We start from the raw sequence: 50,671 nt of genomic DNA, 5'->3' as shown, positions 1-50,671 counted from the left end.
ATCCCTCCCAGCCTCTCCCCACTGGTGGACTCAAAAAGGACTGCAGCCTCTGAGGATTTTAAGGTGGGACTTCAGGACCAGGTGCCTCTCTATCCAAGTAGCAAGTTTAGGTGCTGATCAGCAGCAGGACTGCCCATGGCAACCTGTGGACAGCACGTACCTGGGAGGCAGGACTCGGCAGTCAGGGTAAAGGGAATGCCGAGGGGATTGTCCTTGGGGTCTCTGTTGCTGATGTCAATGTACAGCTGCTCCTCACATTTCCCCTCTGCTCCTGGGCTGCAATCCACTGTGATCTTCTGCTGGCCCCCAGGACCGACGGAGCCGGAGCAAGGGGACACCGTGAACACGCCTGCAGTGAGCTGAGCCTGCAGAAAGCGCGCCAGGACAGGCTGATGCCCAACAGCCGTACCCTGAACACCCCCAGCAAGGAGGATGCCATGCCTTGGCCTCCAGATGGGCCCGAGCACTCAGTGTCAGGGCAGGGAAGGATGACTCCACGGCCCAAAGGCAGCCCCAGGATGAGATGAACAAGCCAGGAGGAGCTGCACGTCTGTCCCGAGTGGCAGAGAGAAAGGAGTTGGGGTGAAAAGAATGAAGGTGGTAGCTGGGATCCTTCAACCTCCAGGGGTACAGGAGAGCAGAAAGGACAGAGAAATGCCTGGAGAGAGGGAGGGGATTGGGAAGAAGAAAAAGCAGAGCTGTCAGTGCTCTATGGATTGGGAGTTCAGATGGGGACAGTTTGCTCCTGTGGTGTTCCCAGATCTGTGCTGGCTAGCAGCCACCAAACACAGGACCTGCTTCCCTCTCTTGACCCCACAACTGCAGGTCAGAGCCAGAGCATGGGACTGTCAGTGGAACTGAGCAGATAATGGACTCTCCATCCCGCAGACCTTGTCCTACCCCTAGCCTGGGCACAGCTGCATCCTCCCCCATCCCCTGCAGCAGCACATGCTGGGCAGGAGCAGGAGCCACCCACCTGTGTGGAGCGTTTTCTTTCCCTGACCGAGGGGGCAGATTCCTCTTGCTCTGAACTGAGAGGAGAAAGCAGAGACATCTGTCATGCTGAGCTCCCCTGCCTTTGTCTGAGGCCAAAGCTGGCCTTCCTCCCCATGCAGGAAAGCCTTCCTGCTCCCGATGGCCCCCGGGGAGCTGCCTGCAGCACCCATTGCTGCAGCTCATGGACAGAGCAGCTCTGTCACCAGCTTTGTCCCACACATGGGGATACTGAGGTGTTGTTTTGCTCCCTCTTCCCAAGCCAGCAATCCAAATGGACAATAACCCAGGTCTGGCTGCCTGAATTTGAAGCTGAGGGTGCCTTTGTTCTCCACAATTAAGACCTGTCTCTTCTTGGTGCCCTTAACCATGGCACCAAAGTCGATGGGCGAGGCAGGCTCGATGCTGTCCTTGCTGTACACAGCTCTCGCCGACACCCTCACTGGGATGGTGGCAACGGTCTCGCCTCCTTGACCCGATTTGAGATCAATGACCTGCAACCAGAGGAGGGGCTGGTAAACACAGCAGAGAGGCCAGCCTCTACCCCTGTCCCCTGACCCCAGCCCAGGCCTCCAGCAGCTCACCCTCCCTATTTAAAGGCCTCTTCCAGAGCCAGATTTCCAGCTCTCTTACGAAGCCTCCCAAATGGTTTTGGAAGTCTCTGTTTGTGTGTGTAGGAGAGAGGATGCCCCAGCTAAAGCCTGCTTTGCACAAGACACCTCTCCTGCTTATGCTCCCAAGACACACTGTGCTAACACAGCCGGGCCCAGGCAGCTCACCTGGCAGAGCAGGATGGGTTTGCTCTCGAGAAACACTTCAGTCGTGGGGTGGAAGAGGACCTCAACTTTCAGAGGTGGCCGGGAGGCTTTCAGCACAGCCCCCTGCGGCCGGACAGTGAAGGGAGATTCCAAGTCGCCCCTCTTGGCACTTCCAGTGGTCAGCTTGAAACTGTGGAGAAAGGGAAAGCACAGGTGCCACCAGCACAGCCAGCACTTTGACAGGACCAGAAAAAAAAGAAAAGGGAGCAGCACGGGAACAGGTTCTAGCCATGGACAGAGGGAGAACGCAGGCCTGGGAGCCTGAGGAAAAGCTCAGCACCAGGCAGCTGGACTCACCTGTACTCAATGTCATACAAGCCTTTGTTCTGCAGACTCAGGACTTGCTGCTTATTATCCAGGACATTAATGGTTCCAAATTCCAAGCTGCCATCTGGACCTGCAGAAAACCCGCAGAGCGAGGTAAGAAATGGTGAATATTTGTGAGCTGCTGCAGAGCACACCAGCTCACAAGCTACACAGTTGGAGTTCTTGGATGGCACAAAACCCTCTTCAGCAAGTGTCCCTTCTCAGAAGTGTTCTCTAGCTACTTGGCTGCCCTTTCTCTTCTCACTCTAGTATCTGCAGGGTAGAAGCCAAGGAGCTTGGTTTCCATTTCCTTGCTTCCAAGCACAAATCCAGCTACTTTATGTGCTCTGCTGAGCCAACTGCCTGTTCAGATGACTGTTGTTTCAAAGCACCAAATGCAATCTGCACATGAAGCTGCACATTTCCAAGTTCAGAAGGGAGAGACTCAAGGCTCTTGGTGCCCTGACAGTGCTTTACTTCACGCAGCTTGCAAGGTCTGTGCTTTATGGATCTGTGCCACCCTTGCCTGCTTTGCCATCCCCTCCCAAGGGCTTTGGTTGCCCACCTGCCAAGGTAGTAAAATGCATCTGGACTGTGTTGTCTGGGAGGCATCCACTGACCTTCAGGCATGTTGATGCTCAGATTAACATCGTAGACCTCCACAGAGACTTTGATGGTTTCAGCCTGAACAATGCCCAGGATGTTTTCTGTATCTGAAACCTGAGGCAGCAAGAAACAAACACTGCTTAGACCATTCTTTTGGAAGACAGCCTCTAAGTCCTCGTCTCTGCCAGCTGCTTCCCCCATGGCCTCCCTGGCTTGACAAGTGTTTGTGGACTCCCAAGTTTTTTTAACCTGTTCATCTCACAGGCTGCCCCGGCAGGATTCCGCTGCAGTAGGAAACCTTATCAGCCCAATTCCACACTCCCACAGCAGGGAATGGTGCTGCTAAAGCACCCTTGAGAGTGCCAGGGCTGTAAACACAACCACAAGAAATGCGAGGTGTCCCAGAGCAGGTGGCATTGACAATTAGCGCCCTCCTCGTCAATCACCTCGCATGTTTGCTGAAATGCAGCCTCTAAACCACAGGGAACAAAATCCCAGAAAGGGTGCAGAGCAAATGCTGGTCTGTACAACCAAACAACAGCCTTCAAGCCTGCACAGCAGCAAGGTGGCTGTGCTACAGGCTCCGGATGCAGAGCCTGGGCACCCGGCCAACCCAGCACAGAGGCAGAAGTTGGGGCCACAGCACCCCCGTGTCTGTCAGGTGCAGCTCTCCCTGACTCTGTCCCTAAGAGCACACGGCTGCTTGCTCTGCCCTGCTCTGCCAGGCAGGCCCAAGTCCCTCTCACCTCTAGTCGGATCATCTTATTTGTGATGCCAATCTTCTCGGCCTTGAAATCCAGCTTCACCTCAAAGTCTGCGCGGGGCCCAACGATGCCCCTGCCTTGCGATGCAGAGAAGTCATCTCCAAGGTCGTCCAGCCCACTGAGATGCCATGCCATGGGCAGTGGGCTGTCGTTTCTCAGGACCAGGGTCTGGGTGTCAGTCCTGCAGAGACAGGAAGACACTCAGCGTCAGTGCTGGGTGGTCACACCAGCCTGGCCACTGAATGTGACTCAAAGCAGCTCCATCTGAGCCTCTGGAACCAGAGTCAAACCTCTTCTCTTTGTCACGAGCCTTGGAGTGCCCTCAGCCGTGGGATGACTGACCTGTGCAGAAGCAGCTTGTTGAAATGCAGCTCCTGGGGGCTGACCCTCAGCTTCACGTGACCCCCTTGGCAGCACAGTCGGAAGACCGCTGGCTCCGGGTTGTCCTTGATCCAGCAGACGAGACTGTCTCCCAGGAGGCCAGCAGAAGTCGGGTACGCCCAAACACTCAGCTTCTGAACCCGTCCCCACAAACAGAAATACAAAGAGCCCTCTGTGAGCAGGAGGAACGGCACTTCTGCGGTCCTGCCCTACCTGCTCACCTCCTACCTTCTTCTCTTTGGGCTGCAGCCTCATGCTGGGAGGGTCCAAAAGGAACGTCTCTCCTTTGCTGTCCTTCTCAAAGGAGAAATGCACCTCTGCCTCCATGGGGGAGTCGTTGAGGATGGGTAACTTTTCGCTGTTGCCGGGGCAGTTCTGTGCCTTGTACCTGTCCAGAGAAGGGGAAAAGGCTGCAGAGGAGACTGTTGCCCTCACCACACACCGAGGAAAGCACCGTGTGCCGGCAGCAGGAGGTGGCACTGGAAGACCATGGTCTAACAAGCAGGGGAAGAAAAAGGATCCCTGTCAGGGGCACGAGGCACGGTCTATGTGCTCATCCTTGCCTGGCTTTGATGCCTGCCCCTATACCTGGTGCCTGCACCCCAGAAGCGTGACGATGCACAGGCCATTTCAAGAGTGTTTCACACAATTTAAATTCAAAAGTGCCTGGAAAAACAACAATACACCAGGCACAAGGGTTCTTTCCCCTTCTTTCTTGGGTGCCTTCCCTGCAGAGGATAGAGAAAGGCTTTGGAAAAGATGTTTGCAAAAGAGTTTTGCTTATCTCTTTTAGAAAAGTCGTCAGACTACCATGGGTTAGCTCAAAAGTCTGAGGGAAAGAAATCAAAAGCATCAGTTCCCAAGGGGAATGTGAAAGATAACAAATGACCCTTCCTGATGTGTGCAACTGAATTTGGAGTGAAAGGGCTAAAGAGGCAAACAGAAATCCCAGACCATCCATCAGCCTGGCCTTCCAGAGCTCCCATGGAGACAAGAACTTAACTTCAAATGTTATTAAAAAAATAAAAAGAAGAGTGACATTAAAAACAGAAATATGCCAACAGCTACAATGACAACACTTTTAGGCAGACTTTTTCCAGCACTGTGGATGCAATGGAATCTCAGGAAAACATAATTCCTGCTGTAGGTTCCCCTCTGACTCACACATATTGGCAGGTCAAATCACAAAATCTCACTACTATTAGAGATTAATGAAAGGTTTACAAAACCATCTAGAGAATACTTGCTTGTTTGTCTACCTGTCAAGCTCAAAGCACTTGAAAAAGCACCATAAAGTTCATTTCCTAAGGGGTGGAGCTGAGATGTGGAGGGGACACAGGTTGCCCCAAGTCACCCTCGGGCTGGCAGCAGCAGCTCTGGTGGCTCTGGACACCAGGGCACCCACCAGGCTGGCAAAGCAGCTCCTCCAAGGCTCATTTGCCTGTTATCTGCTCACACTCACACATCTGTGCTCCCTCAAGCCCATGTGTCTGCCAGGTCTCTGCCCGGGACTGCCCTGCATTGTGCCACTGGGACAGTGTGTCTGCAAGTGTGTCCAGGAGAGCACAAGGTCCTGGAGATCCCCTCCTGACATCTCAGTGTGTACAGGCAGCACACAGGGATGCTCACTTGGGAGCAGGGAGCACATACCACTCTCCTGACTCGCCACAAAGCAGCGGTCCAAAGTGGAACTGCTTTGTGCTCATGACATATTCCTTGGAGATGATGTCCTCCTTCTCCTTGCTCTTCCTCCCGCGAGGAAACACCAGCCTGGGCAGAGACAATGGGGAATGAGGAGCTCTGAGATGCTGCAAGTAGGAAATCTAGTCAGAAAGCCATCACCCTTCTCGGTGGCTGAGGTACCAGTTCAGCCTCCCAGCTCCCAGCAGAGGAAGGGATGCTGGGTGACTCAGGCAGCACCATCTGCCCCAGCCAGAAGGTCACAAGGGGCAGCCCTGGCTCCCAGGTCGGGGGTGCAGTGTGGGATGCTCCTGTGGCCCAGCCTTACCGTGGGTTCTGGCTGATGCTGGGGTACAGGGCAGTGGCACTGCAGGGCAACTGGTACAGGCGCTTTGACCCCAGGATCTCAAAGTTCCTCAGCTGGTCAAACTGCCCTGGCACTGTGGGGCTGAAGCGGATCTTCAGTTCCACCTCAGCGTGGGCAGGAACGATCCACCGGAACCTTCTCAGCCTGGCAGTTAAAAGGGAAGCTTCAGACATTGCTAAGGGGCAAACGAGACAAGGAGGAGGGCTGTGCACTCGCCATCCCATGGAGGCACTGGCAGAGGGTTGCCGCTCACCTGGCAGGTCTCTCGAGGGTTGAGTCACTCTGCAGTTGGCTTTTCATTGGCTCAGGTCAATGTTGGGGTGTTTTTGGGGAGTGATGCCGGAGACTTTTCGGGCTCTGGGGGGAGTTTGGCTTTTCCTTGCTAGACTTGTGTCTGGCTTTCCCCTCATCACCCACCGGCAAATCCACACTGGGGAGAGGCCCTACAAGTGTGGGGAGTGTGGGAAGAGCTTCACCCAGAACTCTAACTTGAGGAGACACCAAGAGACCCACCGGTAAGTGAAGCTCTACCAGTGCCCCACCTGCAGGAAGAGATTTGGCCGCTCCTTCCACCCCAAATGAACCCCCTGATGGTTCCATCCATCTCCAAATTCTCTGATTCTTGCCTTCGAGGTGCCACATTCCCAGACATTCCCCCTTTCCAGGTTCTCCCTCTCTCCAGCCTCTCGTCAACCTGTGCTGCGAGTTCCTCCGTTCCAGGCTGTGCTTTGAGAACTGCATTGGCATCTGGAGACTCCTCAGCCCCCTCATGATCAGTTTGGGGGTTCCACCCTCCACTTTCCCCACTCTTCTGACCTCTCCCACCCATTTCTCATCACCCCCAAACCTCAGTGCTCTTCACCCTCCACTTTTGGGGGGTCCCACTCAGTTTGGGGTCCCACCACCCCTTTATCCCCTCTGACCCCCCTTTTCCCACCAACTGCCCCCTTCCCACCCCCCACTCACCCGAGAGCTCCTCGCCCGCAGTCGGGGGGGCTCCCAGCACCACCAGTGCCCAGAGAAGTCCCCCAGAAAAGGGGTTGGGGGGGGTCCTGGGTGGGCTCTGAGTGTGTTTGGGGGTCCTTGAGGGGTTGTGGGGAGGTTTTGGGGAAATTCCCAGCACCTTTTGGGATGAGCTGGGTGCTTTATTGAGGGGCAGGTGCCCTCTCAAAGCCCCTCCAGAGCGGGTTGACACAGGGGGGACACAGGGGGGTCCCCATTCCCGATCCATCCCGGGGCCGGTTCTGCCCCCCCCAAACTCGGCTCCACCTCACAGAGACCCTCCAAGCCCCTCCCCCACTACCCCCCAATAACCAGGACTGGGGAGAACTGGGAAGCTTTACTGGGATCACTGGAAGCAGCCAGGTGGAGGTAGAGTGACAGCAGGGGAGGGGGGGACACACGACCCCCCAAAATCCTCACGGGGATGGGGGGGGTCCAGGCTGGGCCCGAGGCTCTGGGGAGGGGCTGCGGCCGCCGCCGGCTCAGGAGCTCTGTGGGGAGAGAAAAGGGGGGGACACCGGGGTGGGGGGTCAGGGGGGACACCGGGATACACCGAGACCCAGACTGAATCCAGCGGGATCATATGTACTGGGATCATACTGGGATCAGACTAGGATCATACTGGCAGCAAGTGGTTCTACGCTTGGGGCAACTGGGAGCTACTGAGATCCCACTGGGAGCAATTGGGAGCAACTGGGACCATGCTGGGCACAACTGGGATCCTATTGGGAGCAACTGGGCCCACAGTGAAGGCGGCTGGGGTCATACTGGGACTGACTGGGAGCGTCCTGAGGGCAGCTGGGACCATGTTGGCGCAACACTCCCCCCAAGGCAGCCCCATGTGCAGTTGGCCTTAAATCAAGGGGCCGTTCTGATTCTTTGTAATGTCACGGAATCAAGTGGCACCGTGACACTGCAGGGCCTCATGGACCAAAGGAATGCAGGGACACTGTGGAATCTCATGGAACCAAGGGGTCATAGTGACTCTGAAGAGTCTCATGGCACCCCCTGTGCCTCCCCAGAACTCCATGGAATCAAGCAGAGCCGCTGCCTCCCCCCCGCCGCCGCAGGGACCGGTGTCGCCGGCTCTGCCCCGCTTGGACACCTCTGGAGTCAGCGTCTTCTTGGGCAGCACCACTGATCTCAGACCAGAGATTTGCCCAGATTTGGCTTTGCCCCCTCTTTCCTTGGTTTGTTTTTTGTTCTTTGTTCATTCGGGGGGAAAAGGGGGAAAGCAGGCACGTGTTGATCCCTGTTTTGATCTGTTTACAAAAGGGAGTTGGGGCAGGGGGGCAGAGAGGAGGCAATTTCTCTCTCTGCTGTTCTTTGAACTGTTCTGTTGGTATTGCTGGTTTTGCTGCTCTATTTCTCATCAGTGAACTGCCACGGCCCGCGGGGGAAAGGAAAATGGGACCGGGCACTGCAAATCAGGGTCTTGACACAGTTGAGGTCTCGTGAAGCAATGCCAACTCTATTAGGACAAGCAGGGACTTACAGAGGGTTGGAAGAGGGGCTGGACTCAGGATAGGGGGGGAGTAAAGGATTGACAACTCAGGGGCTCTTGGGATAGGGCAACAGGGTAGAGATGGGCGGAGTCTGGGTGTCACTAGGAGAATGGGCCAATAGGAGCTACCTCTGCACTGCACCAAACAGCAGCCAATAGCAGGCAGAGGAGCGGGAAAACAGGGCAGAACAACAGGTTTTGGCGGGAAAACTGTGAGGGAAGAAGGAGACAATATGGAGGATACGATTTTTAAAACAACAAGCTGGGGTACATACAACACTAGAACAGTACAACAGTCATAGAATCATAGAATCATAGAATCGATTGGGTTGGAAAAGACCTCCGAGATCATCGAGTCCAACCCTTGGTCCAAATCCAGTCCATTTACTAGATCATGGCACTCAGTGCCACGTCCAATCTGCGTTTAAAAATCTCCAGGGATGGTGAATCCACCACCTCTCTGGGCAGCCCATTCCAATGCCTGATTCCTCTCTCTGTAAAGAATTTTCTCCTGATATCCAACTTAAATTTCCCCTGGCGGAGCTTAAGCCCGTGCCCCCTTGTCCTATTGCTGAGTGCCTGAGAGAAGAGACCAACCCCCACCTGGCTAGAACTTCCCTTCAGGTAGTTATAGACGGTGATGAGGTCACCTCTGAGCCTCCTCTTCTCCAGGCTAAACACCCCCAGCTCCCTCAGCCTCTCCCCATAGGACTTATGCTCCAGTCCCTTCACCAGCCTTGTTGCTCTTCTCTGGACCCGCTCCAGCACCTCAATATCCTTTCTGAACTGAGGGGCCCAGAACTGAACACAATACTCCAGGTGTGGCCTCACCAACGCAGAGTACAGGGGAAGGATCACTTCCCTGCTCCTGCTGGCCACGCTATTTTTGATACAGGACAAGATCCCATTGGCCTTCTTGGCCACCTGGGCACACTGTTGGCTCATGTTGAGCTTCCTGTCAATTAGTACCCCCAGGTCCCTCTCTGCCTGGCTGCTTTCCAGCCACTCTGTGCCCAGCCTGTAGCGCTGCAGGGGGTTGTTGTGGCCAAAGTGCAGGACCCTGCACTTGGCTTTATTGAACTTCCTCCCATTGGAATCAGCCCATCTCTCAAGTCTATCCAGATCCCTCTGCAGAGCCCTCCTGCCTTCCAGCAGGTCGACACCCCCTCCCAATTTGGTGTCATCAGCAAATTTGCTGATGATGGACTCAATCCCCTCATCTAAATCATCAATAAAGACGTTAAACAGGACTGGACCCAACACAGACCCCTGGGGAACACCACTGGTGACCGGCCGCCAGCTGGATGCAGCTCCATTCACCAGCACTCTCTGGGCCCGACCCTCCAGCCAGCTCCTAATCCAGGAGAGGGTACACTTGTCCAAGCCATGTGCTACCAGCTTTTCCAGGAGTATATTATGGGAGACAGTGTCAAAGGCCTTGCTGAAGTCTAGATAGACCACATCCACAGCCTTCCCCTCATCCACCAGGTGGGTCACCTGATCGTAAAAAGAGATCAGGTTGGTCAGACAGGACCTGCCCCTCCTAAACCCTGGAGTTGCCAGGGTCCTGCTTGCAGCCTTTTTTGTGGATTGGGGTGACATTCGCCAACCTCCAATCATCTGGGACCTTCCCAGAGAGCCAGGACTGTTGGAAGATGATGGAGAGCGGTTTGGCAAGCTCTTCTGCCAGCTCCCTCATCACCCTGGGCTGGATCCCGTCTGGTCCCATAGACTTGTTAGGATCCAGCTGGCTCAGTAAGTTGCTAACTACATCCTCCTGGAATACAGGAGGGCTATTCAGCTCTCTGTCTCTGTCTATCTGCTCTAGAGGCCAGTTGTTCTGAGGGCCACCTGTTTTACTGCTAAAAACTGAGACAAAGTAGGTGTTAAGTACCTCAGCCTTCTCCTTATCTTTGTTAACTATATTTCCCTCCAAGTCCAACAGAGAATTGAGGTTTTCCTTGCCCCTTCTTTTGCTATTAATGTATTTATAAAAGGACTTTTTGTTATCCCTAACTGAATTAGCCAAATTAACTTCAAATTCCACTTTCTTTCCCTAATTTTTTTCCTGCATGACCTAGCTCTCTTTGTAAATTCTTCATAAGTAGCCAGCCCTTTTTTCCACAGTCTGTAAACTTTCTTTTTATCCCTGATTTCTTTCAGAACCTCCCTATTTAACCAAGCCGGCCGTCTTCCCCTCCGGCTGGCCTTTCGGCTCACTGGTATAGCCTGTTCCTGTGCGCTCAACATTGCCTGCTTGAAGCATGTCCATCCCTCCTGGACCCCCTTGTCTTTAAGGGTTGTTTCCCAGGGTATGCCCTGAATTAGTTTTTTGAATAGGCCAAAATCTGCCCTCCAGAAGTCCAGAGTAGAAGTTTTAATGATGGCTCTCCTTACATCCCTAAGGATTGAAAATTCTATTATTTCGTGGTCACTATGCCCTAGGCGGCCTCCAACCACTACATCATCCACCAGCCCCTCTCTGTTTGTAAACAGTAGGTCTAGTGGGGCCTTACCCCTGGTAGGCTCATTTACCAGTTGATGAAGGAAATTATCCTCTATACACTCCAGGAACCTCCTTGACTGCCTCTTCTCTGCAGTGTGAAGCTCCCAGCAGATATCCGGCAGGTTAAAGTCACCCATGAGCACAAGGGCTGGAGATTTTGAGACATCTGCCAGCTGCCTGTAGAATAATTCATCTCCTTCATCATCCTGGTTGGGCGGTCTGTAACAGACACCCACAAGGATGTCAGCCTTGTTGGCCTTCCCCCTGATTCTGGTCCACAGGCACTCAACCTTGTCACTGCTGACCTCAACTTCAACAGAGTCAAGGGACTCTCTAACATATAAAGCCACCCCTCCACCTCTCCTTCCCTGCCTGTCCTTTCTGAAGAGCTTGTAGCCCCCCATAGCAGCACTCCAGTCGTGTGAGTCATCCCACCACGTTTCTGTGACAGCAACTATGTCATAGTTTTCCTGCTGCACGATGGCTTCCAGCTCCTCTTGTTTGTTTCCCATACTGCGTGCATTGGTGTACAGGCACTTCAGCTGGGCCATTGATTTTATTCTCAACTCGGGCTCTACACCCTTAGGCTTATTTCTGGAGAGCCCAGTTGCCGCCCCTTCCCCCTTCAAACCTAGTTTAAAGCCCTCCTAACTAACCCTGCCAACTTACGGGCTACAGTTCTTTTGCCCTTCCCAGATAGATGAAGCCCATCTGGTTTGACGAGACCAGGCAACATGGAGTTTGCCCCATGATCAAAAACCCCAAAATTTTGACGATAGCACCATCCTCTAAGCCACCTATTGGTAAGCTGTGCTTTCCTAAACCTCTCCTCATTTATCTCCTCATTCATCCCAGCTAGCACAGGAACCGAGCCAAATACTACCTGTGCTCCTGTCCCATGAAGTGATCGGGTCAGGGCCTTAAAATCTTTTTTAATTGCCCTGGTACTCCTATTATTGATGTCATCACTTCCAACCTGGACAACCAACAGCGGGTAATAGTCTGAGGGTTGAATAAGCTTAGGAAGTGTTTTCGTAATATCCCTCACCCTGGCCCCAGGAAGGCAGCAAACTTCCCTGTGGGATGGGTCTGGCTGACATATAGGGCCCTCAGTTCCCCTCAAAATGGAGTCACCAATTACAATAACCCTTCTCTTTTTTCCTCTTACCTGTAGTTGTAACAGATCCAGTAGACCGGGGGTAACCAGAAGACCTTGTAGACAGATCTTCCTCCTGACTGTCCTCCATCAGACTTTCTGAAACCAGGGCCATATACCTGTTTTTTAAGGGCACCCTGGCAGGTGAAAGGGGAAACTGGGGAAAACTGGGGAAAAAACTGTCAGTGCAATGGTAGTCACGTCCGGTAAATAAACGTCTTTTCCAGTGTATTAGTGTCCATTCCGGTGTAGATTAGTCATCTCAGGGGTTATAGATCTGTCTCCAAGCCTGGTATTTCTGCCAGTCGTTTTCTTCTTCCCCAACAGTAAACTTTTATTTTTTTCACTTATACCTCTTTGTATCTTGTCTCCTTGTACTGGTGGGGAATAAAAGGGGAGTGAGTTAATTTGATTGGAGTTCCCACCTCAATAAATGTCTTTAAACCAGGACACATTGCTCAAGGGCTCTCTGAAATTTGGCATCATTCACAAAGGACTTGAAAACCCATTTTGTCCCATTGTACAGAGAGATAATAAAGATGTTCTCTAGTGGTGTTCAAGAGATGGTCACTGAGGGATTTCACCAGGAAGTTGCTGCCAAGAGGACTTTGTACCATGGATTTTATTTGACACTCTTCATTCAGCCAACTTCCCACCCACCACATCTTCCACTTCTTCAGTCCAGCTCTCACCAGTCTGGCCATAAGGAGACCACAGGAAACCATGTCAAGGGCCTTGATAAAGTCTGGGCACAAAACATCCCCTTCTATTCCCTCCCACAGGGGTTCTGCAATCCCTGCCTTGTCCTTCCCATGCCTGGCAATGGCTGCAGGAGGACTTGCCCTCTCCCCTTCCCTGCTGAGCCTGAGCAGTGTGGAACTCTGCCAACCCTCCTTGCTGCCCTGTTTGCAGACTGCTTCCATGTCTGCCTTTGCCAAGGCCCCAGGAAGCTCTGGGATGGCTCTGGCCTTTCCAAGGGTTTGGGAGAGGTCTCCCAGTGACACTGCCCAGCCTGCTCAATAGCCCTGACACCAAAACCTTTTCCATAGCCCACACTTGCAGAGGAGTGCCCAGGACACAACACAGGTTGTCCTGGTGGTTCTGGAAAATGAGAATTGATTTCTTCCTCGAGGCCAACCCCTCCAACTGGATTTGAGTGCAGCTGAAAGGTTCCCTCAGCATTTTGCCCGGTGCCTCCCTGCCCTGAAGGTTTGTGGCCATCAGGCTGGAGCTGAGGGGGTTGGGCAGGGGCCTGAGGAGGGGGGAGAACAAGGGCTGTGTCCAACTGTGCCAGGAGGGCTGTGCTGGGCAAGGATGAGGAGGCTGCAGAAAACAGTGGCACTGGGGAGGGGAGAGGAGCAGCTGGAGAGACCTTGTGCCTGCCCACGCTGGGCAGGAGCTGCCCCAGGATGGCAGCTCTGAAGCACTCCCGGGATGTCCCTGGGAACAGGAGGGGAAGACTGGATCTGAAAATGGAACCTGGAAAGCAGAGAGCAGGAGTGTCATGGTGTCACTGCAGGAGAGTTGCAGCCCTGGAGCAAGGTCCCAGAAGAAGTGACCCAGTGCATGCAGTGGCCTCAGAAGATCCCACAGCATCCTGGAGATGCTGGAAGGGAGCCCAGCTCTGCTTCACAAGTTCCCAGGGCCTGTCCCTGCCTGTGCTCCAAGGGCTTCCACCCCCCAGGACTGTGCTCAGAGAGCACTCAGGCCTTACAGCCAGAAAGGGGCTCAGGAGGACAGTGTGGGAGTGGCAAGAGAGCAGCTCTGCAAAGACCAAGCCCTGCTGCTCCCTGGCAGTGCTGCTGGGCTGGGATTATTGTCCCCTTCCCGTTTGCAAATACACCCTGTCCTGCAGTGTGCTGTCCTTTGGGAACATCTGAGAAGAAGGGTCTTGGACAAAGAAGACACTGCAGGGTCCTTTATTTTGTTTAAATAGTCAGAGAGCACAATTCACCATTTATACATCTCTGGGTCCAATTCAATGGGTAGACACTAAATTAGAAGGCAGATGCATAATAATATTTCATTGCACAGAAAATTATTGCAAGAAGAACCCGATGATCGCCACGAAAAACCTGAGCAGGAAGGCTGGGCCATGAAGGAGTCCCCTTCTGAATGCTATGCACCAGAAAACAGGCACTTTATTGCTCCTGAAAAGCATCCAGTCATCATTTTCCTCAGGGCATCCTTGAGCTCCTGATTCCTGAGGCTGTAGATGAGGGAGTTCAGTGCTGGAGGCACCACCGAGTACAGAACTGACACCAACAGATCCAGGACTGGGGAGGAGATGGAGGGGGGCTTCAGGTAGGAAAATGCTGCAGTGCTGAGGAACAGGGAGAGCATGGCCAGGTGAGGGAGGCACATGGAAAAGGCTTTGTGCTGTCCCTGCTCAGAGGGGATCCTCAGCACAGCCCTGAAGATCTGCACATGGGAGAAAACAATGAAAATGAAACAACCAAATGATAAAGAGATGGAAAACAAGAGATGTCCAATTTCCCTGATGTAGGAATGTGAGCAGGAGAGCTTGAGGATGTGTGGGATTTCACAGAAGAACTGGCCCAGGGCATTGCCCTGGCCCAGGGGCAGGGAAAATGTATTGGTTGTGTGCAGCAGAGAATAGAGAAAGCCAGTGGCCCAGGCAGCTGCTGCCATGTGGGCACAAGCTCTGCTGCCCAGGAGGGTCCCGTAGTGCAGGGGTTTGCAGATGGGAACAGAGCGGTCGTAGCACAGGATGGTGAGGAGGGAAAACTCTGCTGAGATGAAGAACAGAAAGGCCTGGGCAGCACATCCCTGGTGGGAGATGTGCCTGGTGCCCCAGAGGGAATTGTGCATGGCTTTGGGGACAGTGGTGCAGGTGCAGCCCAGGTCTGTGAGGGAGAGGTGGAGCAGGAAGAAGCCCATGGGGGTGTGCAGGTGGTGGTCGCAGCTACGGCGCTGAGGATGAGGCCGTTGGCCAGGAGGGCAGCCAGGGAGATGGCCAGGAAGAGCCAGAAGTGCAGGAGCTGCAGCTCCCGCCTGTCTGCCAATGCCAGGAGGAGGAACTGGGCCATGGAGCTGCTGTTGGACATTTCCTCCTTCCCCAGTGTATTTTGATCTGTTGAGGAGGAAACGTCACTGCTGAGTTAGACCAGGCTTCTGCAGCCAAACATTACACACCTCACAGCCACCCCACTCTCAGGCTCTCTCTGCTCTCTCAGACCTCCCTGCAGCTCCCTCCCCTGAGCTCTGGCTTTTGCTGCCTGAGGGGACCATTGGAAGCAGGAACTCTGTGATGGGCTCCCAAGGACTCCTTGCTCTGCTGGAGAGGGAACTTGGATTGCAGGGTGATCTCAAAATAGATGTACTCATGATACATCAAAGAGCTTCTCAGCTTTGCTGTTTGCAATTTGCCCAAATGAAGGACTGAGCTGAGGGAATTCTTTGTATTTGTTCACCCACTTGCACCTGTCACAGTTAGGAGTGGTTGTGGAGGTTTGAAATCCCTGACATTCCTATTGCACTGCAGGTCAAGTCTTGTGGGTTCTGAGGGGCACAGGGACGGTCCCTCAGTGCAGAGAGAAGAGCTGCTCTGCCCATCAGTCCTGGGCTCAGCTGCCTGTGCTGGCAGCTTGGAGCTGGAGGAGCATCACACTCAACTGTTCCCCTACAGAGAAACTGCCCAGAGATCCAGGAATCCATGTCCAAAGAACAGATTGGCACACTGCTCACCTTTTCATCTCTCCCCTCCCAGAGTGAGGCACAAACTGCTGATTGCAGCTGCCCAGAGCATTTCCATGGATTTAGCACTGAGGAGTTTTCTCCATGGGGATCCTGTGCAGCACAGAGATACTATGGCAGAGCTGTGCCCTTCTGGAGGGCACCTGCAGCCCTGCAGGACACCCAGGCAAGCAGCTGAATCCCCTGAAGGTGCCTGGAGGGCACTTGGGCACTTGGCTCCCCCAGACACATCCCCACAGCAGCACCCAAAGGGGTTGTGTCTGGACAGGAATCTGCCCATCCCAACCCCACACTGGCTCAGAAAAGCCACTGGTGAGAACAAGGAGAGCCCAGGCAGCAGGGGATGGCAGTGAAATGCCACAGTGCTGCTGCCAAGGGAGGAGGGACACAGAGAGACAGCTGGAAATCAGGGCCCTGTCCTTGGCTGGGCTCTGGCTGCTGCAGGGCAATGCACAGCCCAGCCCCCGTGGGCCTGAGGGCACAGGCTCTGCTTAGGCTGGGAAAGGAGCCCAGGCAGGAGCTGCTCAGGGAAGGGGTCTGTGCCACAGGGACAGCAGGGAGGGGCCCACATCCCCCTGCCCAGCCCTTGTGGCAGCAGCTCCCTCTCCCTGCCTGCCTGTCTCTGGGTGAGGAGCTGTTCCTGCCAGCAGCCCCTGCCTGTGCCCAGCTCAGCTCCCTGCCAGTGCTGCCAGAGCCATCCCCAGCCCAGTGCCAGGGGCAGCTCTGCCTGGGCAGGGGCTGCAGAGCAGATCCCAGACCCCTGCGGTGGCTGGGAAGGGGGAGGTGTTCTGGGGGGATGTGCTTCCTGAGAAGGGCCCCTGGAAATGGAGGAGGTGGAGCTGAAGCTGTGAGGAGCCCTGACCCTGCAGCTGAAGGGCCCTGCCCTGCCCAGCCCTGCCCTGCCCTGAGGGGTCACTCCTTCCACCCCCCCCCTTCTCCCTGCAGGGCCGTGGCAGCTCCTTGGCCGGGCTGAGAGCTGCCCCTGGCAGGCAGCAGAGTCCCTGCCCCAGCACACAGAGCCCTGGGGCAGGACCCTGCTCTGCCCCACAGCCCTGGGCACCCCTGGCTGCACCCCCACCTTCCCACCCCACAGCCAGCCCTGGCCCAGGGAACCTTCTTGCCCTGGGCCTCTGAGGGGGCAGCAGCAAGTCCTGCTCTGCAGCAGCTTCTCCTGCTGCACCCCAGCAAATCCAGCAGAGCCATCCTGACAGCTCCTGCCACTGCTGCCATTTGGCAGCTGGCAGAGGCACTTGCAGGAACTCCCCTGCACTGCTCTGCAGCCACAACCTGATCCTGGCAAAGGGCTGGCAAGGTTCCTCCCTGAGCAGCTCTGCCCTGTCCTCCCACCCCAGGATCCCTTGAACCTCCTGCTCCCTTCTCCTCTCTGCCCTTGCTGCCTGCAGCTCCTGCCCTGCTCTGCCATGTGGCCACTTCCCCTGCACTGCAGCAACTGGGAGAGTCCTGCTGAAAGATCCTAGAAGCTGTGGGATGTGCCAGCTTGAGGAGATGCCTCCAGGAAGGGAAGCTGAACTTTCCTACAGCCAGAGAATTCTTCCTTCAAATCCTGGGAAGGTGTCTCCCATAGTGAGAGCTCAGTCACCTCCCAGCCCAGGCTGCCTCTCATCTTCCTCCCTTCTCTCCTGTGCCCTGGGTGCTGCAGGCAGTGCCCTCAGCCCTGCTGGGCTGTGCAGAGGAGCTGCTCACCAGCAGAGCTGTCTCTTTGAAGCTCTTCTTGCTTGCCAGGAGCTCCCTGTGTGCCAGGAGCCCGGCCCAGCTCAGCAGCACAGCAACAGCCCCAGGCAGCCCTTTCTCTGCCCCTCTGGGCTCCCTCCAGCTGTCCCTGGGGCTCCAGGGGAACCTGCTGGCACACAGCTGAAGGAAATAATGATGTGCCTTCTCTCAGCTGGGCACAGACACTTCTTTCAGCACTGTCATTTCTCCAAACAGACACAGAGTTAACTTCAAGAGTCCCCTTTTCATGTCCCATCATTAGACAGGAAACCCAGACAGTGCCCAGGAGGGATCTCCTTCACCTGCACTGAGGGAAGGGACTCAGCTGAGTCAGCAGAGGTGTCTCCTTGTGGCTCTGCAGACCTGGGGCCAGAAGGACACTCAGCTCCCTCCACAACCCCCATGGGCTGGGATTCCTCCTGCCCCAGCTCAGTGGGCCCAAAACAGGCCCCTGCAGTGACTCCTTGTCCCAGCTCCCATGGGAATGAAGGAAGACCAAAGCCAGGAGTGACCTGCTGGGACACAAAGCCCTGGTTCCTCCTGAGGGGCCAGAGGTGACCGAGATTCCTGCTGGGAACTGCAGGCTCCAATGCAGCAGTTCCTAGGGACAGGGCAGCAGCTGTGGGATCTCCTTGGAGGCTGCTGGGACATTGCTTTGGCCAACTTCAGTGGCAGAAGGGACCCACATGTAGGACAGGGGAACCTGTCACTGTTCCTTCTGTCCAGGGCAGCCCCTAGAGGTGTTCAGGTGACCAAATGGAGTCAGGTGGCACAGGGAGAGAGGTCTCTCTCCTGTTCTTTCTCAGGGTATTTTCTACAGGTCCTCAGAGTACAATGGCCATTGTCTCCTGGACATCCCTTCACTGCTGAACCTACTTCAGGGCAGCTGAGCCTGGATTGAACAGCCAAAGAGGGGCCTGTAGTGCCAGGGGAGGTGCCAGGGCTCTGCAGCACAAGTGCAGCAGCTGCCCTGGACAGCACAGGGCCTGTGCAGGGACCCCGTCCCCATTCCCAGCAGTTGTGGGACAGGCACCACCCAGGGCTTCTCAGACACATGGGGGCCTTTGGGGCAGGGAGTGAATCCCAGCCCTGCAGGGACACAAAGGCTGTCCCTTCTCTGCCCAGCCAAGGCCGGGCCAGGCACGAGTCCAAATCCCATCAGCCCAGGCTGTCCACACTTGTTCCCTCCCTCTGCTGGCTCTTCTCTCCCCCAGCATTTCAGCAGCATGTGCTGATCTCCTCAGGGATCAGGCCTGGGATTTTCCCCCTGGGCCTGAGTCCCAGCACGTCCACCCCCAAGGCCATTGTCAGCAAAGCCTCTGCCCACCCCAGCTCTCGGGGCTTTCAGAGCAGCTTTCCCCTCTGCAAGTCTGTTCTTACCCCGGTGCCCCCGCTGAGGGGCTGCAGCCAGACAGGCCCCAATGCCCTGCGTGTGGGGCACAGGCAGGAGGAGCTGCAGCCCCAAGTCTCTCTTCATTCCACTTGCAGGCAATAACAGCCCAGGCCTGCTGAGACAGCTCCCAGGTTGCAGGGCTGTGATGGGTTGGGAGAGAAGGTCAAGGAGACACAGGAGAGAAGGAGCAGGAGAGAGGTGTCCTTAGCAGGAAGGAGCTTCTGGGACCTGTGGAGCTGCTCTAGGGGATGAACAAACTGGGTGAACTTTTGTGGGTGAGGGTGAGAGGAGAGAGTGGTTTGGGTGACATTGTGGAGTGAGACAAAGAGCCCATTCCAGTTGGCTTTGATAACCCTGGAATTCACTGGAAAGGCAGCACGAGGGGATGGAAAGAGTCCCAGAGGTTGGTGCAGGGTCTTGGTGAAGACAGCCCTTGGGCCACAGGCCTTTAGAGCACAGCTGCCAGGCTGGTGGACAACAGGGAGGCTCATCTGCATCTGCTTCTGTCCAAGGGGAACCAAGAGGTTCCCATAGTAAGTGACTGTAGTGATGGGAATGTACGATGGTTGCCATGGTAAGTGACTGTAGCAACGCGACTGTTGATTGTTGCCATGGTAACTGACCATAGCAATGGGAATGTATGATGGTTGCTATAGTAACCGACTGTAGCAATGGGAGTGTGTGGTGGTGGTTGCCATGGTAACCAGCCGTGGCAATTAGAATGTATGGTGGTTGCCATGGTAAGCGACCAGAGCAATAAGAATGTATGATGGTTTCCATAGTAACCGACTGTAGCGATAGGAATGTATGATGGTTGCTATGGTAACTGACCGTTGCAATGGGAATGTGTGGTGGTTGCCATGGTAACCTCCCATAGCAATGGGAATGTATGATGGGTGTCATGGTAACTGACTGTAGAAACGGGAATGTGTGGTGCTTGACATGGTAACCGACTGCACCAGTGGGAGGTATGGTGATTGCCATGGTAACCGACCATAGCAGTGGGATGGTTGCCATGGTAACTGACTGTAGCAATTTGAATCTATGCTGGTTGCCGTAGTAACTGACCATAGAAACCGGAATGTATGGTAGTTGCCATAGTAACCGAGTGTACCAGTGGGAGGTATGGTGGTTGCCATAGTAACCGAGTGTACCAGTGGGAGGTATGCTTGTTGCCATGGTAACCGACCGTTCCAACACAACTGTATGATGGCTGCCATGGTAACTGACCCTAGCAACAGGAATGTATGATGGCTGCCATGGTAACCGACCATAGCAATGGGAATGTATGATGGTTGCCATGGTAACTGACCATAGCAATCGGAATGTATGATGGTTGCCATGGTAAACAACCCTCGCAATGGGAATGTATGGTGGTTGCCATGGTAACCGACTGTATCAGTGGGAAGTATGATGGGAGGGGGTGGGAAAGCAGGAGGGGTGTGTGCAGCCTGCAAGGCCAGAGCAGCAGCAGGGCCAGGGCAGGACAGCCTGCAGGAGAGATGGCCAAGGGCTCTGGCAGGGCTGCAAGGCCCAAAGGCACCCAGGCCTTTGTCCCCTTGCCTCTGGCAGCTGCCTCTGCCACTCAGGCCACCACAAGCCAACTTTCCTGGCAGGTTCTGCCCTTGGGTTCTGCCTCGCCCCTCCCTCAGCAGCCTGGCAGGGGTTGCCCAGTTTTGGCCCTTTGTTGTTCCTCCCCCTCCCATCCCAGTGCCCCCAAACAGCCCTGAGCCAGCCGGGAGGGACAGGATCTGCTGGGCCAGGGCCTGGGGCTCAGCCCTTGGCCTTTGTGCTCCACAAAACCAAGGCAGGCTTTGCTCAGCATTGCAGGGGCCTGCCCAGAGCCTTTGTCTGCCTGCACTCCTGGCCTCCAAGGAGCTGCTCCAAGGAGTCCCTGGGGAGGCTTTGGCAGTGCCTGCACTCAGTGGGGCCCAGCAATGCTTCAAGGCACTGGCAGTTTGGCTTCTGACTTCTTCAGCAGCTGCTTCAATCTTCTCTCACTACCTCAGGATCATGGGCTGGGCTGCAAACACACCCTGGGGCTCATTAAAATCCTGAAATCCCTCAGGATCTCTTTGTCTTCCTTTAATTGTCTTCAAGGCAATTTCAAAACAAGTCTTCAAAGTTTGTACTTTTTTTGTTTTAATTCAATTATGGATATTTTGTAGTTCAGAGAAGAGGTGATAGAGGTGTTCTCCAAGTGATCTTGATGCTGAATGTCTCCTCAGGAGATCCACACTGACCCTGGATGATCAACCTCGCTCCTCATCCCCCAACCTCACCAGTTCTGACATGGCCCATCTTGGACTGACAGCTGATGCAGCTCCAAACACACTGTGGAATCCATACTCTCCCTTACCCTTATCCTGCCTTTCCCTTATGCATTTTCCCTAAAGGTTCTCTTTATGCCATGTTGCTGTAGATGAGAGATAGAGATGATAACACTCAAAATGGCAACATACCTGTTTACCTTTGAAACAACATTGTTCTAAAATAAACCCTACATATATGTTTTCAAACACCGAATATTCAGTGTCGTTTCACTCTAATCCACCCCAAGGGATTTATTAATAAGAACCTGGTTACCCCCCCCTTTCTGGAGAGGGTGGTAGCAGACCCCTTGTAGCAGGAAAAGAATCTGATGGGAGAATGCAAGCACTGCCAGCTCTCTGTGGGGAGTTACTGCTGGTGCCAAGGGCTTGGTTTAGTGTTGAATTGTGCCCAACCCAGCCTGGTTCCCCAACCTTCCAACACACATCCTGCTTTTGGAAGCAGAGTTTGACAGGTCAGCTGCTCACTGGCCTGGGAATATGTGACTGCTGATCCATCCCTGGATAAGCATAAAAGCCCAGGGCCAACTTTGACAGAGCAGATTCTTCCACAGACTTCGTTGAAGTGTGTGCAGCTTCTGCTGGGAAGCAGGGACAGCTCTTGATGGTCACTGCCCAGGGGGGAAAAGAAAGAGAGAGCTCTGCCTTGATTTATTTCTATCAGACCCCGCCGGGCCCTCCCCGCTTCCTGCCGGGATCGGACACCGCCGGCGGCCCCGGCCCTGCCGGGCTCCATCAGCCTGAGGAATTGCTCCGGAGGAGGTGTTGTGGACGACGGGAAAGTATCACACGATCACAGTATTGATCATGACTAATCCAACTTTATTGCTGTAAGCTCCATGCTTATAAAGGTTAATAATTAGGCTCATTAATATTCCAAATACAAGCTCATCATTGGCTCCTAATTACCTAAGTTATATTTGCGCAAATGCTGCCTCTTTCTCATGGCTATAGTTACTTTATTTACTATTTGCTACTTTCTCTACCTTTCCCATCCTGTTGCTCTAATTTTTCTACCACGTATGCAGTTTCTTAAACAATACAGCTTCACAGCAGACAATGCAGCCTTGCAGTTTCTTAAACAATACAGCTTCACAGCAGACAATGCAGCCTTGCAGTTTCTTAGACAAAGCAGTTTCACAAACACACTGATCAGTGACCTTCTAATAGTTTTCTTGCTTTAGCGTGAGACCAGCGGTATAGAATCTTTAATGTGTCCTCTCTCTACCAACCAGGTTTCTGTAATATCTTCCACACTTCCCCCGCTCTGTTTAGACAATGTTAAAAACACGTCACTCATTGCCTTTGTTAGCATGCTTTGAATGCATTTAAAGGCACAAGGAACAATGCATAAAGCAGCCAGCAGTATTAGTAAAAGCGAAATTGCTTGTTTAGTGATCTCCGCAAGTCATGGTCCTAAACCTAATTTTGCTAGCCATCCCCTAATGGGATCTTTTTGAACTTCAAAGTCATTCAGGTGACTTTGCATTTCTCTGAGTTTCTGGTAGATGGACTGAGAGTGATCAGAGAGATTCATACAACACATGCCTTCAAATTCTTCACATCCATGCCCCTGAGCTAGCAATAGAAAATCTATGGCTGCTCTGTTTTGTAAAACAGCATGCCTTATTTCATCAGAGTCATGAGCCAATTCTCCCAGAATTTTCGAAGTTCTATTCATTTGATTTCTTGCCCAACAAGCTGTTCTTTGGACAAGAACCAGGCTCTTTTTTGTTCCAAAGGGGGCAAATATGGATGCAAAGAAATTTGCTGTAGGCGTCCAAAATTTAATGGGTTGGTTTTCTACTGACTTGCAGTATTTATCAAATTCAGTTTCTCGTTTGTTCCGAATATTTTTCTTTTTCAGTTGTGTTATTTGTCTCATGGTAGGTGTAAACATAGTCAACTTTCCCAAGTAACATGGTCCGCCAATGGGATACTTAGGAATGCCAGGCCATACTCTATTGCCACAAATCAAGAAGTAACCAGGTGGTAAATATTTTGGTTTTGTCACATTCATTGTTAAATTTCTGACATAACCTTGGCACCAGGTTACATTGTCATATGGAGGGCTTTGTGCTGTTATGTTTGTGGTGGATACATTCCCAATTGTTTGTTGCCATTTCAAAAAGATCTTTTCTTTTTTCAGATTAAGTCTGAAACAAGAGTCATTTCCATACACAGCTCCAAATAGTTGTAATTCACTGGGACTGTCTGTCATTGTCCTGTTCAGATTAGCCACCAACAAAAGAGACATCATACCTTTGGTGCCATTCGTGCATTCTTTGGTTACATTGCATGCACGTTCCACCTCAATTTTGGTAGGATTAGGATTAACTCATCCTTTAAAGTCACCTGTATCAAGGTAAGGAATGCCAATCAGACATGTTTGAAAGGGATCAGATGCTTTGGCCATACTCAGACAAAAATCCATTTGACCTGTTTGGTTGGCAAACGTTACCCAAATGTTTTCTCTGGGTCCAACAGGGATGCTAGGGTGCCCTTGTGTCATTAAGATTGTCTCCAAAACCCAAAACCATAAAAGGATCATCATTTTCCTTCAAATTGATTGTATGTTTTCACACAGAAATTAAGGTATCGCTGTGGATTGCCTCTAAAGGGACCACAAGGTACTATTGTTGTTAGGGGTGTATCTTTCCCACACCGGGCTGCAATAATTTTTGTACCTTTGATCACACTCAGTCTTTTTATAATATGTGTAGTGTACCAGTGTAAGTAAGCCAATAGACTCTGCTCTTCAGCTTCAAACAACAGCAATGCTTCAAGTACCTGTAACCCTCTTGCTCGTTCTAAATTACGTTGCCATGTATCAAGTGATAATGCATAAGCACAAGTTCTACACCAAATTCCTCGCAAATTATGTTGCTCAAACTACCATTTGCCTTCACAGGTCTTACACTTAAAGGCAATCCAGGCCAAGCAGCCTGGCTGCTTGCATTTGTAACAGTGTCGTGTGCCAAAATATTTTTCTGAAAATAGATACAGTGCAGTCAGTAGCAGGACAAACGCTTCATAACTATCACATTTGTTAATTTCCCGTTGCAAATTCTTGGGTAACCCTTTAATTGCACGCACTCGTGGTAGAAGCAGTATCCGAATCTTCTCCTCTATTCTCCTTTTCGCCGTCTCTGTTCTGAGCAGGGCTCGAGACATTCACAGCAGCTCGAGTCCACTTGGCAGGTATCCAAAGAGGTCCCTGTGGTGAAGAAACACAAAGATAACCTCTTCCCCAGTAGAGTACTTTTGCTGGATCTTGCCAAATCCCTGTACGTGGATCTTTAAATCTGACCCGCACCTCTTCAGGTTTCTCTGTATCCTGTTTTAATGTATAATGAATTGTTACAGGAGGATCTTTTTGATCTCCAAAAATGCATAAATGATTCAGGACAAACAGTACCTTGCTTAACCTTTTCTTAATATCAATAATGTTTTTATGTTTTTCAAGATACGTTTTTAGTGTGTAATGAGCCCTTTCTATGATTGCTTGTCCTGTGGGAGAGTGAGCAATACTTGTGCGGTGAGTGATTTTCCACTTTTTCAAAAATTGGCCTACTCTAGTACCCACATAGGCAGGTCCATTGTCTGTTTTTATCTGTTGTGGTTTCCCCATCACAGCAAAACATTCACACAAATGTCTTTCTACTTGTAAAGCTTTTTCTCCTGTCTGAGCTGTAGCCCACATAAAATGACTATATGTGTCAATACACACATGTATATATTTAAATCTTCCAAAAGGTGCATAATGTGTAACATCCATTTGCCAGATTTCATTACTCTTTAACCCTCTGGGATTTACTCCCATACCCAATCCTACACCACCATTATGATTGCTACATGTTGGACAGGATCGAACAATATTTTTAGCATCATTTAAGGTGATGTCATACATTCTTTTTAGTCCTCTGGCATTTTGATGATATTGTTCATGATCTTTCTGTGCTTTGGTAAATTCTTCCTCATCCTCTGTAGCCATAGAAACTAATCTGTCCGCCCTAGCATTTCCTTCACCCAATCCAATGTCCCATTTATGGCTTCGTACATGTATGACAGCATAGTCATGATCTCTGTTTGTTACTGCCAACCATAATTGACAAAATAACTGAAAGAGCCTCTTATTCGGGACTTCTTTGATTAGGGCCCCTTCTATCCGATTAACTACCCCTGCTACATAGAATGAGTCAGTAACAATATTAAGGGGTCTATCCATGCTAGCCAGTGCTCTGACCACCACAGTGGCCCTGGGCATGGCACCTGTGCTGCCCACCCTGACAGCCCCTCTGCCAGGCTGCGGGAGGGACACTTTGCTCTCACCTGGCTCCCTCCCTTCCGCGCCTCCTCCTGCCTGTCTGCCATGGTGAGTCAGGGAGTCTCTGTCCTTGGAACACCCAGGTGTGCTCCAGGTGCTCCTCCACTGGTTCCAAGGCAGAAGTGAGAGGAGTTTGCAGCACAGGCCAGAGCCCTGAGGCGCAGAGCCCCTGACTCGCTGCTCAGCCCTGTGTGAGCCCGGTCTCTCTCTGCCGTCTCCTCCTGTCGTCTGGTTGAGGAACACCTAACCAGGCAGGCTGGGGAAACTCAAATTTAGACAGAAGGAGCACAGAAACATGACAGTATTTGAAGACAGTCTACCTGCATCTGCAAAAAAAAAAATAAAAAAGCTTTCTAAAAGTCCAGATACTTTACAAAATGTATCCCCTCCACATAAAAAATCAGATTTCTTTTCTTACCATCTGCACAGTAGCAAAAAGGCAAATTTCAAGATAAAAAAATAACAAGGAAATGAACATACTACCACAAGTTACAGCCACTCCTACCTGAGAAAATAACTCATGAACGTTTCCTCTGAAGCCACTCAGACAATAAGGAATTGTTCATGGCATTCTACCTGGAAAAAAAAAAAAGGATGGAAATTTTCAACATTTTGGTTTAGAAAAGCAGAACAAGTCACATGCCTGAAATGCATTGATCTTTAGGTAATTATTAAGTCAAGAAAACTTATGAGAGCAGTAACTGTATCTTTACAATTCTAAAAATAAAAGGACATTCTTGGCTGAAATAAAACACTGGAGATGACAGTGACTGACACACAACACACACGACCTGTGCTTCTCGTGACTAACTGCAATCTGCTCTTCTGTCTTCCATTACTTTAATTTTCAAAGACTTAGAGATCAAATGCAAACTTAACCTTTTTTATTGAGTAACTTATCACCCAATACCCCTCACCCCTTGTGCTTTTTTTCCACATTAAAGTCTTTAGAACCAGGCTATGCAAAATTAAATAAAACCTTTAGGGACAGCAAAGTTATTTCAAAATGGCTTCTGTCATCAGCTTCTCTGAATTGTAAGTCCTACCTTGCTTGATCTTCCCAAAAAATGCATCTTTTTGCCCTTTAGAAAACAGTTTTAAAGCTTTCAGCTTCTTTAACCTTTCGTCAGATCCCAAACCAGGGTCTTTAACAAAAGGAACACTATATTTGCACTACCTCCAGCCAACTTTTCTTGCCTTTTGTGAAGGCAAAAATGGTATTTTATTTTACAGCAGTTATATTTATCATCCCAACTACTTCATACTTAAGAAGAAGTCTGGAATCAGTGGGTAAAACCACAATTTTAAAAAACATTCCTTGCTAAATTAAAAGGTATCCAAATATAAATTACAGTTCCTACACCTTGAATATAAAAAAGCAGAACTGTTAAACAAAACACACTACGAATTAAGAGGAATTAATTTTTTGAGACAATTACTTGCTATTTTATTTTCAGTTGTTTAAAGAAACCACTCAAAGCTATCAAAAAAAAAAAATCCCATAACATCTTTAAGAAAAGAGAAATCCAGCAGACACCCACCTACAGCCAGAACTTCCTTTAGGGACAGTGTGTATGCCAGAACCTGTTCTATACTGCAGAACTGTGGCTGGGTTAGAAAACCACCATAATCCAAATCTAAAATAAAGGCACGGAACATTGTGCATAAAGGTGAAGAAGTCCAGCAGTTGCTAAAACCTGTATTTCTATTTCCAAAAAAGGGCAAACTTATATTGTTGTAATGACAGATTCACATTTGCAGAGGAAGTATTGAATAATCCAGATTTACCTCCAACTGCAATGTTTAAAACCTGCACGGAGTTTTATAACCTTGCTCAAGTGTACACCATAGAAATCCAACAAATATGGCTAAACACAGCCTCCAACTAAAACTAAAGCTCTTAATATTTACCTCTTCCTCTATCACAGTGACTTTTTGTGATATATAAATAACCGTGATTCGTGAAACAAATGGGTGGTTACATCAAAATAAAACAAACGGATTGTAAAACTTAATTACACCCCCATAAAGAAATAAAACAGACCCTCACAAGGTCAAGAGGCCTAAAACCTCCTTACTATCCTAAGAATAAAATATAGTAGAACTTTAAATCTTTAGGCGCCTGTTCGTCCAAGAATGCAGGAATTATGACTGGTTGTAGAGATAACCCTTTAGCTTTAGCTGTAAGAAAACCCATCTATTAAATACTTAGCAAAAACCTGTAGAATGTATATGCATATGATATAATTAATATGCATGAAGTAGCTAAGATAAATACTAAATGTACCCTGTAGTAGGGGGGTGCAGATTTGGGAAACTGGTCCCATTTCTGTCACCCAGCCGGCTGCTGCTTTTACCAGATAATAAACTATTATTCGAAACTTATAGAAACTCGAGACTTTTCATACATTCAGAATTCCAATTTTGCCCTTACATTGGTAATTGCTGAATGCCAGCTAACACATAACAAACGTCAGGCATTCCATTTAAACTTGCATTTTTAGAAAGTCTTGCAAAAGGTCTTCTACAACTTCTAAAATTATTAGGCACCGAAAAGAAGATAAAAAATGCTCCAGAAAGAGAAATGACTGTGAGGTCTCTGAAAAACGCATAAACTGAACACTAAAACCAAACCTGACACCCCAGAAACGTTTTTAAAAGCTTTCCACGTAACACACAAACTCATCCGTTTCCTTATCCTGTAACTCATATTTAAGTAACTACCTTTGCTTCCCAGAGTGCCCCCCCTGTGCCCGGGGCCGCACCGGGGACCCAAAACCCGCCGCTGCCCCCTCGGTGCTGCATCGGGGCCGGGCCGGGCGGCCCCCGCGGGTGCTGCAGGGCCGGGACGGCAGCGCCGCAGCCGCCGAGGGGCACCGGGGCTCCCCCGGTCCCGCCGCTCCCCCTCACCCCCCACGGGCAGGACACGGCCGGGGGGCCCCGACAGTTCCCGCGGGTCCCCTCAGCGAGCGGCGAGGGGTGGCAGGGGGGGCCGGCAGAGGCAGCGCCCCCTTCCCCTCCCGGCTCCGAGGACATTTTGTTTTCCCTCCCCAGGACAAAGGACAAGGAGGAGCGCGGAGACCCCGGCACTCACCTGGCGAAGAGCAGCCCGCTGGCCGGCACCGGGGGCCCCGAGGACGGGGCGCTGCTCCGATGCTCGCCCTTCCCGCGGCCAAGGGCGGCCCCGCGCCCGCCCGGCGAGGGAGCGGCGCGGGCAGCGCTCGCAGTCCCGGCGCCATTGCTGCCCGCCCGTCCCAGCCCCTCTCGGCAGCCCCGCTCGCCCCCAGGGTGCCGGGCCCTACTCGGCCCTCCAGCGCGGCACCCGGGGATCCGGCCGGGTGTCCCCCGAGCGAGCGGCGGGGAGCGCGCCCGGGAGCCGTGCGGGAGCTGCCGCTGCTCCCCGGCCATCCTGTGCCGTGTGTGTGAGGGAGCCGCCGCCATCTCGGCTCCTTCCTCCCCGCCCCCCGCACAACATGGCCGCCCGCTCGCTCCTCCCGTTGGCCTCGGAAACGGGATGAATTCACTCCACTCGAACGAGATGAATCGCAGCTACTCCAGAAGGAAAAGAAAAACAGCCCAGGCCCTCAAAGCCACAAGTATAGAACTGAGATTTTTATTTCAAGCCAGTTTCAAGCCTGTTTCCATAACGATCTGCATTCTTGTCTCCTGTGTGCAGGGAGCACTGTAGGGCATTTCTCGATTGCTATATAAGAGTTGACAAAATGATGCATTATTCAGCAAATTGCCACATGCAGGGAAGAGAAACTGTACCTTTTCTTCTAAAATCTTACAAACGTGTATTTTTTTAATTTTTATAGACAGTCTGACAAAGCCCTGAATCCCCCCGTTGTAATGCACCATATATATAAAAGACCCCTTATATTACTAACTCAGAACAAACTTCTTCATATTTATCAATACTCGTTTGATATGGGGTCCAATCAATTTTTGCTGTAATGATTCACCACACGCTTGGATTAGAATGTCACCTGAACAGAAATAGCTCCTGAGTCAGGCTCATGTTTCCTATGAGCTTTTATATTTTCTGCCTGCAGTCAATTCACTACAAACTGGCTCCTGACAGAGCTTTACCCAGCTGGGAGAGCTCATCAGCCCAGGGACTAGAGCAGCTCTGGACACGCTGGCCTCCTAAACTCCAGAATCAGCAGCTTTAAGCGTTGCAGGAAAGAGATTTACATGCTGAAACAAATACTCTCTCTCTCTGACCAAGCCATTAACAGTGAGAATCTTGTCTCAGCTTAAAACCATTCACAGCTCACTTTTTTTTAATATTTAGTCACAGATTAGTGTTAGACGGTGAGCTGGGAGAAAATGTGAGCAGTCCAAGAAAACACTGTTTAATAATAGTAATGCCTCTAAAAAGAAGCTATCACCTCTCTCTACAAATGTGTCTTGGATTAAGGTCTAGAAACATTGAATTTAATGACAAAAGCTGAGATTTTGATCTCTCCTTGTTACTCCAAACACATGGGTCTTAAGTTACACACCTGTGCCTTTAATTCAGCACTGAGTAATTACATTTAGGTGGGTGGAATCACTCCAGGTTTTTCTTGGTGTGCCTAAACTGAATGTTGTCCTAAGGATTTGGAAGCATATGAAGTGAATTTAGGAATGAACATGTATGTCAGTAGTTGCAAAATGCAACTGAAATGAACTGTCCCAGTCTGTAGAAGGAAAGCAGAGGTCTAAATTTCAAGAGTAAAAGCAAGCACGTAGCTTTGCACATGTAGGTATAATTGCATCAGCATTCCCTGTGTTTTCCCCAACACTACTTCTTCTTTCCTATTTTTAATAATAATGGCAAAAGGAATAATATAAATTTAGGTTGTCTTGGGTACTTCACCTTTTACTCATCTCCTTCAGGAAAACTTTAAAACCTTTCCATAAAACAGAATATTGGCTATGAAGAGACCAAATGTTAGACTCAAGTGGAAGGAAATAGGTCAAAATAAAATGCATTTAACTGAGAAACTGTCTCCTACAGCACGATTTCATCAGCTCTGCCTCCTCAAGAAGTCAGGAAAAAACAGTACAGCTGCATGAAAAGTAAATGAGCAGCTTTTTCTGACTCCGGAACCAGAAAATAATGACATGAAACCCAAATCCAATGCAGCACTATCACTTGTCTTTCCAAATGCCAGCATTAATTCTCTCTCTCGCAGCTCCCAGAGACTTGTTAAACAAAGGAGCCCCATAATGTACTTTGCAAGTGAAAGGTCCCGGAGTGGCAGAAGTCAACTCCAACACAGAAGGCCCTTAACAGAAATGCTGCAGCTCGCTCCAGGAGTTTTGCACCGAAGGGGATCTGCCTGACCTGGCTCCTGCCACAATCCCTGTTTTCTCCTTGCATCAAACAAACAGTTCTGCAGCACTAGCAATAGGCTGGGCTTTTAGATCAAAACTAGTGTCTCAAAACCTGGAAGTCAAGTCAACCCGTGCAAGTCACAAAGGGCTGGTTTGGTGTGTGCACAGAGCAGTCAGGCATCTTTTTATACCAGAAACAAATTCTCTGTTTAACACATGCCTGATGAGCTGCATTTTACCTGCACACCTGGGCCATGCCCCGGATGCTGAGTGCTCAGCCAGGATGTCATCCTGATTATCCTCCCTATGCCCCTGGGGGCATTTTTGGAGCCAATTTACACCTCTAATATTTTTTGGCTCCTGGAGAGAGATCTGATTCTGCTTGCACATTGTAATCCTTTCAGAAGAACTTTTCCCTTTCCCCCCTAGTTTTCCTCACTTGTTGTTAATACTTTTTCCCCCTTAAGTTTAAAAATTAAAACCTTTGCTCTGAAAGAGAGCAAAGGAAGAATGAAGAAGCTTCAAACCAAGGAGAAAAACCTTAAAATCCGAATTTCTGTGAACAGCAGAACAAGTCTCCTCCCGCTGCATTAATGCCGCCTCACGAAACGGCGATGGCCTCTGCAGGCAGCTGCCTAAAAACACCCACGGCTCCTCGGGAACACAGACATGCAATTGTTATAATTTTTTTTCCCCCTAAAGATTTAATTTTTCTCTCTTTACATTCAGCCCCTCGGTGACTCCCGAGAGCCCTCTGCAAAGCCATAAACTGACTTTTGGAGGAGCTTTTGGACACCCCCGGCAATGGAGCGGCGCTACGCAAATTGCGTAAGGGGGCCAGCAATCCTGCGGCGCTACGCAAACAGCGTAAGGAGGGCGCCGGTAATGGCAATCGGGGAGTTACGTCAGTTGCGTAAAGCTACGCAAATGGCGCAAGAGCCCTGCCCTCAGCACTACGCAAGTGACGGGAGGGCCACGGTGGCTTCCTGAGGGCTCGCGGACCTTTCCCACTTCATCCCAGTCCTCTCCAAAGGGCTCCCACTTTGTCCCGGTCCCTCCCTAAGGGCTCCCAGTCCATCCCAGTCCCCTCCTAACGCCGCTGCCCACAGCCCTACGCAAACGGCGTAAGGGGGCGCCGGTAACGGCAAGGGAGGGGCGCTACGTAAACTGCGTTAGTCTACGCAAATGGCGTAAGCGCCCTGCCCTCAGCGCTACGCAAATGGCGGGAGAGCCCCGGTTCCTTCCTCGGGGCTCCCAGTTTATCCCAGTACCTCCCAGTCCTTTCCTAAGGGCTCCCAGTTCATCCCAGCTATCGCCGCGTTCTCGCGCTTCCAGAATTTTCTCCCTCCGCTTCCCAAATATAAAAGGGACTTTCTGTGCTGAACACCGAGCCGGGAGCACTGACGGGCTCGGCGCAGGAGCCCTGTGGTATTTGGTTTCTCTACAGTTCATGTTTTTATAATGAAGGGGGAAGGGTTAATAATCTGTCACAAAGGACTGGAGCTCTCAGAGCCAATTAGTCCTCCAGTGAACCATTTAGCTGCTGAAATAAATCCAGTCTCAGGCACGCAATGAGCAGGATTCGAGACAGAAAAGCCTGTGTGGGTACGCAGGGCATTGAGCTCGTGCAGATTTGTCCACAGGTGCAACTTGGTACATTTTAGTACTGAGTGCTTTTGATACACGAACTGGCCACCGAAACTCCCTCGGGTCATAACGTGCAAAGGTGGGACAGCTTTATCCAGAACACGTAGACCACACAATTTCTCAAAGCTGGATCAGAATCTGTGCCAGCCTGTGGTGGAACCATGAAAGCCACCCCCAGGAGTTGCATTTCCCATTCGGATATCAGGTGGGGACAAGTCCCTGCCACAGGAATGGAAAATCCATGGTGGGGTGGGAAGGGCCACGATGCTGCCCTGGCAGAGAAGGGGGGATGTGCCACTGCAACATCTCCCAGCAATGCTGCTGTGGGTGGAAAAACACCATTAAGGTGGGACAAAGTCTAGGAAAGCAACGGCAGAGTCTGTCTCCCTCTAAATGTGATGTCTCCATCATCCAGACCCAAAGCCATGCTTTGGACCTCCCTGCACCAGTCTTGGTTTTCCAGCTCCTTAACTGCATCAGAACAAGGCCAAAAAAATTACTTCTTTTTATATTCTTGTAGTGGGTTGACCCTGGCCAGATACCAGGTACCCACTAAAGCCACTCTCTCACTCTCCCTCTGCAACTGGACAGAGGACAGAGAAAAAAACCAGCTAAGAATTCCTGAGTAGAGATAAGAGCTGGGAGAGGTCAGTGACTGATCACCTTCACGGGCAAAACAAGACTCCAAGTGGGGATAGTACTTATATTTATTACTAACAGGATAAGAGCCAAAGAGTGAGAAATAAAACAGTCTTAAAAACACCTTCCCCCCCCTTTCCTTCCATGTTCTCCCTCTTCCCCCCCAGCAGGGAGATGGGAGGGGATGGGAATGGGGGTCACGGTCAGTTGTTTCTGCCGCTGCTCAGGGAGAGGAGTTGGAGTCCTTCCCCTGCTCCCGTGGGGTCCCTCCCACGGGAGACAGTCCTTGATGGACCTCTCCGGCGTGAGTCCATCCCTCGGGCAGCAGCTCTTCCCAACCTGCTGTCCCGTGGGTCACTCCTCCATGGGGTCAGTCCCTCACGGATGAGCTGTACCGGTGTGGGTCCCCCACAGGGGCCATGAGTCCTACCTGGGAAAAACCTGCTCCAGCCTGGGCTTCCCTCTCCACGGGCTGCAGGTCCCTGCCAGGACAGGGATGAAAAAGCAATTAATGTTTTGGGGTGAAGTGGCAGGGTCTTCTCCCCAGGCCCTCAGCTACCAACTGAAATGGCCCAGGCACCACCCAGAGCCAAACACTTACGTGTCTGAGTGGACGAGAACGGCCTCCCAGAACTCTTTGATGGTATTTCCTCCTCCAGATTCTCCTCCCAGCAGTATTTCAGGGCTACATTCCCTGTATTGGACATCCGGAAACTGAAAAACAAGGAGGAGGAATAAAAAGCAAGTACTAAAGTAACACTGTCTGGTGGGCTCCTGGTACCACCTTCCCCAGGCAACTCTGCCACGTTCAGAATTGCTGCCCTGGGTGGCCCAAACAAAGTATTTCAAAGTCTGGAAGTTTAGGAGGAAAGGGCCAACACGGTGCCCAGCACTCACGTGCTTATCTCTGTCTGGAAGAGCTCAGTCTGCTTCAGCTGAACCTCGACCGTGTCCAGTTTGAACTCGGCGTAGTCAACCTGAGCACTGAGGACAAGCTCGACCTCGTGGCTGCTCCTCTCCACGATGGTGTGAGGTGGTTCCGGGACTGCCTTGACCACCTGCAGGCAGAGGAGGGAAGAATCACTGAGCAGAGCCCAGAAAGCCAGGCTGAGCAGGGAAACCTTTTGGCCTCCAAACTTGGCCGCATAGAAAGGACATTCAGGTTTATTTGCCTGGAAAGATGACAAAATTGGACTGGTGTACTACAGCATTGGTTTCTACCCACTGATCAAAGCAGTCACCACCATGGCTATTAATACACCCCTGGGGACTATGGCCAGCTGTCAGTCCCTGCGCTTCAACCCTGGAGAGCCTCTGACCTTTTCCCTGGTCCCCTATAAATCCAGCAGGTCTCGACATGAGGATTAAGTTCCCCTGCTGGAGCCCTGTGGATGGAGAAGCCCAAGACTGACTAGTCCTGGAAAGAACTTTTTCCTTCTTGACTTAGGAGAAAGTGCTCTCCAGATGGCACATGTGGGGTGGGAGCTGGCTGTGGGCATTTTGGGATGTGAATGATCTCACTGGGAAAGTCTCCAACTGCTGATGCCCTGCTGGGGAAGTTGGGTTTACAGGCCTCACAATGATTCAGAAACTCAGAAAGAACCTTCACCAAGATAAGTGTGCTTGGCAATAATGATAGAAAAAGCAAGACTTTCTGGAGATGATGCTTCCCCAGACTCCTGCGTACTATCACACAGGGCCTGGGCTGCTCCATAATGAGATATCCCCCACAATACAGAGGCCACAACCAAAATCTCTGGTGTCGGTGTAGGCAGAGCTCGGAGCTCACCGGTGTAAGCACAAGAGCACTTGTGCTGCTTTCCCCTTCAGAACAAGAGACAGAATGCAGTGGAATTAACTCTTTGTGGGTGACAAGGCACCAATTCAGATGAAGAGACTTTAACACTGTCAAATGGGATAAAATCAAACGTGACCTCCCACTCAACACGGGCTGCAACACTCGGCTCGTGGCACAGACCGGCAGTTTGCGTGTGGATAAAGGTCTCTTGCCCAAAGGCTTCCCCTGTGGTGTGAGCCCACCCGCTCACTGCGCATCCGCCTCTCCCCAAAAGGCACTGCTGGTGAACCTCCCGGCTGGAGCCAATGCCCAGGGGAGGCAGGAGCTGCTCTGCCAGCAGCGCTGGTGCTCTGCTGCTGTCGGCAGGTCCTTTTGCAGCAGCTCGGTGAGCTTTTGCTGCTGTGCTTCTTACCCTCCGCTTCAAAGGCCAGCGGGCTCCCGGGAGTCTCTCGGTGGTATCCTCCCACTTCTCAGTGCGCATTCTGTCGTCCCAGTCGTAAACCTCCTCTGGTGGCAGCTGGTATTTGATCTTGGCCACCTTACAGTTCACAGAGGGCCTTTTGATGGTGACCGGGACCTTGGATTTCAAGGTCACTCTGATATTCTTGGCACAGCCAGGCTGGAGGTGTCCCACCTAGGGAGAACCAGAGAGTCAAGACCAAACTGGAATCACTGGCAAGGGCAGCACTGACAGCAAAAGGGACTGATATGGCGAGCAGCTGTGCTGGGAATCAGCACCTCAGTGAGGATTTATGTGAGATTTGACAGAGCAAAATATGAACAGAAGGTGCCACCTCCCAGAACGCGGAGCCTTTTCTGCTGGGCTGACAGCCCTGCCCCAGCAAAGACAGGGATTGCATCTCCTGCATGGCACTGGAACGGGCTCTCACTGGAATGTGGTGACTCCCTGCCAGCTCCCAGGAACACCAGGAAAGGGCCTGAGCAACTGAGAAAGGCAGGGCTGTCCCAGCTCACCTTGGGGGAGAACTGGAACAGGGCATCTGCCAGCAGCCACTCAAACCACATCACCTCCTCCTTGCTGCGGTTGGTGACTGTGAAGGTCTTGTCGAAGAGCTCCCTGACTGCACAATCCCTAAACTTATGTGATTCGCTCTGACAGCTGTGAAGAAGGAGAGCAAGAGATCTCAGCATGCAGTGAGGTCCATCCACCCCCCTCACTTTCAGAGACACGTGTATGTTCAGCTCTTCCTTGCTCCAAGCCTCCCTCCCTCCCTCTGGGAGGTCCCCAAGCCCGTGGCTGTGCCTGTGCCCAGCGACAAGCAGCACAGCACACACTGCTCTGTGTGCATGGCTGGCAAGCTCACAGGCCCCCAAGTCCAGTGGGTGACAGCCCAGCCCTGGCTAGAGAGAGGACACACATGATCAGACATTTTCCTCTTCCTCGCTCTACCTTGGCAGCCTCTCCTCTCTTACCCTCAATGATGTCGTCCTCCAGATTGCCCTCAGCATTGCTCTCCTGGCTGTCTTCTGCTAGTCCAGGGAGGTTATCAAGGGTGAAGTCATCATTGTGGCCTTCACCCACCAGCTCTATGTCGATCTCACTGTTGCCTGACACTGGCACACGGATCTTCCCTTTCAGACGTTGGGCCAGGGTGGGTTTGAAAAACACGTCAAACTCTGCTGATTGCCCGTGTTCCAGGAGCAGGTCAGGCTTCTCGGGACGCTTCTTGGCTGCACGGCAATGGGAATCAGAGTTAAGTGATAGAGCTGTCCAGAGGAAATACTTCCCTGGGGTATACGAGGAATAAGAGGTTGGAATCAGTTGCTTCTAAGCACAGGTTCTCTCACCAGTGGTTCCAGACCCTCTTCCTGTGTTCACAAGACTATGCCACCATCACACATATCACCACTTAAGCGGCTTAACCTCAGGTTAACGCCCAGCCCTCATTCCATCTGCTTCCAGCCAGCTCCTGCCATACAGAAGGCTGAGCCAAGGAGTGGTTTTGGCTTCTGCTGGCTGGCTTGTGTGCTCAAGGGCTGCCTCCCTTCAGGCTGGTACCTTCCCACACGCAGCAAAGACCTCAGCCAGTCCACTGAGGTGGTGATAGTCCCCCACAGCTCAACCCACCGTGTCTCGAAGAACAAAAACTTCCTACAACTTGCCAGGAGGAAACCCTGCAAGGAGTCCACAAGAAAAGCTCGGGGGACAGAGAGACCAAGGAAAGAAACTATGTCTAACATGTGGCTGCTGCTTAGACAAGCCAAGAACAGGGCACACCTTTTCCCTCTGTGAATGATCACGCTGCACAGTTAATGAATTTACCTTTTCCAGTGGAGTCCTTTTCCATGTCTGCAATGTGGAAGGCACGGAGTGCGGACTGCCTGCCTTTCATAAAGAAAACTCCCTTGTCGTCCATGATATGAACTGTGAACTGAGAAAAGGGAACACGGAGCACAATGACATTGGTGTGAGTAGAGGCTGGCACGGGGGTTGAGCCCGTACGGCCGCTGGTCCAGCACGGGGAACCCAGACCACCTCCCCACCTCAAACACAGCGCCCAGCACAAAGGTTACGTGAAGTCAACCACTATCAAATGCAATCTCATGGAACTGGGACGTCACACACGCCCACATGAGAACAAAATGTGAGCTGGGAGATGGGGGAAAAACACCCCACCACCTTTCTTGTCTTGTGTTCAACTGACGAGGAAAGACTGGACAGAAAATCACATTTTTTGGGACCTTTCCTCCACGGGACAAGCACTTGTTCCCAGCCCAGAGCATTCCCCGAGCAGGTCCTTACCTTTGTGGGTATGATGCCATTGTTACGAAGGACCAGGGGGAGTGTCTGTGAATCCCCCAGCAGGAGCCTCCTGAAGCGCAGCACAGGGGTTCCTCTCTTACTCCGAAGGCCCGGGCACTCGACTGTCACCTGAGGCACGTGCCCCTCTCCACTGGCAGTGAAGGTCAGCTGTTGGGGTTTCATCTTCACGGAGCTGCTGGAGAGGCACAGAAACCATTTCAGCCAGAGCCTTCCAGAATAACAGTTCTAAATAATTTCCCTCATTTGAATCATGCCGTACAGCAGATAAATAACGAGGCACCAGATGAGACATGGCAAATCCTCTGGCTGCAGTGATAGGAGACATGCAACAAGCAAAAGCACACCATGAGAACAGTACGAAAGCAAGAAGGGAAAACCAAACCAACAGCACCGTCAGTAAAGATTATTTCCAAGGATCCTAAAGAAGGAATTGCTTGTTAGGGCAGAAAGCTGACTTCCCTGTTCCAATTCAGCCACTAAAGGCTTGGGGAAGGGCAGGTCAGAGCCCCAGTACACAGGTGCCAGGGAGAGGAACTGGGCTTCTCTTTGGTAAGAGCTCCAGTCACTCCCCTGATATAAAAATAGCTTAATGTATGCCTGGAAACCACACAGGATCACTTCCTTTTACACAAATAAGGAGGAAATCTTGACTTGCTGGCACAGAAACTGCTTCATCTGAGCCTTTGTCCTTGGAAAGCCCCAGCTCAGCTGTTGCACTTGTCAGTAACTTCCAGCTGGCTACCTGAGGCCCTCTCTTCAGAGTCCCTCACACAGCCTGAAGTATCCTCCTCATTTTCCTGCTCTGCTCTGCCTAATGCTTAATGCCCCCTACATCATCTCATGCCAGGTACTCTGCCTAAGGGCACTGAAAGCATTAGAGGCACCAAGAGGAGAGGCAGCTACCAGAACGGTCCCCCCAATACTTCACAGGGTCACTACCTTTTTGGGCTAACAAGGGAAGCTGTGAAAGTGCACTGGTAGTCCTCCTTTTGTTCTGGAGTGAAGGTCACTGTAGCAAAGGCGTGGGATAAGCCAGGAATGCTCATCTCGACAGGATCCAGCTTGAAGATGTTGCTGATGAGGCTGTGAGGCTTGGGGGGAACCCACAGTGCAGTGTTAGTGTCACATCTTTCAATGTGACCCAGTACATTCCTAGATGCATCCCTGGGAACAGCCCCAGACAGCCTGTCTTGCTTCATGCTTCCCTGGGCAGGCTCCCTCCATGCCAGGGGATGCTGACCTTGCGCCAATGCCCAGGCGAGCAAAAGCTTGCTTTGAGGGCTGGGCAGCCACCCCAGCACATGTGGGAGGTTGGGATGGCACAGAAACCCCTCAAATAACCCCGGACTGGCCTTTCAAGAGAAGGAAAAGCCAGGAAATGCTCTGCTTTGAGCTCTGCCCCATCGGTCCGTAACAGCCCCTCTCTGAGTGTGCTTTCGAGAGATGTTCAGAAGGATTCCCACCAAAGACCCAGAAGCGTGAGCCAAAATTTGCTTGAGAGATGTGGAATTCAATGCAAGTGCCCCCCTGGCATTGCTGCTCTGCCCTGCAGTTTGACCTGCACTGAGCTGGACTGGTCCAGCTGGGCCAGAGAACGCAATGACTCTGGAGAACAAGGCAGGCTCTCACATGGCCTTTAGAGAGCAGCGCTCACCTTGGCCTCTTGTTCTTACCTCTCCAGGCAAGGCTTTGATGGAGAGGACCACGTCACATGGGACACTGCTGCCATTAGAGATCTTGAAGCGAGCCGTGGCCCGTTGCCCAACCTGAACTTTGGTGAAGATGAATTTGTTATCATCTCTGATGAACACACCGTTGCCTTGCACCGACTGTAACGTCTGGCGGAGATTGACGTTGCTGTGGATCGGGTACTGCTCAAAGATGGACGTGACGTCTTCAACAAGCGCTGCAGACAGACCAGAGGAAGGGCTGAGGCTGGAGAACCTCTTTGCTGAATTCACCTGGACCCAGCTGGCCTCTCAGAAGGCTTGATAAGCCCTTTCTGTCCAGGTGACTGCAAAACCCAGCCTTGGATGAGAGAGCTCAGTCAGTGAGGATGGAGCTCAGTCAACCTCAGTCTTAAAGGGCACTGCTTTCCTTTTATGCTTCCACACATCCCTCCCAGCCTCTCCCCACTGGTGGACTCAAAAAGGACTGCAGCCTCTGAGGATTTTAAGGTGGGACTTCAGGACCAGGTGCCTCTCTATCCAAGTAGCAAGTTTAGGTGCTGATCAGCAGCAGGACTGCCCATGGCAACCTGTGGACAGCACGTACCTGGGAGGCAGGACTCGGCAGTCAGGGTAAAGGGAATGCCGAGGGGATTGTCCTTGGGGTCTCTGTTGCTGATGTCAATGTACAGCTGCTCCTCGCATTTCCCCTCTGCTCCTGGGCTGCAATCCACTGTGATCTTCTGCTGGCCCCCAGGACCGACGGAGCCGGAGCAAGGGGACACCGTGAACACGCCTGCAGTGAGCTGAGCCTGCAGAAAGAGCGCCAGGACAGGCTGATGCCCAACAGCCGTACCCTGAACACCCCCAGCAAGGAGGATGCCACGCCTTGGCCTCCAGCTGGGCCCGAGCACCCAGTGGCAGGGCAGGGAAGGATGACTCCACGGCCCAAAGGCAGCCCCAGGATGAGATGAACAAGCCAGGAGGAGCTGCAAGTCTGTCCCGAGTGGCAGAGAGAAAGGAGTTGGGGTGAAGAAAATGGAGGTGGTAGCTGGGATCCTTCAACCTCCAGGGGTACAGGAGAGCAGAAAGGACTGAGAGAAATGCCGGGAGAGAGGGAGGGGATTGGGAAGAAGAAAAAGCAGAGCTGTCAGTGCTCTATGGATTGGGAGTTCAGATGGGGACAGTTTGCTCCTGTGGTGTTCACAGATCTGTGCTGGCTAGCAGCCACCAAACACAGGACCTGCTCCCCTCTCTTGACCCCACAACTGCAGGTCAGAGCCAGAGCATGGGACTGTCAGTGGAACTGAGCAGATAATGGACTCTCCATCCCGCAGACCTTGTCCTACCCCCAGCCTGGGCACAGCTGCATCCTCCCCCATCCCCTGCAGCAGCACACGCTGGGCAGGAGCAGGAGCCACCCACCTGTGTGGAGCGTTTTCTTTCCCTGACCGAGGGGGCAGATTCCTCTTGCTGTGAACTGAGAGGAGAAAGCAGAGACATCTGTCTCTGCTGAGCTCCCCTGCCTTTGTCTGAGGCCAAAACTGGCCTTCCTCCCCATGCAGGAAAGCCTTCCCGCTCCCGATGGCCCCCGGAGAGCTGCCTGCAGCACCCATTGCTGCAGCTCATGGACAGAGCAGCTCTGTCACCAGCTTTGTCCCACACATGGGGATACTGAGGTGTTGTTTTGCTCCCTCTTCCCAAGCCAGCAATCCAAATGGACAATAACCCAGGTCTGGCTGCTGAAGCCAGGCAAGGCCTAGAGAGCAATTGTTATATAACCATACGAAAAGCAGAGAGTTAAATTCAGAATATAGATTTTAGCAGAAGCACAAAGAATGTAGTCTTAGAGACAGCAGAGGCCATAACTCATTAAAGAATGCAGGATACATTGACACAAAAGAACAGAAACATATGTACTCAGGAAAACAGAAGGAACTAAGAGGCTAAAATTGGTATATAGAATGAAAACAAAGGCTGATAAGGAAAGAGGATGAGCTAAAACCCAGGCATCCTTGCCAAGATATCAGGAACCTCCACCAAATAAGCTAGAAAGGTAGCCAAAGTAGGAAGGTTCACAGAAGTTCGTGATGGTGATGGGAGGAGGGCCGGGGACTCATGAGGCTGAAGAACAGGAACGACCCTCCCAGATTCTCCCCAAATTGAAGACCACACCTCTAACTCCGCCTAGACTCCGCCTGTTATGAATATTAAAAATGTATGTCGCAATATTATGCATATTCATGAGGTATGATGTAATTACTTGACAAAAATTGTATAAAAAGACCAGCTGTGAGTTGCTGGATCGAAGCAGTTTCCCCAGGGAGACCTGGCTGCTTCCCGGCACCGTGAATAAAACATACCTCCTGTTTAAAGGCTACAAACTTTGTCTCTGAGCAGTTACTCCGTCCGTGCCTTATTGGGGGCATAAAATTGGCATCACTGCCTGTCACACAACCAGCTGTGTGGTGGTGCCTCCTCAGACAGAACGGCTGGGGCAGGTCTTCTCTTACCTTTGCAGTGGAGGTGCTCGGTGGATGAGGAATTTGAAGTTGAGGGCGCCTTTGTTCTCTACAATTAAGACCTGTCTCTTCTTGGTGCCCTTAACCATGGCACCAAAGTCGATGGGCGAGGCAGGCTCGATGCTGTCCTTGCTGTACACAGCTCTCGCCGACACCCTCACTGGGATGGTGGCAACGGTCTCGCCTCCTTGACCCGATTTGAGATCAATGACCTGCAACCAGAGGAGGGGCTGGTAAACACAGCAGAGAGGCCAGCCTCTACCCCTGTCCCCTGACCCCACCCCAGGCCTCCAGCAGCTCACCCTCCCTTTTTAAAGGCCTCTTCCAGAGCCAGATCTCCAACTCTCTTACAAAGCCTCCCAAATGGTTTTGGAAGTCTCTGTTTGTGTGTGTAGGAGAGAGGATGCCCCAGCTAAAGCCTGCTTTGCACAAGACACTTCTGCTTATGCTCCCAAGACACACTGTGCTAACACAACCGGGCCCAGGCAGCTCACCTGGCAGAGCAGGATGGGTTTGCTCTTGAGAAACACTTCAGTCGTGGGGTGGAAGAGGACCTCAACTTTCACAGGTGGCCGGGAGGCTTTCAGCACAGCCCCCTGCGGCCGGACAGTGAAGGGAGATTCCAAGTCACCCCTCTTGGCACTTCCAGTGGTCAGCTTGAAACTGTGGAGAAAGGGAAAGAATGATGACCTCTGCAGTTGAAAGCACAGGTGCCACCAGCACAGCCAGCACTTTGCATAGGACCAGAAAAAAAAGAAAAGGGAGCAGCATGGGAACAGGTTCTAGCCATGGACAGAGGGAGAACGCAGGCCTGGGAGCCTGAGGAAAAGCTCAGCACCAGGCAGCTGGACTCACCTGTACTCAATGTCATATAAGCCTTTGTTCTGCAGACTCAGGACTTGCTGCTTATTATCCAGGACATTAATGGTTCCAAATTCCAAGCTACCATCTGGACCTGCAGAAAACCCACAGAGCGAGGTAAGAAGTGGTGAATATTTGTGAGCTGCTGCAGAGCACACCAGCTCACAAGCTACACAGTTGGAGTTCTTGGATGGCACAAAACCCTCTTCAGCAAGTGTCCCTTCTCGGAAGCGTTCTCTAGCTACTTGGCTGCCCTTTCTCTTCTCACTCTAGTATCTGCAGGGTAGAAGCCCAGGAGCTTGGTTTCCATTTCCTTGCTTCCAAGCACAAATCCAGCTACTTTATGTGCTCTGCTGAGCCAACTGCCTGTTCAGATGACTGTTGTTTCAAAGCACCAAATGCAATCTGCACATGGAGCTGCACATTTCCAAGTTCAGACGGGAGAGACTCAAGGCTGTTGGTGCCCTGACAGTGCTTTACTTCACGCAGCTTGCAAGGTCTGTGCTTTATGGATCTGTGCCACCCTTGCCTGATATGCCATCCCCTCCCAAGGGCTTTGGTTGCCCACCTGCCAAGGTAGTAAAATGCATCTGGACTGTGTTGTCTGGGAGGCATCCACTGACCTTCAGGCATGTTGATGCTCAGATTAACATCGTAGACCTCCACAGAGACTTTGATGGTTTCAGCTTGAACAATGCCCAGGATGTTTTCTGTATCTGAAACCTGAGGCAGCAAGAAACAAACACTGCTTAGACCATTCTTTTGGAAGACAACCTCTAAGTCCTTGTCTCTGCCAGCTGCTTCCCCCATGGCCTCCCTGGCTTGACAAGTGTTTGTGGACTCCCAAGTTTTCTTAACCTGTTCATCTCACAGGCTGCCCCGGCGGGATTCCGCTGCAGTAGGAAACCTTATCAGCCCAATTCTGCACTCCCACAGCAGGGAATGGTGCTGCTAAAGCACCCTTGAGAGGGCCAGGGCTGTAAACACAACCACAAGAAATGCGAGGTGTCCCAGAGCAGGTGGCATTGACAATTAGCGCCCTCCTCTTCAATCACCTCGCATGTTTGCTGAAATGCAGCCTCTAAACCACAGGGAACAAAATCCCAGAAAGGGTGCAGAGCGAATGCTGGTCTGTACAACCAAACAACAGCCTTCAAGCCTGCACAGCAGCAAGGTGGCTGTGCTACAGGCTCTGGATGCAGAGCCTGGGCACCCGGCTAACCCAGCACAGAGGCAGAAGTTGGGGCCACAGCACCCCCGTGTCTGTCAGGTGCAGCTCTCCCTGACTCTGTCCCTAACAGCACACGGCTGCTTGCTCTGCTCTGCTCTGCCAGGAAGGCCCAAGTCCCTCTCACCTCTAGTCAGATCATCTTATTTGTGATGCCAATCTTCTCGGCCTTGAAATCCAGCTTCACCTCAAAGTCTGTGCGGGGCCCAACGATGCCCCTGCCTTGCGATACAGAAAAATCATCTCCAAGGTCGTCCAGCCCACTGAGATGCCACGCCATGGGCAGTGGGCTGTCGTTTCTCAGGACCAGGGTCTGGGTGTCAGTCCTGCAGAGACAGGAAGACACTCAGCGTCAGTGCTCGGTGGTCACACCAGCCTGGCCACTGAATGCGGCTCAAAGCAGCTCCATCTGAGCCTCTGGAACCAGAGTCAAACCTCTTCTCTTTGTCATGAGCCTTGGAGTGCCCTCAGTCGTGGGATGACTGACCTGTGCAGAAGTATCTTGTTGAAATGCAGCTCCTGGGGGCTGACCCCCAGCTTCACTTGCACCCCTTGGCAGCACAGTCGGAAGACCGCTGGCTCCGGGTTGTCCTTGATCCAGCAGACGAGACTGTCTCCCAGGAGGCCAGCAGAAGTCGGGTACGCCCAAACACTCAGCTTCTGAACCCGTCCCCACAAACAGAAATACAAAGAGCCCTCTGTGAGCAGGAGGAACGGCACTTCTGCGGTGCCTGCCCTACCTGCTCGCCTCCTACCTTCTTCTCTTTGGGCTGCAGCCTCATGCTGGGAGGGTCCAAAAGGAACGTCTCTCCTTTGCTGTCGTTCTCAAAGGAGAAATGCACCTCTGCCTCCATGGGGGAGTCGTTGAGGATGGGTAACTTTTCGCTGTTGCCGGGGCAGTTCTGTGCCTTGTACCTGTCCAGAGAAGGGGAAAAGGCTGCAGAGGAGACTGTTGCCCTCACCACACACCGAGGAAAGCACCGTGTGCCGGCAGCAGGAGGTGGCACTGGAAGACCATGGTCTAACAAGCAGGGGAAGAAAAAGGATCCCTGTCAGGGGCACGAGGCACGGTCTATGTGCTCATCCTTGCCTGGCTTTGATGCCTGCCCCTATACCTGGTGCCTGCACCCCAGAAGCGTGACGATGCACAGGCCATTTCAAGAGTGTTTCACACAATTTAAATTCAAAAGTGCCTGGAAAAACAACAATACACCAGGCACAAGGGTTCTTTCCCCTTCTTTCTTGGGTGCCTTCCCTGCAGAGGATAGAGAAAGGCTTTGGAAAAGATGTTTGCAAAAGAGTTTTGCTTATCTCTTTTAGAAAAGTCGTCAGACTACCATGGGTTAGCTCAAAAGTCTGAGGGAAAGAAATCAAAAGCATCAGTTCCCAAGGGGAATGTGAAAGATAACAAATGACCCTTCCTGAGGTGTGCAACTGAATTTGGAGTGAAAGGGCTAAAGAGGCAAACAGAAATCCCAGACCATCCATCAGCCTGGCCTTCCAGAGCTCCCATGGAGACAAGAACTTAACTTCAAATGTTATTAAAAAAATAAAAAGAAGAGTGACATTAAAAACAGAAATATGCCAACAGCTACAATGACAACACTTTTAGGCAGACTTTTTCCAGCACTGTGGATGCAATGGAATCTCAGGAAAACATAATTCCTGCTGTAGGTTCCCCTCTGACTCACACATATTGGCAGGTCAAATCACAAAATCTCACTACTATTAGAGATTAATGAAAGGTTTACAAAACCATCTAGAGAATACTTGCTTGTTTGTCTACCTGTCGAGCTCAAAGCACTTGAAAAAGCACCATAAAGTTCATTTCCTAAGGGGTGGAGCTGAGATGTGGAGGGGACACAGGTTGCCCCAAGTCACCCTCGGGCTGGCAGCAGCAGCTCTGGTGGCTCTGGACACCAGGGCACCCACCAGGTTGGCAAAGCAGCTCCTCCAAGGCTCATTTGCCTGTTATCTGCTCACACTCACACATCTGTGCTCCCTCAAGCCCATGTGTCTGCCAGGTCTCTGCCCGGGACTGCCCTGCATTGTGCCACTGGGACAGTGTGTCTGCAAGTGTGTCCAGGAGAGCACAAGGCCCTGGAGATCCCCTCCCGACATCTCAGTGTGTACAGGCAGCACACAGGGATGCTCACTTGGGAGCAGGGAGCACATACCACTCTCCTGACTTGCCACAAAGCAGCGGTCCAAAGTGGAACTGCTTTGTGCTCATGACATATTCCTTGGAGATGATGTCCTCCTTCTCCTTGCTCTTCCTCCCGCGAGGAAACACCAGCCTGGGCAGAGACAATGGGGAATGAGGAGCTCTGAGATGCTGCAAGTAGGAAATCTAGTCAGAAAGCCATCACCCTTCTCGGTGGCTGAGGTACCAGTTCAGCCTCCCAGCTCCCAGCAGAGGAAGGGATGCTGGGTGACTCAGGCAGCACCATCTGCCCCAGCCAGAAGGTCACAAGGGGCAGCCCTGGCTCCCAGGTCGGGGGTGCAGTGTGGGATGCTCCTGTGGCCCAGCCTTACCGTGGGTTCTGGCTGATGCTGGGGTACAGGGCAGTGGCACTGCAGGGCAACTGGTACAGGCGCTTTGACCCCAGGATCTCAAAGTTCCTCAGCTGGTCAAACTGCCCTGGCACTGTGGGGCTGAAGCGGATCTTCAGTTCTACCTCAGCGTGGGCAGGAACGATCCACCGGAACCTTCTCAGCCTGGCAGTTAAAAGGGAAGCTTCAGACATTGCTAAGGGGTAAACGAGACAAGGAGGAGGGCTGTGCACTCGCCATCCCATGGAGGCACTGGCAGAGGGTCGCTGCGGAGCTGAGGACGATGGACCTCATTTGGCAAGATGAGTGTGAAGCACAGGCATCACCTCCTCCCCTGCAGCTCACCTGGCAGGTCTCTCGAGGGTTGAGTCACTCTGCAGTTGGCTTTTCATTGGCTCAGGTGAACTTCTGGGTGTTTCTGGGGAGTGATCCTGGAGACTTTTCGGGCTCTGGGGGGAGTTTGGCTTTTCCTTGCTAGACTTGTGTCTGGCTTTCCCCTTCTTCAAGTGGTCCTGTGCCTCTGCCTCTGGGGCCTTGGCATGAGGGGAGAAAGAAAAGGGAGAGAGAGGTGAGACCTGCCCTGAGACACGCCCCTCCTGGAAAGCAGAATGGGGGATTTGTTAGCCAACAGGAGAGAGAATAAATAATCACCACTGCCCATGGACTTGGTCTTCCTTATTGGCCTTTGTCTTGCCTCGGACAAGGCAAGACCCTTACCCAGGACCCTCTCCCCACCAAGGACCCTTGGGTTGATGGGTTTAAGCGATTTTTTTCCTGTTGTCTTACAGAACTGCTCTGTGTCTCCAGCAGAGCCATCTCTTTTCTCTCATCCCTGGTGGAAAGGATGCCTGCAGACATGGGGCCCCATCACGTCTTCACTGCCCCTCCACGGTGACCCTTTTCCATCCAACCTGTCCCCTGCCCTGGCACCCTCACTGAAGGCACAAAAGGAGTACCCACCACATCATCTTCTGCAGCAGCACCCTCAGGTTCAACAAAGATGAAGTGTCTGAGGTCTTCTGTTGCTGTGGGGACTCTGTCCTCCTCTGGGTAGGGGACCACAGAGAAAAGAGAGCCAGGGGGAATGGGAGGTCCCAGTCCCAGAGAGTGCAGGATCTAAAACAGAAGAGAAAAGCCTGTTTATACTCCTGTCACCTTCATCCTCACACTCCTTCCCTAAAGGCCCTGAGCTTTTGGCAGTGGAGTTTTTGATTTACATGGAGTACAAGTGCTTTTTTATGTCCCACGGGTCAGCAGGCTCCAGAGCAGAGGCAGGACCTACAGTGGGACCAAGAGAGAAACCTCTCCCAAGTGACTCAGCTGAAGAGAACAATGCCTGGGAGCTGCCCTGCCCTGGGACCATTTTTAATGATTTCCAGACTGAGAAACTCTCTGAACAGATGGAATGCTTGGACACAGAGCACTCCCACTTTCCACACATCTGAGGGAGGCTGAGAACCTCCCCATCCACAGAGATACTGCAGAGCTATTGTGGAACATCATCAGTGGCCTTGACAAGGCTCTGTGTTCTTATCACCTGGGGGACACACTGTTCCAGGGCCCCAGACCACAGCAAGTTCAGCATCTGAGCCTTGCAGGCTTTTACCTGCTTTGGTGGTGGCAGCTTCTTGCTCTTCAGGATCCTCCTAAACACCTTTTCACGACACGTGACGTGGAAGTCCAAGCAGGGCACTCCGGCATCCTGGCTTCCGACTGAGCCTTCTGCAACTTCCCCTTCCCGCTGAAGACTCTTGTGGCTGCCATGTTTTTCCAGAGGATTCTTCTCTGGCTTCTCAGGAGACTTACTGCTCTTCTTCTCATCTCTGTGTTTAGGGGAAGACTGGGACTTGTCTGGCACTTGGTTCATGATACCCTGAACCCTGTCCCAGGATGACAGAACATGTCTGATCCTGTTCTGCGAAGACTCACAGATGTCAAACCTCAGGTCCAAGATCCTGTCCCGCTTACTCGGCACCTCTGGGATTTTGGTTTCCTGCTGCTGTTGCTTTGCTCTTTGTCCAGACCTCTGGTTTTTTGGTTTCCTGCTGCTGCTCTTTTGCGGGTACCTTAATCTTCTCCGAGCGGCCATTCTTGTTCTGCAGCTTATCTTGCTTTTCTGAGGCTTGTGATGACGCCTTTTTGCTTTCCTTATGCTCTCGAGCCAGTCGCTCCAGCTCCCTTCTGCAAGCCAAAGGGAAAACACCCCTGAGAGTCACCACCAGAAACCTGGGCTCGCTGTAATCCCAGCTGGCTCCACCCTTCACTCCTCGACCCTGAGGCCAGGCAGAACTGTCAGACCATCTCCGTGGACCTTCCTCAACCCAGACAGCTTGGGAACATCCCAAGTGAGGAAGGGTGGGAGGCGACCTCCTGGGCCAGCCAAACCTAAGCCTTGCCATCAGAAGGTATCAATTGTGCAGCTTCTCCCCTGAGGTTCACCCGGACACCTCCAGCACGCTGCCAAAGGCTGATCCACCATCTCTCTGCAGGGATGACTGATGCTACTCCTCTCTTGGTTTCCCAGTTTAGACCTGCCCATAAATTGCTAACACCTACTTATCCCTCCTCCTATGCTTACTTGGCTCCTTCAGCTCCCTTCTCCCTGGGCTGTGCCTGCTCATTAATGAGAATAATCATAGCAATCAGAAAGCAAAGGCTGCAGGAAGTCCCCTCCTGCAAATCAGGCTCTGAATCACCAGGTTTCCTGCTGGAACACAGCTGTGACCAGGGGCACACTTGTGCTGTCTGTCCTGGGAACTGATTTGAAGCAGCCCTGACCATCTCCTCCCAGTGCAACAAACATCAGCCTGGGCTGAGAGAAGTGCTGAAACACAGGCTCACTTTAAGCAGCTTCCCCTCCCAGCTCCACACTCTTCCTGTGCGTCCTCCTGAGCTGGGCTGCCCTGCTGGGCCAGAGCTTCTCCCAGATTCACCTGCTGCTGCAGCTGAAGGGCAGCCTAAGCTTTTATGGATGGTGCTCCACCCTAAGGAAAGCCCTGGCACATCAGCACTGCAAGGACTTCATCTAGAGCAGGACCGGGGTCTAAAGCAAGCCAGCACAGCTGTGTCCCACACCAGCCCACACCACAATCCTGCGGGTTTGGTGAAGAAGGGGGACGATGAAGAAGATGAGAACCAACATCACGCACTTCGAGACACTTCTGTGGGCAGTGGCAAGGCAAGCCCAGAGCCCAGCTCCCCGCAGGCCATGTCTAAGCCAGAGGGCTCACGGCTAAAACGGAGAGAAGATGTTCTCATCTCAACAGAGGAAAGTCCTTCCTCTCTTGGGAACCGGGGACCTGGACCTGGCCATCCTTGTGCTGCTTCTGGCCTTTGCTCTTGAACCCCTCTGAGCTCAACCAAGGTCCTTGGAGCAGAGAAACCCTCCAGGGACACTACCCTGAGGAGTAACCCAGAAGAGGTTTACTTACCTCTCCTTCTGCTCATGCTTGATTTGTTCTATTTTGTAATCAAGCAGAGCTTTCTGCTTCTCAGAGAGGGCTTCGTACTCGTCCACATCCACATCCCAGAGACGTTCTTCCTCTCTCCGGGCAGCTTCTTCCTTCTCCCGTGCTTCAGCACAGACCACAAGAGAAGCCATCAGTGACTGCGAGCAGAGCTTGGGGCTCTGGGTCAGCTGGGAGGATTCACAGCTCTTTCCTGACCCAGCCTCTCACCCTGACAGGAGACACTGCGGAGCTCACATCCCCGCTCCAAAATTCAGACAGCCCCCCAAACTGTGGCCTGGCTCAGGTGCACCACGGCTGTGGACAGCTGGCTGGGGGCTGGTCACTGAGCCACGCCAGCTTGCACTTGCACCCAAGCTTTAATGATGGAGATTAAGGTGAGTCTTACAGCCTCAGCTCTGCTGTATGTAAAGAAGCTGTGAGCTGAGTGCTGGCTACACTGAGGCAGAAGGTGGAAGGATCAATAAAAAGATTTCTTACAAGCTCTGCTGCAAACCCAGATACACACAGCTAAGGTTGAGGGCTTGAGAGAGATTTGAGAGGGGTGGAGATATCTCACCTTTCCGCTCTTTTTTAGCTGCCCTCTTCTCTCTTGCAG

The 50,671-nt window shown here is 52.0% G+C and overlaps 4 protein-coding genes across 9 annotated transcripts; all 4 read right to left on the bottom strand.

The window, feature by feature from the left end:
* Positions 1–1,721: 1,721 nt before the first annotated feature.
* Positions 1,722–6,812, bottom strand: LOC120325297 (hydrocephalus-inducing protein-like). The gene is made up of 9 exons (XM_039391264.1): positions 6,169–6,812; positions 5,877–6,059; positions 5,519–5,638; positions 4,097–4,256; positions 3,830–4,002; positions 3,470–3,668; positions 2,738–2,837; positions 2,109–2,208; positions 1,722–1,941 (listed from the first exon to the last, which is right to left on the bottom strand). The coding sequence occupies exons 1-9, from the start codon at positions 6,213–6,215 to the stop codon at positions 1,722–1,724; spliced, it is 1,302 nt and encodes a 433-aa protein (XP_039247198.1). The 5' UTR covers positions 6,216–6,812.
* A 16,407-nt stretch (positions 6,813–23,219) lies between these two features.
* Positions 23,220–31,129, bottom strand: LOC113982119 (translation initiation factor IF-2-like). Of its 6 annotated transcripts, none has more exons than XR_005567218.1 (4): positions 28,676–31,129; positions 26,087–26,157; positions 25,587–25,907; positions 23,220–24,471 (listed from the first exon to the last, which is right to left on the bottom strand). XR_005567218.1 is itself a non-coding variant. In XM_039391265.1 (3 exons), the coding sequence occupies exons 1-3, from the start codon at positions 29,020–29,022 to the stop codon at positions 26,154–26,156; spliced, it is 447 nt and encodes a 148-aa protein (XP_039247199.1). In that variant the 5' UTR covers positions 29,023–31,129; the 3' UTR covers positions 25,916–26,153. The 6 variants fall into 6 exon arrangements, 2 of the variants coding, with proteins under 2 accessions (XP_039247199.1, XP_027565860.2); XR_005567219.1 differs by lacking the exon at positions 23,220–24,471 and adding an exon at positions 27,123–27,218 and having other exon boundaries at positions 24,775–25,907; XR_005567217.1 differs by lacking the exon at positions 23,220–24,471 and having other exon boundaries at positions 24,775–25,907; positions 28,676–29,284; positions 30,446–31,129.
* Positions 31,130–33,789: 2,660 nt separating this feature from the next.
* Positions 33,790–43,635, bottom strand: LOC113997901 (hydrocephalus-inducing protein homolog). The gene is made up of 16 exons (XM_039391263.1): positions 43,449–43,635; positions 42,820–42,919; positions 42,459–42,627; positions 41,956–42,176; positions 40,868–40,922; positions 40,050–40,254; positions 39,449–39,681; positions 38,715–38,866; positions 37,755–37,950; positions 37,275–37,383; positions 36,425–36,682; positions 36,074–36,110; positions 35,966–36,029; positions 35,403–35,624; positions 34,090–34,250; positions 33,790–33,886 (listed from the first exon to the last, which is right to left on the bottom strand). The coding sequence occupies exons 1-16, from the start codon at positions 43,633–43,635 to the stop codon at positions 33,790–33,792; spliced, it is 2,466 nt and encodes an 821-aa protein (XP_039247197.1).
* LOC113997903 (hydrocephalus-inducing protein-like) lies at positions 43,515–50,179 on the bottom strand (the record flags this gene model as incomplete). Its single annotated transcript, XM_039391262.1, has 11 exons — positions 43,515–43,548; positions 44,181–44,379; positions 44,541–44,713; positions 44,809–44,968; positions 46,231–46,350; positions 46,589–46,771; positions 46,952–47,139; positions 47,567–47,722; positions 48,213–48,787; positions 49,756–49,838; positions 50,038–50,179. Coding segments are annotated over 10 exons (1,973 nt in total), but the record flags the coding sequence as incomplete, so codon positions are not given.
* Between the last annotated feature and the right edge of the window lie 492 nt (positions 50,180–50,671).

Source organism: Pipra filicauda, unplaced genomic scaffold (assembly GCF_003945595.2).
Source record: "Pipra filicauda isolate LSUMZ 115617 unplaced genomic scaffold, ASM394559v2 scaffold926_size50673_pilon, whole genome shotgun sequence".
In the NCBI taxonomy this organism is placed as follows: Eukaryota; Metazoa; Chordata; class Aves; order Passeriformes; family Pipridae; genus Pipra; species Pipra filicauda.
This window is presented reverse-complemented; position numbering and strand designations above follow the sequence as displayed.

Excerpts from the sequence above, each read along its gene's own strand:
- LOC120325297 (XM_039391264.1), bottom strand. The coding sequence starts at position 6,215 with ATGAAAAGCCAACTGCAGAGTGACTCAACCCTCGAGAGACCTGCCAG. Across the intron at positions 6,060-6,168 it reads ACCCTCGAGAGACCTGCCAG|GCTGAGAAGGTTCCGGTGGA; the intron begins GTGAGCGGCAAC and ends TTTAACTGCCAG. Across the intron at positions 2,209-2,737 it reads GAGCATCAACATGCCTGAAG|GTCCAGATGGCAGCTTGGAA; the intron begins GTCAGTGGATGC and ends GGTTTTCTGCAG.
- LOC113982119 (XM_039391265.1), bottom strand. The coding sequence starts at position 29,022 with ATGGCGGCGGCTCCCTCACACACACGGCACAGGATGGCCGGGGAGCAG. Across the intron at positions 27,219-28,675 it reads AGCGGGCTGCTCTTCGCCAG|ATTTGGATTATGGTGGTTTT; the intron begins GTGAGTGCCGGG and ends CCTTTATTTTAG.
- LOC113997901 (XM_039391263.1), bottom strand. The coding sequence starts at position 43,635 with ATGGGGGAAGCAGCTGGCAGAGACAAGGACTTAGAGGTTGTCTTCCAA. Across the intron at positions 39,682-40,049 it reads TGCCGAGTCCTGCCTCCCAG|CGCTTGTTGAAGACGTCACG; the intron begins GTACGTGCTGTC and ends GTCTGTCTGCAG. Across the intron at positions 36,683-37,274 it reads AAAGGACTCCACTGGAAAAG|CCAAGAAGCGTCCCGAGAAG; the intron begins GTAAATTCATTA and ends ATTGCCGTGCAG.